Here is a 72089-nt window from a genome sequence, read left to right as displayed (position 1 = left end):
TCAAGGAGAGATGCAGACATGATTAGAAAACTGCACCAGGGAAAACAGGGTTAAAACAGGATATGCAGTAATTAAATACAGTAAAACTCTTTCTTTTAACAAAAAATGGGGTTCTCTACAGAATAGGAAATCCCTAAAAATACCAGTTGGTTAAGTTTTTTTGTGGAAAATGGTAAGTAAATCTTTTTAATTAGCTTTTTCTTTTAATTAATATACATATATTTCATTCCACAGGAGCAAATATTTTTGAATTATAATTATGTATGGATAACTCCTAAACAGATTTCCATATGGACACCAATTGGTTTCTAACTAGCTTTTGGAGGTTTCTTTTCTGGAGATAGAATTGGTTTCTAATCTCAGAAAGAGTTTTGGCATCAGAACAGTCTGGCAAAGAATGGGCCAGAATTGTGTTCAATAAAGAAATTCCTTGCTGTGAAATCCAGTCCCTGATGGAAAGGATTACCTACCAGAGTAAACTAGATGTCTCTCTAATGATGTTTTGATTTCTTACAGTACTCTTTATCAGAAATTCTAAGAGCTGCCTGAAGAAATCACTTAGCATGCCCGAAAACAGGAACATATACACATACAAGTAATTAAGATCATCTTCTTGGTTTTATTGTCTAGTTTTATTGTCTTGTTTTGTTAGGTTTTATTTAAAAGAAAAAAGAATGTATTTTACATTAATTGGTCTTACGCAGAATATAAACCCTTCACCACTGTGTACCCATTATTGTCCATTAATTGCTTTCCCATCTGACCTCTCATATTTTTTTTTTATTCAATGGTAGTTAGTTGTGCCATGCCATACTCTTGTGAGGAACTCCCCAGAGGTGAATGGTTTTAACCTTGATTGAACCTCATTGATTTCAATCACATTCTGTCCAGAAATAATTCATATAAAAGCTTGAAAATTTACAGCACCTCATTCTGAGACAGGACCTTTATATCTAAGAGTGCTCCTTGGCGATGTGAAATCAAGTTTGTCACTCACTGACATAAAAAATGAATTGCAAAAGTGAAGAAACTGAAAGACGTGCAAAAAGCCACACCATTTTCCATCCAACTGTCTTCACCAACATCTTCAAAGAGCAAAGAAACAGATTTGGAGTGTTTTCCTTACGCATTTTGCAGAGGTGTATTTGAAAAGCTCATGAAGAAACACAGAACCAGACCAGCTGGTTGACAATGATTATCTCAGTCTTGACTTGAGGTGGGCTCCATTTACTCGCAGGAGCACATTGGCTTGTGGAAAATGAATTTCTTTGGTGAAAATTCTAAAAGAAGAGAAAAATCAGTAATGAAATCAAGACTTTGACTTTATCCTCTGGATATATCCTAGCTCCTAGTCAGTATTATGCATCTTAATAACACTGGCTGCCACAGTCTCACATAAACTGTTTTCTAGTGTGTCAGAAGAACACCGTGTCATATTTAAAATGTCAGCCCTTATCTTGAATATCCTATACCCAAGGATATCTAAGCTTTCAGAAAGAAAATCTGTAATTAAATTGCTGAACAATTTAGCTTATTTTCTTCATTCTCCAACTACGTATCATACACCAACATTTTTAATGAACTCACAGATTTTTCTTTCAATAAATGATGATAAGAGAAAACAAAAACAAAAAAACCAACCAAACAAAAATACCCAAAAAAACAAATAAACAAACAAAACCCAAAAAACCCAACCAACCAACCAAAAAAACACCTGAACAAACCCAAGAATATCTGCTCATGACAAGAAGCAATATGTGTTAGGAATGAGATTTAGTAACAACTCTCCTCGCATCACTGGATGTGGGTAAGACTTATTTTACCTGAAATTGGGGTTTTCTTCATGTTTGTTTGGGGTTTTTTTCCGAATTTTTTATTTTTCATTTTTATTTCTTTTATCAATGTCTATAAGTATCTGAAGGAAGGATGTTGAGATGATGGAGTGAGGCTCTTCTCAGTTGTGCTGGGCAATAGGACATGAGGCACTGGACAGAAACTGGAACACAAGAATTTCCAGCTGAATAGGAGAAAGAACTTTCCTGTGAGAGTGACTGAGCACTGGAATAGGCTGCCCAGAGAGGTTGCTGAGTCTCATTCCCAGGAGATATTAAAAAGCTGTCTGGACACAATTCTTTGAGGGACCCTGCTTGAACAGGGAGGTTGGGCTAGAAATCTTGTATCTTCCAGTCTTACAGATTATGTGTTTCTGTAACAATACATACAAATTGCAGTAGCAAGCTGGGGGCCTGTCTCTTCCCTCAGGCAAGGGACATATCCTCAAGCTGCACCAGGGAAGGTTCAGACTGGACATCAGGAGGAATTTCTTCATAGAGAGGGTTGTTAAGCATTGGAATGGACAGCCCGGAGAGGTGGTGGAGTCACCAGACCTGGAAGTGTTCACGAAAGGACTGGAAGGTGGCACTTAGTGCCATGGTCTACTTGACAAGGGGTGGACTCAGTGATCTCAGAGGCCTTTTCCAACCTAAATGATCCTGTGAATCTGTGACATAAAAGGCCCACTCGAACATGAGACAAACGGTGCAGTTCTTTTTTCTTTATGGTTTGGAAAATAGTCAGAGTCATGTTAGTTTAGCAGAATGGATAACTCAGAAATAAAATAATCTGCTATTAAATCACACACTTAGAGCCCTTAAAATAGCCCTAAAAACCTCTTACTGTTTTAAAGCAGATGACGATGGAATGAACAGATTTAGAGACATTGTCTTAGACTATTTTATGTCTATATTAATTAATGCATTCTAACAAAGTGCATAGACCAAATTCAGCAGAGTGCTTATGATCTTGTCTACCCAGTTTAGTGCAAGCACATACCCTGACCTTCCACCACTTGGGTTCTCTAGTTAGATCCCAAGGCTGCTGTAAATACTAAAATGAAGCACAAGACCATCACTGAGAAATTTGTTGCTGTCCTGCTTTTAAGGTATCTATTTTTCACGATGATGGGACATCAGGGAGAACATGGAGACAGCTGGGGTAGACCTTTTACAGCATGTTTTTTGAAGTGAGCATATTTACTGTACATATCAGTCATAAAAATGTGTTCTTGGAGTGTCAAGACATTCTGGCTGGAGAGAGTTGAACAAAGAATGTGTATATAAAATGGGAAAAGGCAGACAGAAAATAGAAAGAGAGAGTAGTAATGCAAAATTTGTGACTGATATGGCAGTAAGATCCACAGCAATAGAAGCAGTAGTAGACCCTCTTCTCATATACAAGTTTGATGGGATCCCTAATGACTATTGTTTCATAGACTTTCCCCTTTCACTTGTCTCTGGAAAAAAATTACAGAGATAAGTGAATTTCCTGGATGTACTTCTCAAAACTACTTTTATAGACTTTTAGCTGTTGATCATGATCACTCCACGCATGAGGGGAGAGGTTTTCCTGTTTCGTTTTGTTCTGTTTTCTCTCTTTTTTTTTTCTGGGATAGACAGTCTGACAGTTCTGTCCCTCGTTCCTTCTTTGCTCAACTGTGTAAACCTTTTTTTCCCGCAGCACCATTAATTTGTTGTTGCTAAATAATGAGAAACAAATTGTGCAGATACTTGGTCTGCTCTGAAAAGCCTCCCCTTAACTCTAGTTGTATAAAAGATACACACAATTTCCTTGGATGGCTTCATAAGTGGAGGGTGCTGGAGGATCTTTGTCACTCTACTCTGAAGGCAAAACGTAGGTGATACACTATGTTGCATGGGAAATGCTCTCTTTTTGCTACTGGGGAAGTTGGTGGTCCTGACATAATCAGTTGACCCTTTAACTGAGGTAAAAAGTTACCAATGTACAGATGATACAGTGGTGTCATCACTTAATATATCACATGCTTAGTGTGCACTGATCTAACTGATTAGAAGGTACAATCTGGAATGCCAAGAATGGGCTTCCAAGAAAGTGAAAATCAGGGTTATGACCTTCAATGCTTCTCATATATTATCTAAACCACAAGGTCTGGGCCTGCATTATATAAGGGTAATGAACTGTCATAAGATTTTTAGGGAAATGTCTAAATAGTTCCCTGAAAAAGAAATCTTTGAAAGTCCATATTTGCAAAAGATATTAAACATGGTTTGTACATTGCAGTGGTGGCTACATTCTGTGACACAGCAAGGATGGTGACAGTTGCTGAATTTAGACATATCTTTTAGGCAAAAAAGAATTCTATGAGCAGAATCATACTCCAAGATACAAAACTAAATATAAGTAATCAACAGAGAAGCTCAGATGTCTCACACAGGGTCAGATGAATGACCCTTTAGAGTTGCCAGTGCTGTCTTTAACTCAAAAGTCAGACTAGGACAAGCTTAAAGAGCATTTAATCAACTAGTCTGAAATAGTCTTGAGAAAACAAATAAAAATTACTCAGAATCGATAGAAAAAGAACCAAATATTTATGTTGTGATTCATCATCTTTATTTTGATTTATCTACACTGGACATCTACCTCTGAGCTGCTCAGGTAGGCTCCATTATTGTCTAGAAAGAGGAGTAGTAATTCATCTAATATATTCTGAGCATTTTCTTAAGGACGAGATGAATCATGACCTTGTTTCCCTCATTGGCTGGGGTGACAAGATAAAAAATATGTGGCTACCTCATTGATGTCTACATTTAGTCGGATGACCAAGTGGAAGGTAACACTCTCTCTAACAGCTATTTGAACGTGCCCATGTTATCTGAATTGTCTTGATGCAATAAAAGTAAGCTAGTGCTTAGATTTCCAAATCCTTAACCAAGTGACAGCTGGCTCCCTCAGGAAGGATGCTAAAATTTGACTGAAGATGGAGAATGAAAACCATCACTTTTCAGTAGGAGGCCTCTCTAGGTCATTTGTAAGGCAAGCTAAAATGATTTTTCTTGAACACCAATTGCAGAATAAGATTCCAGTCTTCAAAGTCCATAATTTTTTTTTTTGCTTGAAAATATAAATTTTTATGGTGAGTAACCACTGCTGAGTGACAGGAGAAAATTCATATTGAAATATGTAAAACATGTTTTGTATTGATTGATTTTCAAGACCACTGAGTAGATTGCACAATTAGATTGACATCAACAGATTTATTCCATTTCCATGATTCTGTCCAAGCTTTTCAAGCTGCATCACATAAAACACAAAAAACTCCTCCAAACTAATTGAAATAACATTAGGCATAACACTAATGAAATGAAACATTAAGCATTAATTGAAGTAAATATTAATAAAATAAAAAATAAAGCCCATCATGAAATAACATTCTGTCTTTCTACCTGCCTAATCTATCAATTTAATTTTTAAATGAAGAATAGGAACACATTTTCTTTCAGTGTGTTTTCACCAAAACCTGGTGCTATCTGGAAGACATTCATGCACATTAATTGCAATATGTGTTACTGATAGAAAAAGACCATTCTTTCCAAAAAAGTCATAAGCTTTTACACCTGTTTAGTTGCTACCAAGGTTATCAAATAGCTGAAAAAATTTTGTATAACAATTATATGTGATATATAAATATGGGAAACACAAGCAAACATATTGCTTTGACCTATTACTCAAGAATTTTTATTTGAACATGTTTGTCCTTGCTGTAGAAGGGTAGATTAAGCATCACAATCTTAACAAAATACACAAACTTAAAAATTTTCTGGTCATTTTTTGTCTCATATACCAAGTTGCTAGAGTGTAGTGGTTTGAACCTTGTTTTCCCCAGAGGCTAAGAGAAGTGGTAGACCCCAAGGGGTGGAAACCCCTGGAAGTTTTGAAGTTCTGCCCAATGAGCGCTCCTGCAGAAATGTAAACATATCACAACCAGACCGGAAAGTTCTCAATGTAGCATTTTGGCTTTGGTTTTGGAGGAGAGGTGGCCATGTTGTAGAGCCACGAGGAAGGGGCTCTGAGCCCCTTGGGGCCTCTGGCCCCCTCCCAGCCCCTGGCTGGGGGCTGCAGGGACCTGGAACAGCATAAAGCTGGGCTAGGTGCCTGTAGTTATGCCGGGAGATGTTTTCTCCACGGGCGCAGAGCAGCAGCCGACGCTGACCAGAGAAACAGTGGCAGAGAGCCAGAGATAAGAACCTGAACTGAAGAAGCAGCAGAAGCAACATGCAGCACTGCAGAGGAGACTCCTGGAAGGAGAGTCGAGGAAAGGAGAGCCAGCAGCTGAGAGCTACAGAGTTCTTGGGGGTAAGACTGATACCAGATCCCCAAAACTCCTTTGAGACCTCCTGGAAGGAGGAAGATGATGGACTCTTACTTGAAAGAGCCTTGAAGTGCGACATGCACTGTAGAAAGGAGCTAGAGAGCTCCGAGAGGAATGCAGGGGGAGTTGACCTTGGCTCTTCCCCCTTGCACTGCTGCCACGGTGGCAGCCTGAGAGACAGGGCACAGAGGCCCTGCAAGAGATACCAGACCGTCACGAAGACCCCCCTGTGTCTTCGTGATATGACGTGGTGAAACGACCTTGTCTGGGGTTACGAAGACCACGGAAGACCCCTCGGTTGTGAGGCGATGGGGCCGGGGGAGCTTGAATACCTCCCTCGTGGATGCTGGCAGAAAGCCAGCTATCAGCTGCTGCATGCATGAGAGAAGAAACCTGCTGCCTCAGAAGATGCTGCTGTTTAAGGACTGGAAGGGATCTGTCCTTCTTTCCCTCCTGGACTTTTATTTGGAGGGGAGAAGAGATCTGATCATTGTAAATACTATATGTCATGGTAGAGATAGTTATGATCATGTGTATAATGTGATGTTATATTTATTTGTACAGTCATTGTAATATATTCCCTTTTCCCCACTTTGGAGTCTGGTGTGTTTTGTCTGGAAAAACCCATCTCACATTAGATTGAGATGTGGGAGGGGGAATGGAGCTAGGGAATTAGATGTTGGGGCTATCTCAAACCATGGCATAGAGGAAGAAAAGTGGAGGTAAAGTGGAAGCAATCTTTTTAACTTAGGATTTAAAGTTCTCTATTCACACACAGTGTCCACACATGCTGTTTATACAAATAATATTTGTTAAGAAATGGCTCTTAGCAAAGGATGAGTGAATAGTTCTCAATGTTATTAAAGCATTTTGGCTTTGGTTTTTTATTTTATTTTTTTTTATTTTTTTTTTTGCATATAAGAACTACAAATCCACCTGAGTAAAAAGAATATTAAAAAACCAACCAACCAACCAATCAACCAACCAATCAACTAAAAAAACAAAACCCAACAAAAGCCCCCAACAACAACAGCAAAGTATAGAAGAAAAATCTAAGTTTGAAAGGGGGCGAGAGAGAGAGAACAAGAGGAGGGAAACTCAAAGTACCAACCATAGGAAGCAGGACCAGCTCATTGTAGGTAACTCACACAACTATTTATTTGCATCTAACACTGTACTCTTCTAGCATTTGGTGGCTACATTTATCCACATCCTTGTCGCAGCTTCTATTCCAAAAATATTTTCATATATTTTGGATACCCAAGACACTTGAGAGTGCCAACTGAACCTGCAGAAGTTCACACATGAAAATTTTATCAACATTGATGCCCACACGCGAAAAGTCATCCAGAAACTTCTGCCTCATTTTCACATCTTTTGTGGGAAAAAAAAATTGGACATATTAGAGATTATTTTTCCTTCCACTGATAATGCTTTTTTTTACAGGGGAAAGTCCTATTCAAAACGGCCTGAACTTCACACCAGGGGAGTTGAAACCAAACAATCTTTAGGGTCCCTTCCATGGTAGGCCATTCTGATTCTATGATTCATTGTGTTAACACCACAGAAACTGATCCAGTTTCTCTCTGCTATCTCAACCTCCTGCCTCTCCCCAAACCTCCAAACCAAAGTGAAACACTTATTTACTGTCCCTTCACTAAAGCCATTTAAATTTATGCCAGAGTGACTGTACAATAAACAAGAAGTGAATCCAGCCCCAAAAATTTTTAGCAGCTTCCTTCATAGGATTCATTAATAGCATCCAAGTGAATATTTCACTGTGTATAACAATATCATAAAATATATTCTCATATGACTTTTAAATATTTAAAACTTTTTTATGGAAACGTGTAGTGCAAAATTGGTTACTACAGGTCATTACTGAATTTAAACTGTATTCATTTATGGTTCTTATTAAATACTAGAACATATCAAAACCAAATCAAACCAGATCAATGACATGTGTTGTCCAATAAGACTTTCATAGGGGAAACTAAGAACAAAATTCTACTGCCTTTTGCAGTATTCAAAGTTGGGCCACTTCAATGGCATTACTTTTCTCCCCTCCTGTAAATAATTTGAAGGCAAAGTTCTCACGCAAGCCATGGGGCCCCAAGATATGTAAAGCAACATCCAAACAGAAAAGTATTTTGATGCAAATTGAGTTTTCTGTGAAAATTAATGAATCCGAGACAGATATACAGTATGCAGCAAGATTCCCTCAAACTGAAAATAGAACAGCAATAAAAATGCCAAGAAGTGATAAGGCAGCAATAACACGAGAGATTTTATGTATCACTTGGAAAAAAATAGTTACTGTAAATGAGTGGGTGTTCTTGTGCTGTATTTTCCCTCCTTCTTTCTTTTTTTGTTTGTTTGTTTCATTTTCCTTGATTGCGGAACAGAAAAGTGTCTGCAAAACGATGGATTAATTAGGAGAAACATACAGCTCTCTTTAAAATAGGAAAAAAACTTCATCTCCGTAAGATCCCTTCCAAAGTCCTCATTATTACAGTGTGGTGGGCTTTGAAAGTCATTTACATAATAGCTAACAAAAATGTACTCAGCAATACACCGGGCCCACTAAACACGGGAGATAATTACACTGGGAGAATGATACTCCACTGCCGGCTCCATTTTCAAGATACATTTATTTGCCCTGCACACAGCCCTGAACAACCAAACACGCATTAACATATCATGTAGGTGTGTGCTATTGCAATCTACACGATGGGGGAAGGGAAGAAATACAACACACTATTCTTGGCATATATGTACCACCTGAATGGTATTTTTCATTATCTCCTGCACTGGGAACATTGTATTATTCCACTGGGAAGTCATAGCAAAGAGGATATAATTATCAGCAAAGTAATGGGGATCCTCTTGCTAATGGCCAGCTATTCAAATATCTCAATATAATCGCCTTGCCCAATCTCTCCCCATTGCCTACTCTTCTGGAGAAACTCATCATTTTTTCCACTTACTCCAGCATAATGAATTCATTTTGCATTTTCTTTGTGAGAAATTAAGAGGAATAGCAATGTAATGTGTTGACATTTGAAATGCAGCATAGAAAAGTTTAGACTGGCAATTTAGTTTAATCGTCCACTAGCAGGGAGAGGCTTCTTATTAAATTAGTTCTTGATGTACAGGACATGTATTTCTCAGTTGAATTCCCTTGTCTTTCCTTTTTTTTTGTCTTTCACCCACAACTCAGTTCACTAGAGAGACAGCAGAAAACGCCCGCTCACCTCAAATATTTTAATATATTACCCTTTGTGATCACTGATGTTCACATAGAGGATGAGTGACAGTACTTATATCTACACAAAAAAACACTTCTTCTGAAAAACAGTAGAAGTTACTATTGAAAGTCCCTTTAAGATAAGTCCTCATAGAACCATACTGATCATTCATTGTTGTAAGAGCTCTCGTGGTACTTTCCCAAACAGCCTGAGTTCATCCCTTGCTTCCAGATGTCATTATGACATAGCCATTAACACTCTATTCCTGCTTATGCTTACTTTGAATTTTTAACAGGATGCAGAATTATTCAGTCCCAAGATCACTTACTTAAAAGTTGCTCTGAAAAACAGCTTCATATATTCTATTTTTGAAGCGGACACACTGGGAGGGGCAGTTAAACAAATATTTGTAGGTTTTGTTTTAATTTGTTTTTATTTTTTGGGTTTACATGAATTCAAAATAGAAATGCAGGATACAAAATTTTGATCATCAGTGTTTGGGATGTGAGTGTAGCCCATTACTTGTGGAAAATACTGGTCAAGGGCAGGTCATTTAGAAAGGGGACATGACAGTGAAATTCTAATTACATTTACTACTACCATATAAAAACTTTTGGGTTACACATATTAATTTTCATAATTATCTTCTGATATTTTCATAGTCTGGAAATCATTCACAACACTAAGAACACACTGTTATTTCCATTATATGGCACGAGTATGTTTAATGTGATTCATATAAAAAAGAATCAACAAGTTAAACATAAATTATTTTTATTTTAACATGGCTTTATCTCAGTGAAATTTCAAATAATTTTCAAAATCCATTTAGTCCTACTATTAATGAGATAACAAAGTCTACATCAGAAGATGTTATCTGTGGCTAAAAATGGCATCATTTCAAAACAAAAATACAAAATAATCCTCTCAGATAATATGTGTTGATTCTGGTGTATAAAATAAATTGGAATAGATTGTGCTTTGAATCATTTAATCAAAGATCTTGATAGTAAAAAAAAATACTAAAGCAAAGAAGATGGTTTTTCGTACCTTGAGGAAATATTAACAGAGATTTTTAGGGAAAATTAGGAGAATTTGGATATGGTGGAGGACTTTCATTAACACATGTGACACACTGTGTTAAGGACAGTCACTATTTCAGAACCTTTTCAGATGACAACTGTAACAGCTGCCTGCTTATGTGAAATGTGTGTTTCTGAGCAAATGGTTGACCAAGACTATTTTTTTTTTTTTACCTTGAAAGAAGTAGGGCTCATTGTTCTTAAATAACCTTGTTTTACTCTGGTAGAATATTCCACTATTTTTACCTGAATTAATCCTCATTTACATGAATGGAAGAAAAGATTCAACTTCCACAGTTTTATGTATTTCTTCTTCTGGTATTTTTCCTTTATAAGTAACTGAAGTTGTGTGCTGTGACTTACTGGTTTAAAAATTTCTGCAATTTCCCATACACATTATTCATAACACATACTATACAGGAGCAAGATGTCAAAAAGCTGGTCCTTAACAAAGCTGTTGATTTCTCAGAGTAAAAGATGTTTCTGCATTAAAAGTCCTGCAATTTCCTCTTAGTGTCAAGAAGCTTGCTTTCCCTTTCTTCCTTCTTACACATATTCTCATGGTTTTTTCTCTTTCTTGCAGTTTCCAAGTCTCTGAAATATGAACAATTCTTAATTTTTATTTCTTTTTCTTCCTTGCTGAGGAACTTTACGAGTATTCAGGCTGCTCACTGCTATGCCAACCTCCCGCACTTAGCCTCTGCAGAGGAGACACACTAATTCTCACATCAGAGCCTACCAGTTTGTAAACTTGTCTTACACCATTAATTTCAGGAACCTTCCAATGTCTTTCAATGGGAAATTAGCAGTCAAATGTGTTTAGTTTGCAGAAACAGCAGCCACACCACCGACAAGAGCGACAACTCGTACAACTGTAAGTCATTAAGAAAAGAATTTCTTCAATTATGAATGCATACATTGTCAATGGTGAGTGAAAGGAAGAGGCAAAAGGGAGAGGTGGAGGGGGATAAAGTAAAAGAGACAGAAAGTGCCACAATAGGCTCCAAAACTTTCTGTTCTAGTCAAAACCTGCCAGCATTCAGCCTGCATTTCTGAATGACTATTGTTAAAAAAGTGTTAAAAAAGCAGACTGGTTCTATTGTTCATTGCCTGGAGGAAAAAAAAAAAAAAAAAAATGACCTGAAGTTTTTAAAGGCTATTTTTAAAGGATCCTATTTAAAGTTTTGGCAGAGTAGGGAACCTAATTACTATATGTCATTATTCTAAATGTAAATGAGAAAGGAGTTCAAGAAAGAAAAACGATCTATGGTCTTCTGGGATTTGAAAAGCCCCCCTGATGCCGACTGCTTTGCTCTCCCGTCTTCCTCAGTGTGATTAGGTCCCAGAACACAGAAAGCACCCTTTCCTCACTGAGAAGATAGGGAGCCACTGTGAGATGATGGGGTGCCCTGATGTACTGAGAGCATTGAGGCAGCAGGTCCATGAAGATGACAGTTGTGTTGAGACATCAGCTGATCAGTGCTGTCTGTACCTGGGAATTAAAAAGGGTGAGGAGGGAGACAGGAAACCCATGTTCCACCCACTGCCTGAGAAAGATTCTGCTGTTTGTCTAAAAATGCCAAATGCATCAGGATCCTGAGTCAGGATCATGGTACCCAGAGGTTAATGAAATACAATTTTTGGTATTATTGAGAAATAACTAATAAAGGTGACCTAAAATCATCAATGAGTGTAATGGGTTCATGGAGTGGGAATCCAGCAACAGTGATAGTAGCCCCCAGAGCAGTGATGGAGGGTATGGGCATCTAGCTCTTGTGGATCCTTTAGAAAATCTCCACACTGTTCTGTAACTCTTTTTTCAAGTTTTCTGTTTCACAGCTAAGAGATATTTCACATTTTCATCATCTCCTCTTCACATCGCAGGGCCCTCTGGTCCATCATCACCCTCATCATCTTCTTCATCATACCTACAGCTTTTTAAGGATTATTTGTTGCCTGTCCCAAATTAAAAAAACAAAACAAAACAAAACAAAACTCTATTTTCATGATTATGGCCTTTATAAGAGACCCAAGGGGAAGAGAGAACTGCAAAGCAGCTCATCTCCTAGCTTTGCTAAGTGTCTCTGCATGCTGGCATTTCATAGAATTTCTTGCTAAGTCTTAGCCGGATATTTCTTACCTCAGGTTATGTACCCTAAGGCATCCCCCCAAGTGAGGATGTAGACTTACAGATATGAAGATAATGAGGAGCCATGGGCTACGGTGTTTTTCAGCACGCTGTTGTCATCCAGCTCACTACATCTCTATATTCAGCAGGCTGCAGTGTCGCATCCGCTCTCTGTCAGGCTGGTTTTCGGGATCAGTCCTCATCCCTTATATTTTTATTTCTGTGTGTGTGTGTGTGTGTGTGTGTCTAGGCTATTTATTATTTGCATTTTGCAGTCTGGGTTATGACCGTATCTGCCAATCATTGCTAAATTGGCCTGTAAGACAACCCATTGTACTACTTGATTTTTGTGTAGTTTTGGGTGGGTTTACCCAGCTCCATGCCTTATAACATCCATTTTTTATATAGATGTTATAGATGTCTGTGCCTCACACTGGCTATGCTTTAATTTAGAGATTGAATCCACCTGCACCACATTGTTTTGGTGAGCCCTCTGTGGCACACATCATGTCCTCCTTGTCTTACCAAAATGACATTTGCCACTACTGATTCCCTGTCCAAGAGCCTGGAATAGACGAGTTGTTACCAGTCATCAGTAACATGTGCTACCATACATGAAAGTGAATCATCCTTCAGCCCATCTTGTACATGCATTTCAACATGATTTGATGTGTTAACCTCTACACATCTCTTGCACTTAAATAAGGTTGTCAACCTGCTGCATCATACATACGCTTTCTGACTTAAGAAAATAATACGGCAGAGTTTTTACTACATGTTTTAAATGACAGTCACAGAAGTTTTTGGTGGATATGTTTTTCAGCTAGAAAGTAAGTACATCCCTGTGACTGTTCAGTCACAGGGACAAAAAAGTAACACAAAATTACTCACCTCCAAGCTATCACTCAAAGCCTCATAAAAGGATGGACACCTTCCAACTGCTTGTTAGGCCTTTAATGTATGCTAATGATCAGTGATGAACACAGATTATTTGGGAGTGTATTAGATGGTCCAGAACAAACCCAGGCCAGTAATACTTCTAATAATATTGTAAACATTTACACTCAGAGTATAGAAACATATGACTTAATTTACTGACACAGAAACAAGTGACCTCTCACTAAGACGCTCTGACATCTTTTGACTGTAGGTGAGAGGCAGACATAGGTGTTTAAATAGATATATAACTGTCTTAATGCACTGTTTGCTCTCTTTTAGAACATTATTAGGTCATTTTCTCAGACCAATAAAGCTGGAGATAAATATAGTTTATTAATTTCTAAATTGGTCATTACAGAAGGCAACTACTTCTCATAATCTTTTTCTGAAACAGCAAAGACAGTTTATTCAGTTACTATTTTTTAAGTTTTTATTACATTATAACAAGCCTAAGTTTCTGTCCTACTGAGATTCTAAAGGAAGACAGTAAGACTGAGCTTGTCAAAGTCTGAACATTCAAAATGCCAAATAAAATGACTCTAGGAAAAGCCCCTTCCCCAATTACTTCAACTCATGGAGGAATTTTCCATTACAGCTCTGAAGTTGATGCAATTTTTATGCATTATAAGGCCACACTCTATCAATTTATTGCCCCTCAAATGAGTGCATTAATATTGATGGCAGCTAAACACATTGCAAACATGTTCTGCCCATTAATGCCAAGGAACAGAGTCATTATCCCATTTTAGTCCCACTGCAATGGTGGGACTGATGGGAGTACAGAAGGATCTGAAATAAAAACTCAGAACTGAGTATGTTTAGAGATCGGGGCTCATATCCACTAGATACAGTCAGATCTACTAAAGGTTCACAGTCCATTACTTGTCCCTGACATCTTGAGATTCATAACCGCAAAGAATAACTCACCCAAAATAAATCTGAGGACTGCTGTGGTAGTATTTATGGGTGTACATATTGCCTGACCTCGATGGACATATGCCACGAACTACCTAATACCCATTATCCACATATTCAGGAGAGAAATGAAAGGATATTCAAATGTGATTTCCCACTACTCCAGTTTTCCTACTGAGCTCTGCAAATGCTTGCTTGGTGCCCACTAGCCTGAGAGGATGCAGTAATATCCTGATCCTCTTCAGAACAGCTGCCTATGAAGTGTCACACTTGCTGGGCTTCCATTTGGAGAAGAATAAGAGGCAATTTCTGGAAATGTGAGAGGCAAATCTACTCCCTCTCCCTTCCCCTTTATTCCACCTTAGTGCCTCAGGTTAATAAAAAAACTATAGTCCTGAATGTTACAGGGAGATAAAGGACTATAATGCCAGTGATTGCATGTAATTTCCAAATACTGAAATATTTCATTCTGGAGCTAAACACTGTCAAAGGAAAACACATCTCTTCTTCTCCCTTTCCCCTGTCTGCAAAGTTCAGGTGTTATTTATATGCACTTATGTACCTATTTGTCTATACAGATAAACTATCTAAGGGCACATTGTATATTTCATATATTTAATGCATATATATTGCATGCTGCGTAATTTTAAGAATAAAAACTTTTTGAGCTCAACTTTTTTTAAGATAGCAAACAAAACCCTGGATTAATTAATTATTAAGTTATTTATATAAAATGATTAAATTATTATTTGTTTGATTGAAGGGGGGGAGGTTGTTGCCACAATTTTTGTTTGGAATCTTACTTAGAGAATTGCATTCCTGGGCTTCTGGGGAGCAGGGGGGGGTTATAAGTACAACAAATTAAAAATAAAACTGTCTGGTTAAGTACATGAAATAAAAAGCCAAGGGAAAAAAAATAATAATAAAAAGAAAAAATAATAATAAAAAGAAAAAATAATAATAAAAAGAAAAAATAATAATAAAAAGAAAAAATAATAATAAAAAGAAAAAATAATAATAAAAAGAAAAAATACTCTGAGCTTGAAGAATTAGACACTGTCTGTAACTACTTCTGGAACGATGAATTATATTGGGGTCCTAAGAATGCCTCTGACCACCATGTCAGGAAAAGGGCTACCTCCTTTTCTCTTGTGTCTTTTGATTTTTATAGCCTCAAGATTAGGCTATAGCTACGTGCTGTAGCTAGAGAGATCCCTTTGACCAGAGAGGGATTGAGCTCTGGTGTGGAGTGCAGTGACCAGTGACAGGGCATGATGCACTGTCTTATAGGGTCCCAAACCAACACCCTCAAGTAGCTTACATCTGATTTGGAGAACTCAGACCATTTTAAAAACCAAAATGTATACAATTTCACTTCCAAGGTCAAATCCCTGCAGTCTTGGAGTCCTGCATTTGCAGTCCCTGACTGGGTCAAATGAAATTTACAGCTTTTACTTAATCAAATCTTGAATGCATTGTGACCTAATTTGAGAGACTATTCCTCTATATGTGAAGACTTGAGGTCAAGAGGGCTCCTCTTATATACAGAATCGTGGTTAATGAGAAATAGGACTACCTAAGCTTCTCAGTGAGATACTCAAGTCATTCCTGTGGGACTTGAATTCCACCTCCTTCATAATACACCACAATTCTCATTTGCCCCCTCAGGTGAAAGTGAGAGAAATAAAGATGAAGGCTTTTAAAACTGATACTTGTTGCTCTAAGAGGTGGGGACCTGAGTTTGCAAAGTTTATTAGTTAAGAGGGAAGTATTTCATATTTACTTGAGGCAGGAGGTTGTTGGGTTTGGTGGTTTTTTTTGTAGGATAAGTTGCCTTGGATTTAACACAAGCAATTACCAGCTGAAGTGCGAGTAATAAAAAGGAATCAACTTTTGTCAGCTGCACTGTGAAGGCAAGAAAAGAATTTAACCCATTAACATTGTTGCACTGTGCCCATTAACTATTATTTTAATGTTGTCTCCCTTGCTTATCAGTACTGCTAATTATGAAGCATTCTTTGTGGAGTGCCATCAGTGCGCTCAGCGTTGTAATCAAGCAATCAAGCCTGAACTGGGGAAGGATGTGCTCAAGTTGGAAAAATTAGCTGAAAAGCAGAATGGGAATTTGGAGCCACCTATTCTCCTGCTCTAAAGCTCCGGGCAGAACTTCCACCAGAGACCAACAAGGAACCGTTGCAGGTGGCCTCATTAAGATCTCAAGTCAGCGAAGCACTTAAGCATGTGATGGAGTCAAAAGGCTTTAATCACTCAGCTGAAGTGCCAACTCAGGGTCTAAATCAAGAAGAATATACTTTATTGTCTATTTCTTTGGCATATTGTCTTTTCTGAACTGAAGAAGGGGAAGAGTTCAGGCTTTCTCTAAAGTCAATTGTGCTAAGCATATTATCCCAAGTCCTCCCTTCCAGTAAATCTACCAATAAAGGTAACAGATGCTTTGTTAAGCTACCAGAACTGTACAAAAATCACCACTTCTTTTATTTTCATGTCAAAATGCAAATATTATGATTTAAAAAAGAAGATAAATTTTTCCTTTATTTTAAAATGTGCCAGTTGAAGCCCATTGCACAAAGCAATACCCTTACACTACTCATTTTCTTTTCTTTAGCATAGTTTAAACTTCACTTTTATGTAAACTCATACTTTACAATTACTCTTAGTTACATCTCCCCTTCCTGTACTACAGTTTCCCCATCATTTAAATGGAGAAGACTGATGTCAGTGTTCCCTGCAATATAGGCAGAGTTCAACAGAGTTGCATGTTATAAACAACATGACTGATATTAAATAAATAAATAAGAATAAAGATAAATAAATAAAATAATGAGACAGAAAAGCAATTCCGGACAGATTGATTGGGAGGAAAAAGGCCCTTAATTTAAATCTTAGTAAACCAGGTGTTATTTATAAATTTTTCCTTAGGCAATTTAATCACTTCTCAATAACAAAACTGATTATTTAGTCACAAACAGTTCTACTCACAGTAGTCACTTTTATTAGTAAGATCCAGTCTGATCTGATTAGAAAACAAACTTCAGGAACGTCTCCTATTAGCTCCCATTCGTCTCAGCAGCAATTTAAAGTGCCACTGATGCCTGATTAAAAAAACGAAACAAAAACAAGAACAAAACTCCACAGTGGAACATTTTAAAAGCACTGCCACCAATATATCAGCCATTTATTTTTTCCCAGTTATTCAAAAGGTAAAGATTTGTAGATGACAAGGCTGTCAATATTGCATCAAAGCAAAATTAAACATGACGATCAGCCTCTTGGAAAGGAAGAAAAATTTGCATTACGAAGGAAGCATATAAGTCTTACATCAAGGTTTAAATGAAAGTGCTGTATAAGCCAGGCTTATCATGAAAGTGCTGACCAACACAATATCAAAGCTAGTGTCATCTTTCTTTCTTTGCAAATAATACTGTTTTAAAATCAAGTAAACTGCCCGGGGAAAAATAAAAATAAGGGTCTCTAGTAGGTGGAATACCAAAAATGTGGTCACAGTTCTTGGTGCTGCCTTACTGATGACAGCACTGCTTTCACTGTTGGGTGTGCACATTTTGGAAATACACCTTCAGGCTCCTTCCTGTAATCTTTATTTTCTCTTTTCTCTGCTGATTTCAAATGTAGAGGACTCCTGAGCATGGTGAAGTAGTGTTAGTAGGTGGGCATCTTATATACGGACATCAAGGAGTAAGAGGAAGAGGATTTCATGGAGCTGACAATGAAAAAAAATGTTGGGGAAGCGGGGAACAAAATAGAGAAATGAAGGCATCACAACTTGCTCAAGATTTCACGAGAAAGGCAGTGCATAAATCTGTATCCTCTCACTGAAGGATTTTCTCTTTGTATCTGTGCTCCTAAGAAAACACAAGTCACTGAGCCACATCCACACCCGTTAATTAAATGTCTAACTTTTTTCTTAGATTCAGCAGTTTGCATGAAAGGCACGGGAAAGCACTGCCAGGGAGGGTCTGCTCCTCCCGATGAAAACATTGGCAGCCCGGATTCTGCAGAAAAGCAGCCGGGAACAGAGCTTGCCTCTCCTCCCAGCCACGAAGCCCAGCACTCGCAGCTCTTTGGGGTACAATGTTGCCTCTTGGCCAACTGCTTGTAACTGCTTTCATCCTCACTCTGGTACCCAATTAGTACCTTGTTAGCCACACACCTGCAGTGCCTTCACCCAGAGGTCCCTAAACCTCGTGGGCCTGATTCTCCAGTTACTACTCCCGCCGCAATTGAGATCACTCCATTAAATCAACGGCTTTAGAGGAGCCTAAATAAAAGAGGAACGAGGTGATCTGCAACATTAACCCTTTTCCTCTCTGTTTTTTCCATCATATTCACCCTTCGGCCATCTGTCACCGCTGTGCAAGTAATTAGCTAACAGGAACATTTCTTCTAATCAGGGCTGGGCAACAGCAAAAGCAAGAACAAATGCAACTCTCAGGCTATTGTAGTGTTTCTCCAAATCCTTCTGGAGCTGTTACATCTCAGGAAGAGTAGTCAGGAAACTTGACTGATGTAGTAACAGAATCAGCAGTATGCTAAAAGTTGTGCATCTAAATAAGTCATTCATGATGGCTGCTTTGTGTTTTGGCCTCATCAAAATTCAGGCCTATTACAGCATGGGGAGAAAAGCTCTGGGAAGTGAAATGAGAGCTGGGAGAGACAAATGTAAATAGAAAATGTGTTTCTGAATTGTGCTACAGGGACTAGTCTGAATATAAGCTACTGGTAAATGATGGTGTTTCACTCAAAGACGGATATTGTCCAGTGGTGCTAATATAAAGAAATAAAGTTCCAAAGAATTATCACAGCATAATATTGACTCAAAAGCATTGTCTTCAAGACTGCAGCTAAAAGAAATCTCCTCAAGAGAGGTGTATATGTAGCTATGAAAAGATAACAATACCACCTACATTTTGGGACCAATATTGCACTAACTTTTCATCTCAGTAAATTCAGTGTTTGATGTGGTTTGATACTAGACTGAGGAGGATCAGGAGGAATACAATATGCTTAAAATTTCTGGCACAGAGGATGTCTTGAATTTAAGAAGAAGAGATATCACAAATAATTCATATGTTTTGGGAGGGCTGAACTAATGAGCATAAACTAAGACTTTTTAACATGCAGGAGGTTGGTGTTACCCTTAGATATACATCATTTTCACCGTTATGAGCAAAAGATGATACTGAAAATATGGTGAAAAGGATCATTTATGAAGTATAGTAGCCTTCAGGGAAATAGAGAATACTCAAACCTTTACTACAAAGCAGGCCATTCTCATAGTGTTTGTATCTTAGCATACAGACCCAAAAAACTTTATGGCATTTGGACGAAGAATGCTACCCCATAACGTTCCACTGGAGCCTTCTGAGAGACTGTGGGAAACACAAGCTCTAGAGATCTGTCATAGATGCTGTTGATTAATAACAAAGTTTTGAACTGAACACTTTTAGACTCAAATCTAGGCCATGTTTACTTTTTTCCTGAGGTCACTTAGTGAATGCCATACCATACTTTGTACAGACCTCGAGAACATGCTTGAAGTTTCTTATTTCTACAGTTCTGTGGAGTTGTGAATATCCTTCTGTTCAGGCAAATAACAGATAAACTGTGATATAATTATCTGATGGAAGTTCAGTTCAGGTTTGGCTGTCCCACTGCTGAAATCTACAGAATCAGTAGAACTAGTATTAGCACCTACACACATCATTGCACTGTCAGTTAACTAGAAAGGAATGAAATGAGTGATGTATTCTGCTGAGCTGTGATGACCACGTGAGCAATTAATTAGTGTCTATAAAAGCACCAACAGGATGATTACTTTTGGAAGCAGACAGGCAAGACTCATAAAGACATAAGACTAAAAGGAGAAAGAAACAAGGGTAGACCAGGCTGAGAAGTGTTTTATATAAATAACTCATACAAGGTCACACCATTTTCATTAGAGGATGGATGTAATAAAAATATCAGTTTCTGATAAGTCTATTCCACAACTGATTTTTTTTGTTATTCTTTTTTTAAATCATTATTATTATTTTTATTGTTGGTGTTATTATTATTTATTTTTTATTTATTTCAGGTTTACCACAAAATGGAAAGCTGAGGCAGGAATTAAGACAAGACAGCCTCTCTCACAGACTTCGGTTGCCACTATTCTTGTAACTGATGCTAGATTTCTCATTATATTCAGTGTATCTGAAACTAAGTTCCACTACATGTAACTAGCCCATGGCAGTGAGCAGAGGAAAAAGCATTTTCAGTAAGCTAAAGAAAATGCATGTAAAAATGTAAACTGATGTTATTAAGTTGGTTGTTGATGCAGTAGAAGTACTGAAGATTGCTTGTTTAGACAGTTGGCTGTGGTCAAATTAAACCCGCCTGAAATTTGAATAGAACCACAACTTAAATAAAAGATGACAAACAATTATATCCTACCTTTACTTTTGTGCTAAGGAGAACTGTGACATTTCATTCTGAGTAGCTTCTTAAGCCATGAAAGGATGTGAAAAATTCTATTCCTCTTTTGCTTGAAGTTAAGGGTGTGTGAAGTTGAGGGTTTCTCTCAGAAGCTTCCTGTGATGTGGTAATGCAAGGAAAAGTCTTTGCTACTGTGACCATCTCACCCATCTGTTATGCTGTTGCTTGCTGAATGCACATAGAGATTTTCAAACACTTCCCTGAGGGCAAGGCTAATGCTAAAGTTCTCCTGTACCACGTGCCCAGAAAAACTCTGTGTCCCTAATTTAATATATAAATTAAAAAGTGAGAGGAAAGGGAAAAGCAAAAAAAAAACCAAAACCAAAACCAACCAAACAAAAAACAGCATAAAACAAAACCTCAATTTTATCTATTTTATTCGATGGGGGAAAAAAACCATGTTATTTTCACACAAAGGGTATCCCGCTTTCTTCCAGGCAAAGGCAGTTTGTGATTCCACACCACTATAATTCAGAAAATCCCTCGTTTTTACATGTCTTCCTTTTAGGTGTTGGAGGTGCTTTTCTAATTAGTTCCATAACCATCATTCTTAGCCAGCAGCAATTCAGTACCTGAAAAAAACCCCAGCGTTTTAACTGATGGTTTGCCTTACAGATAGCTCTGAAAAGAGCTGATGGATTTCTCCATTTATGTATTTATCAATATGAATGATACAGTTGATAATTGCACATCAATTCACCTCACCTTAAGATATGCTATGGTATCATGAGTATAACAAAATTACAAAATTGTTCCTTGTGTTTCTTCTTTGTTTATTGTTGGATGTTCAGTTTTATTGGGGGGGGGAGAAGAGGGGATTTTTTTTTAGTATAACGTTTCAGTAGAAAAATTAAAGACTGGCTGTATCCCATCATATAGTTGTATCATTTAATATCAGAAAATACAACTCAAAGTACGGCTCAGAAGTCAGATGTGGTTTACTATATAGGCACCTGTTAACTGACAATGAGAGCTGACATTACTATAATGGAAATGCCCAGTGTATGTTTATGGAACATTAATTCAGCCTATAATATTGCAGCTGTCAAAATCTACTGATGTAGATTCTATTTCAGACGTTTTCCTTCTCTTCCTTGTAATTCACTTTGAGGTTTTTTTTTGTGTCAGAGCTTTAAAAGGAGATTAGTTAAATGTCCCATTTGAACTATTTTCTTTGTCTTCACATTCTTCGTCTTAATGAGTCAGGGCGAGCATCTCAGTCTTTTCAGAAAAACAGACTCCATGAAAATATGACCTGTTTAATGCAATAGGCTTCTTCTCTCTAGCGAGAGGAATAGGGCTAAGATAGCACCACATAAACTGCCAAAAGATTCCCGTAAGTGGAGGATGCTCACAGACTTTTCTGGTTCCCTAGGGAGAGATTTGAATAATGCAAGGTTAAGGGGCTTGGCATATTACCTCAGGACAGCTGTTCTAGTCCTGCAGAACAACATGAAAAAACCACAGAGGCAGACTGGGATGGGAGGTGTTGTCATACAAACAACGCTTGACTCCCTGCTATAACAATGAGCACAAGGTGCAATGCTGGGACAGATGGATAGTGAGAAATCAGGAGGGAAAAGCATAGATCATAAACTGTAATTGAGGAAAGGATAGACAAAAAGCAAAGGAATGTGTCACTCACATCACTGAAACCGTGATCTTGAGTTCTGCTGACTATTTAACCTCTTGGTTGATGATGTGATGAAATAAGACCAGTCAGGGACAGAGGGAGGTGTCAGGAAGACACTGGTCACTTAAGGAGAGAATCGGTGCTCGAGGAACTCAGCTGTGCTTCAGAAGTACGGACAAAAGGCTGAACATACAGCGGTGAACTGAAGCGAAGTCTTGGGGGTGGGGGCAAGGAAAGAAGATGCGAGAAAAGGAGCAATCCTTTTAGCCAGCTGGGCTGTCATTACTGACACACAGGTTATGGTAGTCATCATGGATTTTCAGCCCTACCCGGTAAGATTTAGACACTTCTAGTAGTACAAGGGTGCATATTTATATCATATTGGCTTTATACAGGTAGATGACAATTCCCTAAGTAGACTTTGATGGGCCGAGGGGTTTCTGTATCTCAACTGCCTTTTGAACCCTATTTTCTTTTCCATCTTTAATCCTTTCCTTGTAACTACTTACCCCTATCCACCACTTCTCTCTTTCACAGGGCTCATGTAAGTCTTCCTGGGTCATTACATGTCATTTGTCATCTTGTAAGTTTGTCCTTCTATATTCCTGACTTTCCTAGGTTGTTTTGAATTTTCACAACTTTACCTTCCTATCTTGAAGGTAGTCTGTGATAAAAAACTTGTCATATTTATGCTTGATCATGTGAAAACTTCGTGAATGATTATCAATATGACATTTCTGTCATTGACCCATCACGTGGCAGCCACAATTCTGTCTACTTTGCTGTTTTGCAGATATGATTACATGTTAAGAAAATCATAATACTGGAGGATGTTATTTTTTGAATGAGTCTGTGTCCAGTACTACTTATTGATGTTGGAAAGATAAAAACAACGGTATGACTGTCAGTCAACATAAGGTAGCAAAACTACTTTGCCTTAAAACATTTGAAATTTTGTCTCAATAACATATTGATTTCATGGGAGTTTCAAGACTTTTGCAGGGGTCTTATTTTAGAAAATAAGGTCAGTATTCTAAAGGTGGTGACACTCATTTTTATTAGATAAGCCTGGTGGCCCTCATCTGAGTCCACAGAGATTGATTGACTTATTCCACTTTAAAAAATGGAAAATGGAAGAGTATGTTCTCCATCAAAAAATCTCATCGCATAAAAACATTCAGAAGTCATCAGCTTATGTGATGTGAAAAGTAATTAAATGCAACAACAGCATGACATCAGCAGTGGAAAATTTTCAGACTTTAAATGTCATTCCTTTTAAACTCAAGAGTTGTTTGAGGTTTTTGTCTCCATTTCACAAGATAGAGTACAAAACATTGTGACATGCTTAATATTTCTTCCGCCAAGCCGTCCATTCTGATTTCATTCTCACCCTTTACAGAGTTGTTGATTTCAGCCTGCATTTGGCTGCCAAAAATGCGATTGCACACGCAGCACCAAGAACAAAGTGAAAATGAATTATGCATTGGGGAGGAAGTTACATTTGAGTCAAAAAACTTAAGACTTCAGCACCTCCAAATTACAATATAATTTAGGAGGGAATACATTTAAAGAGATAGCAATGGACTGAGGCAAGAGAGGGTCAGCCATGTCGAGGCTTAATATAATTTACAGTAGCTTTCAATTATTTATTTTTAAGAAGCCACTGAGCACACTGGATCTTTTCAGTGGTAATGTCAAAATATGGATATTGGGAAAAAGACATGAATAATAGCGTCAGGTTTTTATGCATGATAATGGTATATGGGGACATTTAAAATATGGATCGCTCACCAGAGCAAAAAGTGCATGTCATTTACTCTGAGAATACATGACTGTATGCTTAGTGGCTCTTCTTCTATACAATAAAAGTTTGCTGAACTTGATTTTCTTTCTTTCTTCTTTTCCCTTTTGATTTAAAACTTCTTGCTTTGAAACAATGGCCAGTGAGCTCAGATTTACTTCCTGCAAAGAAAAAAACAGCCAGAACTCTTTCCAGTGACTCAGACAGAACAAAAGAAAACCTTTTAAAACTTTCAGCTCATGCAATCAGAAGTGGTTTGCTTTTTATTTATCTGTTTCATAATATTATATTTAAAGGAAGTGTGTGGCTTTTGAAACCATAGAATGAAGTTTGGAAGATCTCTTTTCAACTCCTTGAAAGGTGTCTTTCATAGGAATGTTCAAGTGACTTCAGTACTGACTCCACCATGTGCTTTTTGTTTCTCAGAATCCCTACTTGTATTTGCCTTAATATTATAAACACAAAAAGCGCAGAAATTTTTGGTTTTATCTGCAGATATGTGCAAAATAAGGAGGACCTATTTACTCAGATTCCAGCCTATGGCCAGACCACAGAGGATTTGGAAACCAGGATGTGTATTGAGGTGCCTCCAGCCACAAATCCAGACAGAAATAGACCTCCTGTAGCTTCTACATCATATCTACCAGTCTCAGGTAGATCTTAAATGCCTTGAGGCAACCATTTAGACAGCTTTATTTAGACACCTGAAACCTAGACAAACGTGGCCTGACCTGTCTATCTCTATGCAGACCATTCTGCTCAGTATTTTCAGATGGTGCTTTTTGGATCAGCCTTATACAGAAGATTCCAGGGGACAACAGAGTCTAAAAGCTAGTCTCTAGAATAACAATAAGCTTTTTTCCTTGGGTTACCACTGGCATTTTGCCTACATCCTACCCATATGGTCCTATCTGGACTTGTAAGTGACCACCTGTAGCTGTGTGCTCTCCACCACAGGTATCTTTCCTATTAGAGCAAATAAGAAGTAGATAATCAGCATATTTTACGATGACAAAAGTGAGAATTAATGAAGTATTTCATACATCAGGAATTGATACCTAGCACTTCCTCATTTTTAGTTCATTGATTCTTATGCCTCTCTTTCACTATCATTCTTCCTTTCCTTTTTCTGATGTTTCTTACCAGGATAGAAATGCACTGAAGAATACCTGATCGCACAGTGGATGATTCCCCCCTGAGGTGTGAGAGTTCTGGTCTCATAAATTAAACACTTTGGGTATTTAAAGAAAGATTTTTCAAAGGATGTGCTACAACTGCTGAACACTTAAGGTAGAGTGCGTACTCTTATGATTCCTTTCAATGTTGCTGCTTTACAGGGGAAAAAAAATCAAAATGATATGACCTTCTGCAGCTCTGAATTTCAGAAAAAAAACCCATAGTTTGCAGTCTACGGTAGAAGAAGGAAATCTTCAGCTGATGGCTGGACATTTCCATTACAATGGATAAGTGAATCTTTTATAGTGCTCATGATTTTCAATAAACTACTCAGATTTAGGCATCTGAAGAGCCCATTCTTATGTATCTGTCCCTAAACATTGCATAAAAACTCCACTTGCCCTGAAGCTATGGCATCTGGTGATAGCCATAACAGTTCCTTTAACGCCAATACTATCATTATTGCCAATACTAAGAGTAGTCCTAATCTAATTAAGTGTAGACCTTACCCTTGAGCTAGTGATCCTTTGGCTTTCTTGAGTAGAAACAGTTACTTTAAGGGTGCAATACACCTTGTTCTTAACTAGAAATCTAAAATATGTTAGCTAAAGAGACTGATTTTCTTGAAGTGTGTGGGGTTTTGAGCTTTGGGTTTGGATTTTGGCGGGCTTTTTTTTTGTTTGTTTTGTTTTGTTTGTTTGTTTTTGTTGTTGTTGTTGTTTATTAATAGAGTATAAAGACAACCTTAAAACTGCCTGAGAAGTAAACATAATATGTAAAGACGTGTAAAATTAGCTGGGGTGGATCATTCTTTATATCTCCTTTTGGACTTACCTCTTTCTTAGAGGTGAACTGTTCTTATTTTAAAGACAGAAGTACAAGTGGGCATTTTGTCATTTAACACTCTAGGAAAGCATTGACCTGAGTTTTGTGCTTTGGGGATAAGTTTTCCTTTGTGTTTTTTTCCTGCTTTTCTTTTTTATTTGTTTGCTGCTCTAGGGGCTTTTTTGAGAGAAAGCGACTCTTGCCTCTACTGTCAGCAGCCATGCTGGTAGAGACAAGGGAAAACTAGAATTGTAGAGATGTTTGGTGATTCAATTCTGCAACAGTACATGCAAACTTCTCTCATATGCAAGGACAACATAGTTTCATTTTTTGTTTTATCAAGTTAACATAACTGGTTCATATTGCCATCAACAGATCAGAGCAGAACAGGTGACAAAGTGTATAAGAGATGAAATCACCACTTTTCTGTTAGTCATAGTGAGGAATAGCTATAGACATTGAAAACTAAAGAAGCAATAAAGTACTAAGCACTGCATCTTCTGAAATTCCTTATTGATTTTCTGGTATGATCTTGTCTGATATCACAACAACACAAGAGAAAATGGGAATTATCTGATCTTTGGTTTACCCAGAGACCTAATTTCTTAGGAGAGAAAAAAATGACACATACATAAGCCAAATCCTACAGGTAAGTAGCTTCTTAACTGTTTATTCTGCACTGACTTTGTCTAATTTTTTTTTTTTCCAGGCAGTGAGGATCACAGTGTCTGATCACTGGTCATGAAATGCAAACCATGGCGGAGCACAAGGGTGGATTCTTCTGGTTTGGACTTTTGCAAGGGTGAACATTGTAAAGAAAGGTGAAATAGTAAGAAAGTAGGAACAAACAAGGTGTATGTCTCCTCAGATAAGCTTTGCCTACGGGGTAAGGGAATTCAATACTGCCTTTGTGGCTGTCCCCACAAGCACACAGAAAAGTGAGAAAGCCAGCAAATTGGGTAATTAACAGCCACTTCACCCAGTTCCAGTCCTCCTTCTTCTTCGCCTCATTTCATGATAGCAAAGGAAAAAACATCACCTTTAAACCTGGAGAAAACGGTTCCTCACCTTCTACCAAGAACCACGTAGGGACAAATTCTGGGCTCAAAGTTGAGAATTTCACTGATGGATAGAAGAATGAAGGATAAATAAACCCCTTTTCTCCTTTCAATACATTACTCTGTTGTTCCCTTTGTGGAAAGGGAGTTAACTGGCACCAAGCTGTTTATCTTCTTCAAACACAGATGAACTATAGCCAGTCTCATTCATCACTCAGTCCAGGGGTCCTGCACCTGTGAAAAGATTGGCCTAGAAACCTGAGGCAGGATCGTGACAGTAAGAATTGTCCAGTGTAGTTTCTTATAGGGCAGGACATTTAAATGCTACTCCTTAATAATGCTGGATTTGCTAAGGTTTGCAACAACAGTCTGTCATGAACAGCATCTGCTCTGCAACCACAGAAAGCATGACTTTGTCTTTTACCTTATGAAGCAACATTCCTAACATGGGTCCTTTGAGCTAAATACCTCAGAGACAAAGAGCTTTCCTGATGATCTTCAATCTGCATTTGGAGGTGCCAGTCTATGCCTTGCAAACTTCCACATTTTCCTTAAGAATCTTGCAAAACTCTTATGGTTTAATGGTCTCTCACATTCTCTTTCCTCCGGTGACTCTACCCTTCAGAAAGATTTATGCATACCTGTCAAAAGCTGCTAGATTTCTATCTCTCTTTCTTTCTACCTCCCTCTCTTCTCTTTCTACCCCTGAAGTTTTGGAGCTGGTTGTCACTCTTTAACAGTTTATTTTCCATAAATACACAGTGAGCATCTCACCCTTTCCTCAACACTGGAGCACATTCTGCTTTCATATGCAAATCCTCTCAGTCAACAATGTAGCAGGAATATGTTTAAACAAGAATAGAGATAGCTAATCAATGTACTTTCCTAAAATTACTTATTCCTGAATTGCTGAGTCTGCCTTTGCTTGGTCCTTGTTCGGGTACAACTCTTATGAATGTCTGGGGAAGTTTAGTTTGTGAAACAACTGAGAGAGATGTGAGTTAGAGTGTTAGCATAGGATTCCATATTAGTCTATTATTATATCAGAGATAACACTGGAGTGGACTCCTAAGGGTATAAATACACTGCGGGCTACTTACCGACATTCTTCTATTACCATAGTGTATTTTCTCCAAATCAAATGCATGTTATGACTTGCTCTGTAAATCTGGCCAGCCCCACAACACTATACAGATATTCCAGGAGACACAAATAGATGAGCATCTGCAGTGGGTTGACCCTGGCTGGCTGCCAGGTGCCCACCAAAGCCTCTCTATCACTCCCTTCTGCAGCCGGACAAGGGAGAAAAAATAAAGTGGAAGATTCATGAGTTAAGGACAGAGAGAGATCACTTGCCAAATACCGCCACAGGCAAAACAGATTGAACTTAGGAATATTAACTGAATTTATTACCAATAAAATCAGAGCAGGATAATGAGAAGTAAAATAAACCTGCAAAACACCTTCCCCCAACCCCTCCCTTCTTCTGAGGCTCTACTTGCCCCTCAGCAGCCATCCATGTAGCCCCTCTGTTACCAAAATCTGGTCATGCAAACCTGATACAGAATCTCAAATCTGTTCTCCCCTAGACCCATTTGATTGATTAAATTTAAGTATTCACTTTTAAATATATTACTTTTTGCCCTACTCATATTTGTTTAGAAGGGATTCTGATGTGTCTAGATTAGGCAGTTATTTCTCAGATCTGCAGGTATGTGTTCAGAAAAACAGACATATCACTTATTAAATTTTGAGATATAAAAGCCTCTTTTCCAACTGTGAAGTCTGTACAGATTTTAAGCAGTCATATCATAGCAAAAGGCTTTCTTATGATTTTGATTACCCAGTGACCATTTAAAAGGCATTTAATGAGTGTTCAGCATCCTCAACCTGTCCCTTGCATCCAAAATTCCTTGTGAATGTTTTCCCATGACACGAATCTTTTCACCTACCAACAGTCTTTTAAAAATTAGTTGCTCATTATTCATCCATGACCTTTCTATAGTCGATGGAGAAAGAGAGGGGCAACTTCAGAGGGTAATACCACATGATAATTGAATAGATTTACTGATCAGCTTCTATGGGTCTAAAGATGAGTTGAATAAATATCATGCTAGATCATTGTATCTGAGGTATATGGCCATGTGTCTTATATTGAAAAAAGCTCATTTAATATGGACTAAAATTCTTCATATTATAGTCATAAAAAATGCCTTCTACTAGCTGTTGAAATGTTTCTGAAGCTTTTGGATAGGTAGCTCATTCAAATAGGACTAAAATATGTAAGTGTAATGATACTTTTCTTGATTAAGTTATCTTACTTCTCTGTATAATAAGATCTATGCCTTACACTGTTCTAGGTAACAAAAGCATCAAGTAAATGTGGAATCAGACATATTAAGGTGCAATCTTCCATTATGATATGTTTCTAGCAAGGTACCTTTCTTGTGTTAGAATATGCTGTTGGCAGATCTACATTTGCCTTTCCAAGATCCTCTTTGATTGTCTTGCAGAACATTGACCAGTATATGACATTCCCAAGTGCAATTAATTTTCCTTTGGAATAAAGGAATAAATAATATTTTATTATTTATAAATCTGATATAGTAAAGAAATAAGCCTGGAGTTTTTCAGCTTTGAAATATTCTCCCCTGATTTTAGGAGTTCTGTAAACTCTATTTGTTGCAATATCAAGATTTTTGTGAACAGTTTACCTGCTTGGTGAAGATGTCGATAGAACCATTAGCTATTCCATTCTTGACAGAATGAATGTTCACTTCATCTTGTTATTCAATTTTTGTTGCTTTTTGTAACTTTCAAGGAATAGACACAACTTGCATTTTTATCATAGATCTGACCTCAGAACAAGCTACCTTGCATGACCTAGGCTTAATCTATATCATTTTGGTATGTAAAGCAATTTTATATGTAGTGATGTGTAGTTTCATATGTAGTTCAGCAGAATCCAATGAACACAAAGGATTCATTGTTACCTACACTGAAGTTCCAATAGTTTGGTTGTGTCCACTCCACAAACCCAACTGCAGCTGAAATATATACTCATATGTTGCCCTATAGTAATATTCTTGTCATTCCTTAGAGTAAGCAGTAGCTCTGGTCATGTAGCATCTTGCTTTTTCCTCAGACATACATTCATTGATTACATCCGCTGTTCTCTTTAGAAATTGATGGCAAAAATTTTGAAGTCTAAGACTACTAAGTCCAAGACTACTAAGGCTACTGCTCATAGTAGGCATAAATATGTACTGGAGAATATATAAAACCGCTCCAGTATGTATTGACCACAGAGATCAGAAAACCATGTTTCTAACATTTACATCAAGTATTCCAAAGGTCTACATGCTATCTTTTTCCCTAAAAATGTTGGACTGTAAGAACAGAGATGAGAAATAGCTATTGCTTCACTGCTTTTCCACCTGCTGATGGTCCAGGATTCTTCCCACTAAGATATTTAAAATCCTGCTTTAAGTATTCAAACTGAGGGTGAAAAGATTATCCAACAGTGTTAATGTCAAATTTACTTTGCATGAAGTGCACTAGAAAGGAAAATTCGCCTTAACAAGGATCAACATTACACGCTAAAGGACTTGCACTAAACTACACTGATTGATTTAAAAGACTTTGAGAAAATACGCACATGTTCCAGAAGATATATTTTTTTAAGGTACTGTGATATTTTCTAGTTATTCCTCAAAAAAACTCTGTATCAGAATTACCATGATTCTTTGTCTATACAAGCCCAAGCCAGATCTTCAGCTTCTGCTCAGCAGAGGCTTCCTTGGGACAATGGGACATGTCCAGGATTAAATCACGATCCTGAAATTCTCCTTACTCATTGACAAACATGATTAGGGAATAAAATTCTTACATTCAAAGCCTCAAAAGCATGCAGGAGTGACAAGGGAGTTTTGCATGGACAGTCAAAACAAAAGCTTTTACCAAGCAAGTAAGGAATTGTCCTATCTACCATTGATCATGGCAATGCCCTTGTGTGTCCTTAAGGATTCAGATGTGGCTTTTCATAACAGCTAACATTTCCATTTGAAGCAATCCTCTTGTTATCAGTAGGGATGTTGGGCAAGTAGCAGTTGCCCAGTATGAATAGGCAGTGCACAGCTGGCTCTACATCTCCTCAGTATGCATCAAAATAGAAGACAAAACCTGTGAATGTGAAGACCCCGTGCTCTGCTCATTCCGGCAATAAACACAGAAATTTTACAGTGACATGCTGAAGGTGTTTTTCATCCCTGCATTTGTGCTAAGAGACTGAGTTGGACTCTGTTCAGGTAGCAGACCTGTTTTAGTGAAACAATGCTTTGGGGCTTATATTAGAGGGCAAAATAAAACATAATGCTTCCCTATCTCCAGCTTCAGAAGTGACTCTTGCTGTGCTTTTCAACCTCCTTTTGAGGTTTGTATTGGCAGAACATCAGTCACTTTATTTCTACAACACCACTCTTCATAACTCTAAAGGTGTTTCATAGAAACATTCCAATTTTGAGCACCAGAAGACAAAATATGCGTTCAGAAAACATGCCTCGGTATTTTGTTTCAAAACCTAGTTGGTCTAGTTTAGTTTAAAGTGGGGTGATTTTTTTGTTTTGTTTTATTTGTTTGGTTTTTAATAACTCCTTGTAGGTTGCATGGTTAATTTACAAATAATGTTCATGTAGCAGCAAATAGTATTACACACACAAATATGCTATTTTCCTCTCTTGCTGTCCCTCAGATAAACATGATAAATATGAATATTTTTACAATGCATGCATACTCTGAATCCAATGTTTAGGCATTAAAATCAAGAGCTGAATACACTGAATGTGGGATACAGGTTTTTATTGATTTTCCTTTGCACTCTTTTCTTTAGCAATCTGCTTGCACAATGCACTTATTTAAATAAGTGGTATAATTCATGGATTCAGGTACTATTCAATATAAATTATCTCTAAATTCTAAAAAAACAATCTTGCTGACATTTTTTTGCAGAGATATTTTGTATCTCAATTGTGAAAACTTCAGTCTAAGTCAGTGGTTTCGTACTCAAACTGGGGCATTCGTCTTGGTACATTTTTCTAACCTTGAGTCTGACACAGTGGTACAGATGTTTCCCATACAATTAGAAGAGAAAGTATGTGTCTTACAAATGTGATTCAGAGGAACTATGTGCCAGTGACTGTATAGATCACTTATGTATCTCCATAGGACTAACAGATGAGACAGAAAGATGCTTAAATGTGTAATGTGGGAGGGAAAAAAGACTTATAAATTCAAGCTGAACAGAGAACACCTCTCTCTACTTGAAGCCAGTCTTCTCAAAGCAGACTGTTTGAGAGAGGATGAAATCTCATTTCCAGTGTATCTTGGGAGTCAGAATACTTGCTGGAAAAATGGTGGGAAGCATCCTCAGAATCCTCCATTGGACTGGGTTTGAGCTGAGTTTGAGCTTCCACATCGCAAATAAGCTTCATGACCCCTTGCCTGAATGGAAAGGTTTCTCCAGCCTGTGTTCTGCAGCTAAATAATTTAATCTATCCAAAAGCATATGTATCATATTGGACTAAAACACCAATATGAAAGGGTGAGTTAATCTTACAGAGGTATCTTCCAGGATTTTAGTCTCTTTTTAGTTATGTTTAAATGTTTTATCTAGAGGAGTACAGTCCTTAGTAGTGGACAATTAAATCCAGATTCTGCTTGATTATTCTGCCCCTGGTTTACAGATTTTATGTTGTTTTACTGCACAGTGACCCAGATTTAGCAACAGTGATGGAACATGTACTGGCCCCTGGCTGTTCCATAACATGGTTGGTAAAGCACACTTTTGAAAGTGAAAACTGTGGCCTTCATCACCCACATCTGCAGACAGAGCCGAAACAGGTTTTAGCATATCCCAGGACAACATACCATCTATGGGCCAGTGCTGTAAAATCATACATTTGAAGAAACACCAGAGATTATTCCCTGGCAGGAGAGCCACCTGTGAGTCTATCAATACTGGGGAGTCAAAGACAGCACAGTGGAGTGGTAAATATATCTGATGTGACCAGCTACATTGTCATGCCTTGACCACGGGGCCAACAACAGTTCCTCATGCCTTGGATGTTGACAGTTATAATAAGCTATCTGGAGTTCATTCTTTGGTGTGCTATCTAGACCCTCTTTCTTCTGTCAATATATTTTGAACTTGAATTATTTCAAAAGAAACTTTCTATTCCCTTCAACAAACTGACTTAAAAAGAGGAAGGATTCATTGGAGGTAGAAAATGAGTAAGCATAGCATACAAAGAGTAGTTTGTCACAGCAGATATATCTCTATTTGCACTTCTGCTATTATTAACATGTGCACTTAGAAACATGAAACAAACCTTAAAGCCATTTTTTTGCGGAGCCCTGAAGCTGATTAAATCAAATGCAGATGTGGAATTGGTGCAAAACAGATGTTGAAAAGCCATGTCAATATCCTAAAGGAATCCATTGTCTATCAGAAAGAAACTTAATTTCTACTATAAAGAATTTGATTATGTATTGTTATACCAAAAGTGATTAATGTTTTGTGGTGATTAATCAACTGCAAAATATATAATTATACCATCTGTATTTTTCCAGCTTCTTGTCACTTAAGAATTCCACTAGGAAGTGGGAGGTGGGATAATGAGTACTGGTGGCATTTAGAGTGCTTAAAACTGTACTCTGAAAGCCTGGGGAATCTAGTAACAAAAAGAACTGGCATTTATTCTAATAGCAAAACCTCTAAGCATATTAAGTAAGAACCCAGAAGACTCATTGACTTGATAGCTACTTATGTAGAAGACCCAGTTATGGGGTTCAAATAGCCTGGGACCCATGAGGGCTTGCTCCAATTCAAAGGTAACCCATTAAGACCCCAGGAGAGCACTCAGAATTTGACTTTTGGACCACCTGCTGCTGTCTGATTTATGAAACAGACCTGACACTGACGCGAGGATCTTCGACTGTCTTCTGGTTGCATGTAAAGTGAGGTGTATTTGCAGTGACAGTTCAGAGCAAAGAATTGCACTAACTGCTTACATATTTTATTTTATTTTTTTTCCTCTAGGCAATGCAATTGTTTAGGTTCAGATCTGAAGTAAGACACTTGCCCCACAAAGTCATCTATCAAACTGAAGAGTTGCCTTTTCAAAATGTCATGCAGAATTAAGGTAAAAAGTAAAAAAGGTAAAAATATAGGTTCCTTAGGGAAGCTGGTCCCAACCACACCACGGATGAGTGATCTGTATCAGTCTTTTATCTACTCTCAAATTAGAATTCATCATTGGGGAGATTCATCCTTCATCTGCTTGGAGTTTGCAGAGGGAAGAAAATGTTAAGACTGAATCCAGAGTCTTAATAACTTCCACATGCTCATAAGAAAAGCATTTTGATAATATTTTTTGGTATTTTTCATTGGTTCACTTGTTTGTTTTTTTTTTTTTTTGTGGGAGGGAATGATATAAAAGCTATGTGAAATATTGCCTAACAGTTCTTCTTTTTCCCATTTGTTATTGCTGAAAATTAACATTAACATTAACATTAACACTCAAAGTTCTTTATCATGAGAGTGATTTTGACACTTGTGGATATCACTTCTCTAGCTTGTTACACTCTGCAAGGGTTTCACTGTGGTTTTCATAGAATCAGAAAACACCCTGAGTTGGAAGGGACCCACAAGGATCATCAATGTCCTACTCCTGGCCCTGCACAGGACTGCCCCAAGAATCACATCTTGTGCCTCAGGGTGTTGTCCAAACACTACCTGAACTCTGAAGCTTCGTGTAAGTATGGTACATATGGTGATATCCAGTCACCTGGTTGGTAGAAGTGTTTCCTGGCTCGTTATCACCAAAGGATGTGGGTACATACTGCCGTAGTTCCAGTAGAGAATTAAACATCTCACAGCACACTGAAAATTAAATCTTGCCATGGATGTCAAGAATAACAAAAAGGGCTTTTGCAAATACATAAATAACAAAACAAAAGATAATGTGGGCCCACTAGTAAAGGGAGAGGGGAGGCTGGTAACAGAGGACACAGAGAAGGCAGAGTTATTAAATGTCTTCTTTGCGTTGGTCTTCACTGATGAGAACAGCTCTCAGGGATCTCTGACCCAGGAGACCAGGAGACCAGGAGATCAGATAAAGGCATGTTGGAAGGGAGACTTCCCCTTGGTAAAGGAGCCTGGGGTTAGAGAACACCTGAACAAGCCTGACATTCTCAAGTCCTTGGGCCCTGAAGGGCTGGATACACAAGTGCTGAGTGAGCTGGAGGACATCATTGCAAAGCTTCTCGTGATCTTCTATAAGAGGTCATGGATATCAGGAAATGTAGCAGTGAATCTGATGAGAAACTTGTTTAAACATGTCTTAAAATGGCTCTTTGTGGTCCCTTTGCAAACACGTGTTTCTTCTTCCCAACACCCCCTGTGAAGCTATTATCTCCCATGCAGCAATGTCCTGGGAAAGGTGTCCCGAGGTGTCCCATTGGTCCTTTGTTTAACCCCTTCCTATTGGCTGTTGACCCTTTACCTGATGGTTTCTTTTGTGTGACCCTGAACTTGTGATTGGTTCCCCTTTGACCCTCCTAAAAGCCTTATAAACCCCTTCCCAACAATAAACTCTCTCTTGCCTCCTCTCCACGCCCGGTGTGCTGTCTCTGTGCCTGCCATGGAGCCACGTGGGTGGTGGGGGGAGGGGAGGGCACCTCTCCCCTCCAGGCTCGGGGCCTGAAAAACCCTGTTTCTGGAGTCCCCCTTCCCCGTCCCTCAAGATGTCGGAAATGGTTCTTCAGATGGAGAAGGAACTAGAGCTGGGCTCCCCCACGTCGTGGGTGGGGAAAGGGATCCAGAAGGAAAGGTGCCTGAGGACTGGAAGAAAGCAGATGTCATGCTATTCTTCAAAAATGGCAAGAAGGAGGACTCGGGGAACTACCAGCTAAGCAGCCTCACCTCAATCCCTGGAAAGGGGGTGGAGCCCCCTGAGGCCATCTCTACCTACATGGAGGGCAAGAAGGTGACAGGAGTTAGAATCCTGCCTCCCTACTCAGCCCTGATAAGGCCTCACCTGGATGCTGTGTCCAGTTCTGGACTCCTCAGTACAAGAGACATAGAACTCCTGGAGTAGGTCCAGTAGAAGACAAAAAATTGTCAGAGGACTGGAGCATCTCTCTTATGAGAAAAGGCTGAGGGAGCTGGGCCTCTTCAGCCTCTAGAAGAGACAGCTGAGAGGAGACTTCATCAATGTATATCAGTATCTTAGGGGAGGTGCCAGAGCATGAAACCAGGCTGTGCTCGGTGGTGCCCAGCAATAGGACAAGAAGCAATGGGCAGAAACTGATGCACAGTGAGTTCCACCTAAATACAAGACAGAATTTCTTTACTGTGCAGTGGCCGAACACTGAACAGATTGCCCAGAGAGAGTGTGGAGTCTCCCTCTTTGGAGGTATTCCAGAACCATCTGGACACAATCCTGTGCCATGTGCTCCGGGATGACCCTGCTTGAGCAGAGAGATTGGACCTGATGACTCACTGTGGTCCCTTCCAACCTGGCCCATTCTGTGCTTCTGTGTTCTCCAAAGAAAGAGAAGAGGGATACAGACTCCCACATGTATTTTGAATCATGTTCATCGTGCAGTTTTGAATAAAAGATTCATGGGATCAGATGGAAACTAAATGTTAAGAGCTTGAAATTGCAAGCCAGTTAGTACTCCTATTTTGCATTACTTGGGGCATAAGACAGGATTTAATAAGCTTCAGAAGTAGACAGAAGTCTACTTAAAATTCTAAAAAAGGAGCAATACATGTATACATATACATGCACTCACTGACATTTTAGGCATCCAACAATAGCTGTTAATGTTCAGCTGTAATTCCAGAAGACCATGGGCAACTCCAAGATGTTGTGTCACATTTGCCAGCTCCTTTTTAGATAACTTGGATATCAGGGTTATCATAGGCTACAACACTGTAAGCTTCTTTAGATATTTGGCCCATCCTATGCCTTTTAGTATATGGATCTCTGTATCTACCATCCTTTGAATTCTCCCCATGAAAAGATACCTTCGTCTCCCTTCCTATGTCCCATCTCTCACTTGCCTTTTTAATTTGTAACGCATTTATACAAGGTCCATTCTTCCTGATCTGCTAAGGGATTAGTCTTGATTGGTTCAGGCCTCTTGCAATTCCCATAACAAAAAAAGCATAGTGTTGTTACTAAAGTCAGTGTCTGGCATAACTCACGAATCAGGGAAAGCTACAGGCTGATGAAGGAAAAGAAAGATTCTGCTTATGTGAACACATGTTTTGGTAATGAGCAATAACAGGGAAAAAAATAAACTACAATAAAAGGTGCATGACAGTTTGAGTTTGGGTGATATATACCTGGTTTTAAAGTTGCCTCCATGTGTCAGTGTTTTATTCATGGCTGGCAGCTAGTGTGGATGCAGCAGAAGCAATGCAATTATGTTTTAGGGTCAAGTACCTTTTTAACATCCTTCCTAGTTAAAAAAAAAAACAACAAAACAAAACAAAGGAAAAAGAGAAAGGAGATGAGGAGAAACAGAAAAACAAAGAAAATATACTTCTAAACCAGAAATAGATAACAAAATGAAGAAAATATTTGGAATTATATTAATCTGTCCAATGTGTGAGAATTGAGTCTTTCAGTGCCCCATTTTGTGTCCCTCTCTGTCATTTCCTCCCTTCTAAGGGTCCTTGCAATTGCAGAACATCCTGAGCATCAGCATAAGTAGCTGTTGTCACCATGTCAGCTTCATCACCTTTTGTTCCTTCCTTAAATACTTACAACTTTCTAGTTACAACTATTGCTCTCATGTTGTTCTTGGTACAAGTTGGATGAAATGTGTTCATGACAAGTGCATGTGTGTGAGTGAGTGAAACATTAATGTGTGTGTGCGTGAATGGTCAGATGAAGTATTGTGAATTAACATAGGAACAGTAAATCTACTTTAGGAAAGTAGTCATTGGAGTCTCCCTTAATCATCAAAGAAAATAGACACCACAAAAGGGTGATTCAAACCACTGGTGATTTTGCCTGGCATTTGCACCCTAATTATCACATTAATAGAAACAAGGAACAATTGCATTGATTTCAGCAGTGAAGATGTTTTTTAATTTACTGCAGTGGAAGTGAGAAGGAAACTTGGTTCCAGCATGCTGCCTGTGTTCCATCCATTCTGTCAACATTAAATGCTCAAATTCTAAAGAATGGACAAAACACTGCAAAACATAGTGCAGAAAAACTATCTACACTCTTCTGTGACTGGAAATTAAAGAAAAAAAGCCTGGTAACCCAACAGGTCATTCCCGTTGCTAATTTCTGTGATTTTCTGCCAATCCTTTTCTTCAAGTCTTGGTTAAATATTCAGAAAAATCATTACTTATACATAAAGCTAATCATTTAAAGGTGCTTCAAATAAAGCAGACTACAAGCACTTTGTTAAGGGAAGGTAACATTCAAACGATACCATATCTTTGAGTCCCAATTAGGCCAGATCATTAAGGAAATATATTGCAATTAAGTTTACATCCACTGGATGGAACTTGTTGCCAGATAACAGGAATGTGTTTTTTTATTTTTTTTTTTTTCTATCGTGATTATTTTCACAGTATGAGTTTATTATTTCAGATAAAATATATTCAAACATTATTGAATTCTGAAAAAAATAAATTAAAAAGTCAATTTACCTAATTAAAAAATTATAAGTTCAAACTTGCTATTACAAATGAAAACAAATGCGAAAACTATGTGGTGCAAAGGGACTCTTTTCTTTCAAATGGATACATATATGTCTCAGAAGTATTAACTCCTAGAGTACCGTGAGGAGGTGCATATACTTCTCTTAAACACATTGTACTAAGGATCTAAGAGGTCTCTGCATTCTCACTCAAGGATGATCTAACTAGTGATCCACTGTGCATTTTCTCTGTCTTCTTCAGTGACAAATTCAAAGGATTTCTTCAACCCTCAGTTGCAATGTATCTGGTCTAACTCCAGTTAGGAGATATATACCAGTCCTCAAAGTCTCGTTCTGGTACAACAGTGTAAGCTTATACTTACAACTCTTATGACTCTCCTTTGATTTCTTCCAGACCCAGCTTTTGCTCCATCCTCAAGCTCCCAGCTCTTAGCTTGAGAATCTGCTACTTTAATTGAACCAATTTTCCAAACTGCACAATTGCCGGTGAGATGAATTGCCAGCACTGGATGCATTTCAAGTTGAAGAACAGCATTTCCATGTAGTCAACTTTTCAGTCCCTTTGTTTCGTTTCATTTGTGATTCCTATGTTCCATCTTCCTCTCCAACCTGCATGTACAGTTGTGAGCTATAGAAATCAGAAGTTCATTTAAGTGTCTGATCCTTTTGAATTCTGATTGTATTTTTTTTTTTTTCAGATATCCTATCCTGAGCTTGACTATTACAGTGTTAATCTGGTTTTTTATTTTGGCTAAAGTTCTGTCTTCTGCACTAGTTCCCACCATGTGTTTTTTTAGCAGAAAACTCAATAGACTGTGAATTAGTTTGGGGTTTCCTGTGGGCTGGAATGAGACATGCACAAAGGTATTCTTAAATTGTTGTATTTTACTGGTTCTTTGTGTGAAGTTTATTCACACCAACCTGCCTTATGCAGACATCATGTCTGCAGATGGTTGTGTTTGCACCAGTGTATTTATAAACCATGCCAGAAACCTCAGGTATCCCCTGAAAGTCTCTCCCAGCCAAAAATAAATAAATAAATAAGTAAAATGGAAAAAGTAGTTAATTAAAGACTTCAAACTCAAAAAGAGTGGTTAATTTTCATTGATAGAAAGTACAGTTAAGCACATAGGGAAGGGTTTCACTAGCAGAGCCTTCTTTCTTAGATACCATAATTCTCCTGGTAGTCATTTTAGACAATCTAAATAGTCATATGGTCTCACTATTCAACAGTTTTGATGGCATAGGTCAGTTTTGTCTTTTTCTTGAGATCTCATAGTAGACTCTGACAAAACGATGAAAGCTGGTAAAATTTTGAAGTGACACCTGACAATTGGAGTGACACATGACATAGCTTGTGAATGAGTGAGAGTAACCCATTGATTATTTCATTACAAAAATGAAGCTGCCCTTTGCACATATTGGGTTTAAATTGGGTTCATAAACAATCCTCTCCTGCACAGAAATGCACTGATTCTTCCTGATTTGCAGCAGTGCAAATAAAGGTTCAATCGAAGGAGGTAGCACAATGAGAGATCTGGCCTAAGTGTGAACACATTTTCAGGAGGTAAATTTACCGCTAACCATAATGCAAAGAACCTTGGTGTGATGATGTTGGTTTACTTTACCACAGAACACAGATGTTCTCATCCAGTTTGGTGTCATAATGGATTAACACATGAGAGAGAATTTCATCCTGAAAGGTGCTTTAGTCATGGGTTAAAGCACTACACCCCAAATTGACATTTGAATCTCATTGTCTTCTTTTTGTTTAGTTTTCCTTTTTTTTTCCTTTTTTTTTTAAGAACTTGTTTACTTACATTACTTATCCTGTGTGTTTTCTGGTTGTTGTTATCATATAACTACACTAGAAGGCTGAGGACTGAGAACCAAAATCATGAGTTATGTTTCTGGGGGAAAAGTACCTTTGTATTAAAAAACATCCACAGAAAATTGGTGTAAAATAGTACACAAGACATTTTAAATAACTTATTAATAAGTAATACTTTCCAGCTGGCAATTCCTTCAGCAAGAGTATAAAATATATCTTTAATGAAGAACTTAAAAAATATCAACACTTTGTAAACATAAAATTCTCTATTTCAGTTATTAACATCTTAAAAACATCTTAAAAAAACAAAAGGGTAGACAATACACCTCTCTGGATAAAGGAGAAGTTCATCAGGTCTTAAGACAAAGAACAGCTTCCTTCCTTGTTTGAAACATTTGTTTAGGGCCAGTGAAAGGCAGCAGCTAAAGTATAATAACCCTTGAAAGCTAGTTCCTCACTTACCTACTCAGAACAGACAGCACCAATAGTAATAATTAGGGTTTTTTTCAGTTACACTCAGTACTAGTATATTCCTCCGACTTTATAATGAATGCCTATGAGAGGAAGAATAATTAAGTCCTGCTCCCTTTATTTCTCCTTTCTTTTCTCTTCTCCTCTTTCCTTTACCATCAGTGATCTAGAGCAAGTAGTCTATAGTGCTTCCTGTGTGGATGCTGCCAAAAAGATGATTTTTTTATTTGCAGTGAGCAGAACATTTTACAGACCTGCCAACCACTTGTCATGTGCTCATGTCCCTCTTTTACTGCCAGAATGGGCTGAAAATAAACCAGCTGTGGGAGACAGAAACAGAAAGATTCCTTGTAAGTATTCATTCAGGTACACACTACCCACTTTTATGTACAGTACAGTTAAATGCTTTCATCTTTTCACAAAGTGTACAAGTCTCTTCTAAGAAAGAGATAAAGGAAATAATGGTGTGAAAACGTATCCACATTCTATGGATATCTGCAATTAATTCTCAGTCATTTGCATGTAGCTTGTCCTAGCTATGAAGCAACTGTGCCCTTGAGGCAAAGACTCCTGGTTTGGAAATGATGTAAGAGAAAGAAAACTTGATGTCAGTCGTGATTGACTCATCTACATACCCTTGTGACCCTTTTTTAATCATATTCTTTGCCTTTCATTTAGCTAGAGGTTTTGATTGTAAGGGATATCCCAGCAATTATGTAGTCAATGTTAATAGAAATCTGATTGTGATCTCACAGAATACTTGATTTTCCCCCATGTTTGTCATCCAAGAAGCAAAACCAATAATAAACTGTCTAAGTGGACAATTAGTGTTGATATTAAATTACTAAGAAAGAGAATATTTGCATAATAATGGTTGGTAATAATGTATGAGCTCTCCATGGGCTGCAGAGTATTTACATAAACTACTCATCCAGTAACTATGAGTGTGATGGATTTAAAGTTTCTTCCAATAACTTATAAATATTGTGCTATGACCTGCTTATTTTGTTGTTTTGTTTGTTCATATTTATGCAGTGAATTAATTTAATATCTAGACTGTCAGGAAATCATTCAGGAAAGTGGAAAAGGAATTTTTGATACACACGTCTTGGTATACTCTCCATAACACACAGAGGTCTTTTACAGGAGTGTCCTTTATCAGCTCTTCCCTAAGTCATTCCAGGTATTCTTCTAGAATATCAGGTTCCTGAGAAGCTGAAAATAACTAGTCAATGAAAATGCAAAGTCAAGCCAGTGTAAAAGAAAGAATTGGAGATGCTTTGTGACACTTCCAGACGTAAGAAAATAGGATTTGGGAGTTTTTTCCAAGTGTACGTGGATAACAGGACAAACTGAAGGAAGTTTTTACTGTGCTTGGAGTATATCAGATTCAAGTAACTTCTGGTCTGGTGGTCATACATCCACTTTACTACCATGTGCAACTTGAGGTATAGAATCTTTTTGAGAAACAGCCTATACTATCTGTTGTTGAACCTTCCATAAGTCAGGCCACCCGTCCTCCAAACTGGAATTGCTTTGGGTCCAGCTACCTTAGCTGCTGAGGGTCTTCCATCAACATACCCTGTCTTTGAGTCATAAAGTTAATAAGGTCCACATGTGTTCACAGCACGAAATGCTTTAGAGATTTCCAAATTAGGTGTTTATCCTACTTTAAAGTTATATACCATTTATCTTTGTTATATACTGCTGAAGTCATTGTACAAGTGCCAGTTCTTAAGGAAAAGAGTTGTACTGGCCTTGATTCATTCAGAGAAATCAGTAAATTATGGAAGATGGGCAACTTCTTATAGCCAAAATCTAAATTGAAAGTGAGAACTTGGTGATTCTGACCTCAAAATGTGCCTTCCTCAACAGACTGTTATAATGTGATTTAGTATACAGTCTGACAATGTTGCCCACATTTTGCATTTACTGTAGAGTATTTGTATGCAAAGGACAGCTATGAAGGAATAATCCTATGAAGACCCATCATCCCTACCCCATGGCAATAGCTCCTTATAATTCATCTCCTCTCAAAGCCATATGCGCAATGTAGGACTTAAAGAGTGCAAAGAGAAAGTCCAAAAAAATAGGATTAAAAGTACAACTATTTCTGTAATTGTGACATTGAGCAACAAATCTGTAGAAATCCAAATCTGTTTGAATATAAATTCATGAGCCCATGAAGGGGCAACTTTTGAATAAATTAGTCACGGTGAATAGTTTACCCAATTTTATTACAATCTGGAAGTGAGGAGCTCAGTGTGATGTCTTTTTTTTACCTGATTTTTAATGTCCTGAAGCATTTGTCGTGTTGTTTCCTTTGTAATCAGCAGCTTTTTTTACAGGCAAGCAATCTCCCAGTTTAAAAAACATACAACAGAGCAATATGCTGCAGTCATATCCTGTCAGTTTAGGCTCTGTAGCTTCAACACCCTGTAAATACCTCAGGCAAACCTTAGATCTGCTTCAGCAAGGACATGGAAATTTAATCTGAATATGTTTTAAACAGATCCCCAAAATTTAGTACATATTTATAAACAAGGTTGTTCTTCAAGATTATTCAATATTCTCATTTTGAGAAGGTCATCTTTAAAAATGAAAAGATTCCTCAGCTATTTCATTGTATATTTCCATACAGGCAGAAAGATAGACCAAGTTAACTATCTCAGGAGAAACTAAACTGAATTAGTATCAGTCCAACTAAGTTATAAATCTGAGAAAGGCCTCAAACCCTTTTAAATTAAGCTATATTTGTTAATAGTTTTGTAAAAACATATGGCTAGATTTCAATAATATTCGAAAATACTGCTTGCAACAAGTCTCATAGTGACTTGTGTTAAAACTGTGAGCATTGCAGAAATTATCTAACCTGAATCCAGTGGCTGGAAAGCATTACTCTTTCCTCAAAAAATAATTTAATATCTTATATTTCCTGATCTACAAATTATAAACAACTTGGACAGGCAGTCCAAGTGTGTCAGTGTTCTGGATTTTTGAATAGGACCAAACTCTGTCACATCAGTATTCATCACTTATGCTTCAGGTTGAAAGGGAAAGAAAAAACAAAACAAAACAAAACAAACCCCAGAAACATGAGATGAGGAGATCAAAGGACCAGTCGTGAAAGAAGGAAAAAATGCTTTTCAAGTGAACTGCTTTTTTTCCTTTGGTAATGCATTCTCACCACAAACCCTAAGCAAAGCAACGATCACATTGTGTGAATATAGTATAAATTTGCAATATATATGTGTGTGTGTGTGCAAAATTATATATATGTAAAACATATGTATGGGTTAGTTTTTCACTAGAAACACCTGAATTTTTCGAAAAAGAAGAGAAAGAGGAAAGCTGTGAAGTCATATATATTAGAAAACATGCATTTCCTGGAAGAATAGAGGAGTGGTCCATGGTTATAGTCCCTTAGACCATTCTTTCCCTGGTGTGGGTTTCCTGGGTTCTTCAGTCCCTGTCCCAGTGTGGTTCTGTGAATTGTGGGGTGGAGAGTATTTTAATGTAGAGCTTAACGCGGGAGGAAAGGTAAAAAGGCAATTAGATTTGAAACTATTAGATTTGAAATGCTGTTTATGGCAGATTGGCTCTGGTAATAAGTTGTGAGGGCAATGAAGGGGAGAAAAAACTGCACTCACAGAGGAAACAAGGTACTAATTTTGAACCCGCAGATATTATTTGGCATGACCAATGTTAAACACAGAGCTGAGATTAGGCTGAGAAATGAGTTACTGCACAACTGAAAGAGTCTTCTGCTTTTCACTTGACAGCTTGATCTGAACTGTTAGTTTCAGGGTTCTCTATTGTCTCCTTTGGTCACTGCCTTGATGGCCTGGTCTGACTATCTGAGGCAAGTTCTGTGTTCATTATCAGAAGAATCTAGGTCTTGCTCACTGACTCCAACAGTGAATACAAGAAGACATTATCAAGTAACTTCTGTCTTTCCTCCTTCCTATCGGTGTTGATGCCTGTGGCTTTAGAGTTTAGTCAAAAAGTGACAACTGAAGTCTGTAAGTGATAGTAATTGTACAAGATAATATTACTTGTATTCTTAGGATAAGAGTAGAAAAAACCATAGTTTTCTACAGTCACTGGTTTTGTAGAAATGAAAATTGCTCATTCATAATTTTATTTTTATGGTCTATGAGCTGTAAAGACCATTTAAGGTCACCACTTCATACTGTATTAGGTAAACATTTAAGAGGTAAATACTTTTATCCAACTTTGCTGCAAGCAAAGAAATAGACCATGAAAACTCAAGAGAATGGGCTTGATGTTTTCATGTTATTATTTTTACTGAGCTAAAGCTTCAGTACTAGAAGTGTTCAGAGCCTCATATTTAATGTGCTAGCTTCAAAACATCACCGAAAGAAAATTGCATTGACACAGCTATAAAAGAAAAGTATTATATAGTCTATGGATTACATGTTCTGTCATTGTGGTACCAGAACTCTTTCTGTTCTCACTTGTGTTTATGTCAGGGAGAACTGGGAATCACAGTGGCTTGAGGTCTAAACACAACTCTGCCCCTGTCTTCCAGCATCACTGTACCCAGTTATTTAGGCTAAAACTTCCATAAGCTGTTCCAGCATTTTCACTATGAATATCTCAACCATAATAAACATTTTATATGCTTGTCTGACTGCAAAGAGACAATTTCAAACACCCAAATCACAGGGAATAGGAAACTGGGTGCTTATAATTAATGCAATGGAAGGAAGTGCTGTGAGTAATCTGTGGGATGCCCAAGCACTTGCTTGCTGATTAGATTATTAGAAATAGATACTAGGAAACACTTATCATTATGAGAATTTAAGCACTTCTGCCCATTCAGGGACTAGCACTAAACTGAGTATATTTCTCTAATTCAAACAGTACAAGAGAGTAGGATTAAACTTTTGTAGTGAAGATTTGCAATTAAAAAAAAATACTGTAGTTCCTGTCTAACACAATTGACAATGCTTCCTATGAAATTCTCTGTCTCATTCAGAGAGGAAATAAGAACTATGGTATGGAAGAGCAGCAAAAACAGAGCTTATGTGTGTAGGCTAATGGTTAAGGCATTATGATGGGAGGAGTGCTTCTGCCCTATATTCTTCTAATACTGAAGGAAATACATGTTAGACAGACACAGGAAGTGCCCTGCACTTTAGTAGAACATTTTTTCTGCTTATTTATATTTACACATCAAGAGGGAAACACTTGAGGAGCAATTCTTTGTACACAGAACCTCTCCTTTCCTCTCTATACCCCTCTCCTAACTTTACACTGGAGCTGAAGTTTTGAATTCTTTGAAACAAAAAAGTACAGGAAGCCAGACCTCCCACTTTTTTTTTGGCAAGTACATCTTGCTCAGTGCTCTTTCTGAGAGCTGGATGATTCCAATATCAGAGACTGCATTTTGCTGTTAAAGAAGACACCTGTGGTTAACATGCAGAAATTAGCAGAGGTGTGTATGCCCACACAGCTTTTGGAGCTACTACAAGTTGAGAAAGTGCTAAAAGCATATTTCCATGGTGAAGTGTAAGGAATATTCAGGATTGTAATGTGGCCTCCTAGCAGACTGCTGGTACTTGAGAGAAATACCATTATTCTGAATCAGTATTCTGAGATTAGAATTAGACAAGTTAATTATACCCATTCCGGCTTTTCTCCTCACAATAGCCCATCCTCTTAACACCTGAATGCCCTTAACTGTAAGGTAAGAATGTATGTTCCCACCAGGCTTACAGGACTGTTGGCCTGCTTAATAATTAACTGGAAGAAGCACAGTTCTCACATTTTTTTTTTCATGCGAAACATCTCCATTTCAGCTTCCACTGCCATGATGCTTTAGATCCTTCCATGGCCTTTTGATACAAATATGACAAAGCAGCAACCAGAAAGTACTCTTCACAGGGTGCATGAGAAAATGAACATTAAAGGACTGAAAGTTTTGCCTTTGATGTTTAAATTATCTGTGGTGGCAACCTCAACTGTGCTTTAATGACTATTTTACCCAATTAATTTCCTTAGATATTTTTGCTATGTTTTAAAAATTCATGCTCAAATTTTGATTGTTTTTTATTTTTTTATTTTCTTTTCTGAAGTCCCTGTTGTGTTTTCTACGCTGTGAACTGCAGAAATGTTGCTGCAGTAAATTCCTTTTGTTTTGCCTTGTACAAATCGTAAAAGAGTATATTATCTTCATTTGTCTTCCTTCTTCCCACTTAAATATGTACAAGATTTTTTTCATAGGATGAATAGGGAGAGTAAATACATATAACGATGTTTTGTGTTACTGATGAGAAACTGTCATACCCTTACATTAGACAGGGTTGAGAATTGAGTAAATTGATAAACCAACAGACAATATGGGCAATATTTAAACCACAGGGTCTTGATTCTCAGTTCCTTCTTTGTACACAGTAATGGACTCTGAAGGGGTCAAGGACCTTATTATCTCCAAAAATATTTGATGCCACTTTCTGAACTGCTTGCTAGAAATAAAAAAAGTGAGTCTTTTAGAAGGATGTATGCACTTCCACAGATTTTATGGACTCTTAAAACCAGGAAATAAATACCTCTGTACCCCCAATATGGTCTTCGTATCCTCTTTGAGACCCCTTTGCACTCTCTTACTCCACCTGTTACTTTTAATGGATTTCTCAGTAGCAGAGTTAAAAGTTTTTCTTGTTGTCTCTATAAAAGACCCCAAGAGCCTGGAGTATTCAGGGAAAAAGAAATAGGCAAAATGCCCGTAGGGACTTTTAGGCTTGATTTATGTAGTCAGCAGGTTAAAATAACCAAATCATCTAAACAGGGCCTATGGAAAAGCAGGGTAACTTTCCGAAAATATCCAAAATGGTGTAAAATATGTGGTGTGAGAGCAATTACTCACAGGTGGCAAAAAGAATAGCAAGTGATGGAATGAGATTAAGGAAGAGCACATTTCCACTTGATAAAATCTGTTTATCCTGTGCAGCAATCTTTCAATGAAAGCAGCTATTCTGACTCATTTATAGATGGGCTGAACAATACATTAATAAACGAGCTGTAAATCTCTTAATTTCCTGAGTTAGAAGGAAAACTGGCAAGATCTCCCAGTGAAACAGGTATTTTACCTCTCTGGTGTCTATGATTCTATCACACATGGTCCCTTTCAATTATCAAAGCATCACGTGTTCATTTCAGCAACATGACTCCCATTAATGTCAAAGGGAGACTCAAGATTAAAAACCCCAGGCGTCACTTTAAAAATGCAGGAATTAAAACGTTGTATCATTTCTCCACTAGAGAAACCAATTCCCCAAATACGAGACCCCCTTGCTTTTTCCTTCAACAGGACTACCCTTGCTTATCCTCAGCACCCAAAAATAAATACCGAGTCCAGATCGCAATTAACCAAGAGCTTCTGAAGGTGAAAAAGAGAAAAGCAGAGACTTTTTTTAACCATTAAAGAAATTAAAGACTTTGCTTTTCCAGGGAGAGCGTGATTTAAGGGCTAATCAGCACCATGGTCCTACACATTATCTAAGAAATTGGAAATTACTGGCTACTAAACCCGGCTCTCAGAAACTCCAGGGGGAATCTCTGCAAGGCCTCTGATAACTTTTGAGTCTAGGCTTGAATGTTGTTCTCATCTTAATTAGAAATTCATCGTGTGCGCTTGTATATGTGTTTGCATTTGTATATATGTTTATTGCTGTATGTACACATACTTACACACATACTTTGTCTCCATATGGATGCACACACATTACAGAATGTATAACTCTTCACTTTAATTGCCTGCTTTTTTCCCTGTCATGTTTAGCAGATTATGCTTTCTACGCTCTATTTTCCTTTTGCTGTATTGGCAAAGACTTACAAATGCCCTATTTGCTTTCTTTTATCTCATTACATTATTCAGTGGTTTTCAGTACACATACATTCAGAAACATCAGCAAATAACTTACTTTCAAAGAGATTTAAGAAAAGCAAACATATTTGTTAAGGAAAGAAGTATAAGACTGACTCAAAGCGTAAGCAAAATAGTTGCTCAGGGCAAAAGATTACCAAAGATACTAAAATCACTGCAATCCCACAGCTTTGCTAACACCAGGAGTCACCAGAATCTTCATATCTACAGTTGTCAACAAAGAAAATTAGCTCACAGTTAAGGTAGAACGAGTATTTGAAGAATAATTCAGTGCCAAGGTTGGTCATCAGCTTGCTGCTGCCTGCCTAAATTCTGAATAATCCCTTGGAAATGTCCTGTGCTCTCCTGTGAATACCAAGGGAAATGTGAGGTGCATTTGCCTTTTTCAAATATATCAAATATACTCCAATATATACAATATATAATATATACAATATATAGCATCATGGCTGGGCTTCCCGAACGAAGATTTAGGAAGGTTCTACACATGTTTGACACAAGCGCGCTGGTGGCTAAAAAGGCCAATACGAGACAGGCATGTTCGATTGCAAAAGGCACAACAGAAAGACTCCGTAGGTGGTAAGGAGTGGTCTCCAGACCTCCCGACTGGAGGTCAGAGTAGACCAGTTATGATGATCAATATGGCCAAGGTTGAGATGTTATTTCAGGGAGTCCTTGTATCTCCTCTTTGGGGCTCCTCTCTTGCGGCAGCCAGTGGCAAGTTCACCATAGAGCAAGATCTTAGGGAGGTGGTGGTCCTTCATCCTGGAGACGTGCTCTGCCCATTGCAGCTGTGTTCTCATCAACATGGTCTCAATACTTGTGACTGCTGCTTGTTCTAGAACAGATGTATTGGTCACAAAATCTGACCAGTGGATGTTTAGGATTGTGCAGAGACTGCTTTGATGGGAACGTTCTAGGAGATGCAGGTGGTGGCGGTAGATGACCCATGATTCGGAACCATACAAGAGAGTAGACAACACTATGGCTCTGTAAACACTGATCTTGGTGCTTTTCTTCAGGTGTTTATTACGCCATACTCTTTTGTGAAGTTTTCCAAAAGCACTATCATGGCTGGGCTTCGCGAACGAAGATTTGGGAAGGCTCTATCCACATTTGCTACAGGCACGCTGGTGGCTTATGAGGCCAATACGAGATAGACATATCCGATTGCAAAAGGCACAGCAGAAAGACTCCTTAGATGGTGTATTCTGCAACATACGGTTCTTTCTGCATTGCCTTTTTTCCTCGAGAGTGATCCTGCGTGTGTTCTCAAAGGAGACAGCTGCGTTATAGATGGTGTGTCTCCAGGCCTCCCGATTTGAGGCCAGAGTAGACCAGTTATGGTGATCAATATGGCCAAGGCTGAGATGTTGTTTCAGGGAGTCCTTGTATCTTTTCTTCGGGGCTCCTCTCTTGCGGCAGCCAGTGGCAAGTTCACCATAGAGCAAGATCTTAGGGAGGCGGTGGTTGGTCCTTCATCCTGGAGACGTGCCCTGCCCATCGCAGCTGCGTTCTCAGTAACATGGCCTCAATACTTGTGACAGATGCTTGCTCTAAAACAGATGTGTTGGTCACATAGTCTGACCAGTGGATGTTTAGGATTGTGCGGAGGCAGAGTATATGCCTTTGCTAATCTGTTGTCTATCTCTCCGTTCGATCTTACCATCCGAGGAGATGAGGCTGCCTAGGTAATTAAACTGTTGGACTGATTTGAGTTCTGATTGGCCAATGGTGATGTGGGGATGAAGGGGGACTTCCAGAGGTGCAGGTTGATGGAGAACCTCTGTCTTCTTTAAGCTGATTTCCAGCCCAAAGAGCTCAGCAGCATCTGCAAAGCAGGATGTTAAACGCTGCAGGGCTGCTTCTGTGTGGGCAACAAGGGCGGCGTCATCAGCATAAAGCAGCTCCCGGATAAGATGGTTTAAGGTCTTGGTGTGGGCCTTCAGTTGCCTTAGGTTGAATAGACTTCCATCAGTACGATATCGAATGTAGATACCGTCCTGATCATCGAGGTCTGCCGTGGCCCTTTGGAGCATCATGCTGAAAAAGACTATGAAAAGAGTTGGAAAAAGAACACAGCCTTGTCTCACACCATTCTTTATTAGAAAGGGCTCAGAAAGTGCATTGCCATATCTGACTTGGCCGTGCTGATCCTCATGGAGTGAGATGATCATGAGGAACTTGGGGGAACAACCTAAATGTTCCAAAATCTGCCATAGACCTTTTCTGCTCACAGTATCAAAAGCCTTGGTGAGGTCGACAAAGGTTACATAGAGACCTTTGTTCTGTTCCCGACACTTCTCTTGCAGTTGCCTGAGAACAAACACCATGTCTGTGGTACTCCTGTTGGCTCTGAAACCACACTGGCTTTCAGGTAGAATTTCTTCTGCAATAGTAGGTATTAGTCTGTTCAACAGTATTCTTGCCAGGATTTTGCCAGCAATGGAGGGCAGAGTAATATCATGGCAATTTCAGATATATATATATCTCACAATATATATATACAATATACAATATATACAATATACAATAATACAAGAGGAATTCCAGGAAAAATATGAGGCTGCTGATGAGTGGAACAGGTACCTTTAGAACAGAGGCTGAGATACTGAATGCCTTATTTACTTTAATCTTTGCCATCCAGGCCAGCCATCATGAATCCCCCACCCAGAAGACCAGGGACAAGGTCTGGAGAAAGGAAATCCTCCCTCTGAGAAGGATTGGGTTAGAGACCATCTAATGAAACTTGACATCCACAAGTCCATGGGTCCTGAGGGGATACACCCAGAAATTCTGATAGAGCTGGCAGACACCATAGCTGTGCTGCTCATGATCATCTTTGAAAGATTCTGGCAGTCAGGAGGGATGCCTGAAAGCAAGAAAACATTACCCCAGTCTTCAAAAGGGGGCAAGAAGGACTTGGCAAGCCAGTGATATGAGTGTTCTCTGTGTCAGTGTTTGGATTTTTGCTGTAGAAAGCTGGGAGCACTACTAACTTGCTCTGAGCTGATTCCCTCCAGGAACCAGGGCAGAAGGTGCTCATACAGCACTGCCTGGAGTTCTTCTCTTACAACAGGATGGGTTATGTCCCTAAGGGTTATCTGCCTAAGGCTTCTACAGCACATAAATGGGACTGGCACCTTGCATGAGTTTCACTGCTGGGAATTTCACAGTGTGAACTTACATGATCTCACAGCCATAATGGAATGGAAATTCTGATTAGATATGGGTGAAATGTGTTGGTTATGGGGGTGGTCAAACACTGGAAACATTCCCAAATGTCTTGTGGGATCTCTATCCTTCAGTAATATGCAAAGTTGGTCCAAACAGAGTCCTGAATAGCTTAACCTGGCCCTCAGAGGGAGAGGCAAGATGATTCCCAGCAATCTCTATAGTCTAGAGTACTCCATGACTTTTTGATTTGTGGAAAAATAAATGTTTATGGATCTACAAGCAGATGGAGCTGAAAATAAACCCAGAAATTGTCAGCTTAAATGTGCCCAGCACTGTTTCCTGGTACTGAGGCCAACTGGCACAGAAAAGGCTATGTCCATATTATTAAATGCTTTTCACCTTCAAATGAAGGTGGATGTGTGTAAACCAGTCCCTGGCTTGTGCTAAATCCAAAATATATCTGAAAATTGGGATGCCTATAGTCTGATGGTTCAAAAGAGTGTTTGGGACCACTGTTGCAATTTAGTTTTACAACCAGTTGACTTTTGGTATCCAGAAGTATTCCCCATAACTATTTAATTTCTTATGGTCGGTGTAGCCATGACGCCAGAGACCTGTATCTGCCCAAAGTAAATGTAGAAAAATATTGATATTCCTGAGAATTATCACAGGTAAGGTATCTGGAATGCTCATCTTTCTAACATTGTACCTGTTTATTTGTCTCTTTTGTTTTTGTTTTTGTTTTTTGTTTGTTTGTTTGTTTTTTTTAAATCTACCTTAAAACTGTTATGGTCCTTTCTACCACCCCCACTGCAAATTATAACCCATAGCTATGTGGCAGTCCATGTGCATAGTGCTCTTAAAGACATAAGTAAGACCATGTTGATATATAATCTTGTTCTGATTTATTAATGCAGTTTCTTCATGAGGAGGGTTACTCTGGAACAAAAACCTTTACATGCAGGATAAAAGAGAAGGAGCACATTTCAAGACTAGTCAAAGAATTATATGCAAATATTTCATATTCAGAGAGGTTCACATTTAAAGAGTTATTTTGTTGTTTGTTTGTTTGTTTTTTCTCACACACTTAAGGGTATTTTCATAGTTCCTTATGATTTTTTTTTGCCTATTATAAATTTTGAATTTGCTTTTCATTGTGTTTTTCCAATATTGTTTGTTTGTTTGTTGTTCTTTTTTTTCTCCAGAAGAATACTTTTGTTTGTTTGTTTGTTTGTTTAAAGTTCACCAAATCTCAAGCAGAAATCTGTTTATTCTGGCTAATGTGTTCTTACCTTTTATGTTCTTTATCTTTCAATGTAACCTTGAAGATCAGATTAAAGAGAGGAAAATTTGAGCAACTGGAGCAAAATAAATGGAAAATTATGAAAAAAGTAAAACTTATTCAACTTCAACTTTAGATGGTCCTCTCCCTTCTGGCATAGTGTTATTTTATTAACCTCTAATATGAAGGAAAAAAAAAGCACCTATAAGCAGGATGTGCATAAGAAAATGGACACAACCAGCTTCTTGATATAACCGAGGGTGAACAAACAATTCCTAAGTGTGAGGCACTATTTTAATAAAGGTCAATTATGGCAAAAAGTGCTGCACTGACCATTCAGAGTGTGAATGATTTGGTTTATTCACGAAATATTATGTTCCTTTCTTGTTCTCTGCTTCAGCAATTTACTTTAGTGAAGGGCAAGTTCAGACTACTCAACACTTCTCCAGAGGAACCCACCCGTTCTGGCACGGACTGAAGTCCACCAAAGGGGTTTTTCATCTGCCAAAAAGGCTTCATTGCTATTGATCTGTGCTGGATTTCAACAAGTGACCTCAGGGTGACTGACTGTGCTAGCTCTTGCTCAAGTGAGCTTTACTTTCAACAGAGGTCTTTTTTTTATAGGGATATTAAAGCAGGTTACCTTATGACTTAAAATAGAATGAAATATAAAATAAGCATAAAAAAAGAAAAATTGTATGTTTGTGTGGTTTTTGGTGGGGTTTTTTGTTTGTTTTTGTTTGGTTTTGTTTTTGTTGTTTTTTTTTTATTTTTTTCATTTTAAAGGGGCATCCCTATTTTCACTTTTATTATACTACTATAAGAAGGGTGTTGCTCCAATAGAGCCAGCAGAATTTACCTTGATCCACATTTTATGGATCTTTGGCTGCAGATTGCTACACTAACATAAGTAATGGAAAATCTTAGTTCTAGCTACTGCCTTTCTCAAGGATGATACATAGATGCTAAAACATATAGAATATTAAAGATAAAATGGATTTGCTAACTAGACTACACACACACTCCACAGCTCCATCAATTCACTGATCTAGAGGGCACACATTCAGTCAGAAGTAAAAAAAGAAAAAAAGGAAGAAATTCCATACATCTTAATGCCAAGGCCATTTATGTGGGGAAACAATAAGTCCAATCCCTGATATTCTTCCTTCGGAGACAGAAAAGGTTTATTTTTTTTCCCAAAAGACAGAGCTGAGAAGGATACATTCATTGCACTGTTGCAGCAAAAATTATTCAGCAGAAAATATAGGTAGTATAGCTGAAGAATAAAGAAAGTAGATTCTTAATCTTTTTTTTTTCTCCTAACGAGCATATTGTTTCTTTTTAGCCCTTCCTTAAAGGCATAAAACAAACAACACAAATCCCTACAACCAAAAAATCAGAAGCAGACAAACTAAGAAATTAAAATTTCACACCACCTCTTTCACTGTATCAGACTTTGACAATATTATACAGACTTTTGACAGATGACCCAGGATAAGTTCATAACCTCCCCTTCAGAATCAATCTGAATAGCCACTAAAATAAATGAACATTACAGTGCCATAACAATGACTTTATGAAAGGGGTTGCACAGAATGAACAGTCATAACTCCATCTCATTGGGAATGACAGTTTCAATCTTTCAGAAGTAGAAGTGGTAATACTGAAGTAACGTCTGGGTATTCCAACACACAGAAATAACACAAAAAGGGAAATGTATCTTGAGAATAGGTGGTAAGTTATCTGTGATCTGACACTTATAGTTCTCAAGTATACAGCATGCACTGCCTTTACATGCTCTGGAACTGGTTTAAAAAGACAGGCAAAAGCAGCTGATAGTCCACTCCATCCAATTTCTTGTGTTCATCTACAATTTGTTCTGGATATGCAATGGTTGAATTTGCATGCTGGATTTCTTTATGGAATTTTACACTGCTGTTCACTAAGACTGTTGTTTTATCTCTAACATAAAACAGCATCTTTAAGATAAAACAACATCTTTAAGATAAAACAACATCGTACATACATGCCTGCAGCTTCTTTAAGGAGCTGTAGTATATGTACAGTGTTGCGTATGTGGATAATGCTGGATGGCAATAAATTCTTTCATTTTCAACCCAAAAGTTTTCTTCTATGTCTTTTTATACAAAGTGCCCATCAGGGCTAAATCTAGTCTCATGCTTTTTTTCAACAATTGTGACAAACCTCTGTTGCATGGTAAGCCAAAGATACTTTCAGTAATATTTATCAAGACTAATATCAATCAAGAATACACTTACTTTGCAGAACTGAACACATCTCTTGGCTATTCCAGAGCTTGGCAAAAACAACTCTCTAGATGAAGATGGTAAATAACTAGAGTACGGAAGCAGGAAACAGTTTCAGTCTGGTTTGAGATCATTGATGGATGTCTGACAAATGTTCTTATAAAACTTAATGTCTGCAAATAATAGTATTAATTAATTAAATAATTAATTAGTTAATTAAACTATATTGAATGAACTCCACTGGGTGGGAAATAAAACAGTCTTCTGAAGGAAAAATATGTTATGGTGGACAGTCTGTCATTCCTGCATCCAAATTAGTGAATCCAAGGTTAAGATCAAGAGTTTGGTCCTAATTTTCATAACTTACCACATAATTTGTCTGAACTAGAACAGGTAATGTCTTCAGCTCTGTAAGTGTAACACAATAAAATCTGGGGAGACAGATACATCCTGATAAGACAAATCTTTGAGACCAAAATGCCTTAACAATTGCCAAGGTGATCCGAAAAAGAGCTTGAAATTTCCTCTTTTTGGGACACAAGATGAAAACTTTCTATAAGTTCAACAGTTTACCCTTCCCTTCTGAAACACACAATAGCAGACACCAGCATGAGTTGAATAGTTTGTTCTACCAATACAAATAATGGAAATGGTTTTCTGCCTGGGCACCCATCTCCCTGCCTGCCAAGATATTTGTGCAAGATTACCACAGCCTGTCTGTTTAGGTGTTGGGAAACACACACTAAAGGACAGGCATGCAACTATATTTTCCATGTCCACCATATCCATAACCACTTCAAGGCTTGTTCTGTTGAATGAAGATATGGCAGATGAAAAGAGAACTAAGAATCTCTAAACAAGCAATCTCTAAAGATGGAAGCAAAATAAAGGAGCAGAGGAAAATCAAAGGCTGTCATATGAGTCAGGTAATGAGAATAATTCAAGGTTATTATTTCTTCTGCTTCTCCAAAAACTTTCACCAAATATTAGAGTGATTATTTATCATTTTCATTATAGTGATGGTATAGAATACGACTAAAATCAAAGCCTTTTTGTGCTGAGTACTTTTGAGCATATAGGTCAGATTCATCTCTCTCAGTTTTGGAAGTCTGAAGTCATCTGGCCTATTTTAACAAGCTATTTCAAGATGAAATGAACAGCCCAGAGGAATAAGCAAAAGTGCTCATATCTTCCCTTTACTTACAAAAGGAGTTTAGAACAACTAGTTAATACTGAAATGTCTAACTTAGATGTCTTAACCTAAGTGAGATGAATTCTTCCTATTCTTTTCAACTGTGTTTATCACTCTGAAAAATAGGCACCTCATCTAAGCTAGTTGCCTAGATTCTTTCCATAGACAATGGAGAAAAATAAGTACCTCCTGAGGGAAATTTCTTCCACATTACTTGGACATCTTTCTTTCGAGAGGACAAGCCCGCCTCCAGAAGTATTTCTAGACACAGAAGCTACCAAACTGACTGGCTAAGTGCCCTCTCACTTTTAGCTGAAGGAGGTGGCGCAGATCAGTGCCTTGCTGAAAGCACAGTGTCTTTTCCAAAGACATTATAATTATATGTATAAAATAACAAAGTAGAGGATATTTACTGTTGACTTCAACTGAGGATGGATTTCACTCCAGTGGCTGGTTATAAGACAGATAGGGAAACATAAAGTAGGAGTGAAAGAACAATAAAAGTGAATGAGAGAGAAAATATAAGAAATGACTTCTCTGAGGCCCATGAGAAATAAACACATTTACAACTACTTTATGCACAGTTAAACTGAGATACAACTAAGTTTAGTTCCAAATAGTAAGCCAGAGTGAGAGACCTAATATCAGGTCACAGAAATAGGAAAACAACTGCATGCTGGCTATGAAGTGGAGAGAACTCCATCTTGTAAGAGTTACAGGCCACAGGGATGAGTACTGGAAAATGCCTGAATGTGAAAATAGTCAGAAAAAAAAAGATCATAAACAATAAGATTCCTGGTAAATGGAAATCAGCAAATGGATGATAGTTTAGCTATCTAAATAAGCATTAATGCTATCCCGAACTCTGATACAGCTCTCATTTGATTCACTTTAAATTCTGTTAAACTGGTAAAAGTTACTTCAGTATATTTTCTTTTTTAATTCAGGTAGTTGAAAATTGGATTTTCTTTTTTTATTTGTATTTTCCCTAGAATTTCCCCTTCTTTGAATCATTCTAGCAAGCTGCTTACTGAAATCCAAACAAAACAGCTGTTGTTCAGTTCTCATGATGAAACAGTGTAGGGGTTTTTGAATTGAAAGTTTACCAAGTTGGGTAAGGATGGCATTGTCTTTCTGCTAGAGCATGAAAGAGAAGCTGTGCTGCAGTTGCCCCCTACATATGTATTAGGTATGTCTTTCTTCCCTTTTTTTTTTTTTTTTTTTTTTAGAATTCAAACAAATGGAGGTTTGAGAGGAAGATATGATTCGAAGCCAGGAAGACTCACCCCTCAGGAGTTTTAGTTACTGTAATATAGGTGAAAATCTGGTCTGATGATTGACAGTCATGCACAATATTCATACATCCAGCATGTGAACACACACCCCTAATGCCAGCCACTGCCAAAGAGGAGGTTATGGTTACGGTGCAGTTCACCTTCTCAGATTAAAAAAAACTTTGACACAGCTTTACTCTCTGTGTATTCCACATTATCTATGTAAATCTGATGAAATGGATGACACTGTAATGCTGTGGAGTAACTGACATGCCTATGATTAAATTTTGGTAATCACTTGATAAATCTCCTATAAAATATATCTATGTCCCAAAATATGGTTTTGTCTTAAAAAAATCTCTAATATTTCCTCCCTTCATTTTTCTTGCTTTAATTGAATATATATTTAAGGACATGGACTTTTTTTTTTTCCCCATGTGGTTTGTGGGACTTAACTAATAATGGTTTGATTATTATGATCGTAGAGCAGCTCTCTGTACTACAATGTTTCATTCAACAAATAAAACAGATTTTTTTTTAACCTAATGAAATCACTTTACTCCAAGAGATGGGTCTTACAAATATGAAAAAACAAGGAAAAATAACCCACACCCACCACCACCCAGTATTGCAACCTTTAAGAGAAATGCAGACAGCTGGAAAAAGATTCTCAGCAAAGTCAATGTAATGTTTGTGGAGAAGGTAAGGTCAGCTGTTCTTGGAACAGGTCTCCCATCAGTGTAAACTGACACAGCTCCATCAAAGTCAGTTTATACCAAATTAAAACTTCTTTATTTTTGCGTTATCTATCTTTGCATTGCAACTCTGCTGCCTACAGACCACAGCGGTGAAGAACAGCAGGAGTTACCCTACAGAGGCTTTGGTGTATTTGCAGCTCAATGACAAGTGCCTTTGGAGGTCTGAAAGAACAGCCCTCTGCTACAGGTCGTTTGTGCTTCTTTCTGTATCTGCAGTAAATTCCAACAAACAATTCTCTGCTGTGTGCAAAAAAAATCATAAAAAAGGGAGAGAGTCATTTTCCTTTCTCTGCTGTGTGAGGTAATATTCCCCAGATCAAGGCTGCTAGAGCTGGTTGGAAAAAGAAAGGTGTTTCAAGTCTTTCAAAAGCTGACCACTGTGCAGGGACATAATGTCAGCAGATAAAGACAAATATCTTCTTGAAGTTATTTGCAGCATAAGCAGTTGTACACTTAAAGCAATTTTCAGTTAATATTTTTACTTTCTTTTTTCCTGACCTTTAATAGAAACAGGTTTGTTTTACTTAGTAATAAATAGGACATTACAGAGTTAAAGAGTAGCACACCTTCTACTTCCTTCTTATTCTTATCCCTCTTTCATATATTTTTATCCTTTTATCCTCTTTATCTTACAATTTTTTTCCTTTCCTCTTCTTTCCCTTCCCTCTTTCTTCTTCATTTCCTCTTTTTTGAATTTATTTGCCCTTTTCCTCTAAACTTGGATTTTAAAAATAATTACAGGACTGCAAGACTTATATTACAGCAAGCTCTCCTCATAACCTCTGTGCTGCTCTTAAACCTCTACAACACACTCTAGCTTCCCAAAAGCAGCTTGCTGAAAAGGCAGTAGTTTTAAAATATATGGTACACACTCACAAGGAACCAACATGTATTATATTGACATTTCTTTTCTGTCTCAAAGTAGAAATAAAGGTGAGTGGATATGTTAAGTAGCTCTCTATTTTTTTAAGATCTTCGGTGAAAAAACGCTGTTTCTCTAAGAAAAATTGAAGGCCAAATCTTGGGATACAGGTTAGTTTCTCAAATACCTCATCTCTGGTCAGTAGAGAACGGATTATATGGGTGATTAAGAACATAGGCAGGAAAGTTGATTAGTCTCTCATGGTTTTTTTAGCAATATTACTTGGAGTAGCCAAAAACTGTTGTAAAAAGAGCAGATTTAGTCCCTGCCATGAACAGGGAATAAGTATGGAATTACTTAAGGCCCTCTGAACACTGAATACAGCCTAGACAGATTAGAAACTGAGATCATAAATCTGTTATAACCTGTGTAAGTAGAAATGTAGGATACTGAATTAAATGAAGTTATGTTTCATAAAATATTGCAAAATAGAATAGATTGAATTTAGTTGTACACACAGTGCTAGGGATACAGAAAGACCTTAATGATAAAAATGTCAGACAGTTTTTCAATACTGTTCCAGGGACATCTGAATTTTGATGGTAAAAACCTCCAATGTGACATAATTATTATTAGTGATTTAATAATAATTTTAGTCTAATTATAACTTAGATGGAAATTTGGATACAGAACTGCTCCACTACTTTTAGGATCACAGGAAAATTTCCCACTGAGTATTTATATTTCCAAATTACCACTTATATCCCAAATCTCAGAAAAAAACCAAGTTTCTACCATCAAAAAATTGGTGTGTTCTTGCAATTATTTTATAAACTTTATTAAGAGATATTGCTTTGCCCTACAAAAGTTCATAAATTTACATCATCAATCACTGATACAGCATTATCACTATGACTGCCACATCCTCCTTGCTGTTACAGCTCAAGATTCTTCTCACTCCATCTGCAACATTCTATATGCTCTTAAATATTTATTTATTTTGCCCTCAGGGATTACAGGTTAAAGTCATCCTTGTTTACTTAAGCTAGATATAAATATGTTCCTTTTTTTTTTATTATTATTTTGTTTTTAATCTAGGGAGGAGAGAAAGTGAGACAGTGAGAGCTGTGAATATGTATGAAATAGGAAAGAAGGGGCGACATCAAACACAGAAAAGACCCACTTTGCAAATTCTGTAGTGTTGTAAATCCTGGCTGTTCAACAGAGCCATTTACTCTTTATCAGACTGAAAAACTCCAAAAGTTGTATTCAGAAATTAGAGGCCTTGGAATTTATGGGCAATGGGAACTCCTCAGAACTCTTTACTGGTTTCTTTCAGATCACACTATGAGCAGATTTGCCCCTGAGTTCTCCAAATGTGTATAGAAATGCATTTGGAAAATGACATTTTTTGCAGTTACACACCCTGTCACCACCCAGGATTTATCATGCCCTACTATCATGTCTTTTGCTTCCATCAAGAAAGGAATGGGTGGAGAAAGAGATTTCATTATGGTTAGTTTATCTCCACAGGCAGGATGCTTCTGAGAACAGAAGAGAAAGTGTCCTCCATCACAGCAGTGGCCTGATAAAATCCTTGTCATCTGCAGTTTTCCTTTCAGAATTTTTTTCTTATTTGGGAGCATTTCATCTAAATCATCACTCTTTGGGCAGTTCTGTGTGAATCATAATCTGTTCTGATACCACTATCAGTGGAAATGGTGCTGTCAACATTTATGTCAATGCTGAGGTTGTAATTTCTTGACAGTAATGTTCCTCACTTGATATAACACTCTCTCTTCCACCTGGAGGAAGCCCCTGCTTGGTGCTGTCTCACTAAAAGTCCTGTGCTATCCAGGCGTATGGGAGGTTGAGAAGACAAAGTGCTGTCCATGCCGTATTTGTTGGCTCTGGTAACAGGTCTTAAGCTTATTTGGAAGAACACTGATACACCCAAAAGTGTGAGGGTAGGATTCACTGATGCTATAGGTGGTTTGGGAGTAGGGGAGAGGAATGCGATTGCTCTGTTATCAAATTTTCGTTGTGAATTAATAGGCAAATAGGTACTTCAAGTTCAGCCTGTAGAGGTCATCCCTGCGTGTCTCATAAGTAACGTACAATATCCCTACATTATAAAGCAAATTAAAATTATTGCATAACAAACAAACAAATAAAAACAACAGCAACAAAAAAAACCGAAATCTGTCCCCAAAATTACAGCTTGTTACAAGCTTGCCATAAGCAGAGATCAGAAAGATCAAGAACACTACCAGTGGACTATTTTCTAACCTTCAGCACTGTTCTTCCCTTTAAGCACAGGAAAAAGAAATTCATATGTATATTTGCCAATTCCACATAAAGTTTTAATATAATTGAACTATGAAATACCAGATATAAAACAGAAAATGGAACAAATGCAGAAAAGGGCTGCTTAGAAGGTCAAGGGAATGGAGAAATTTTCTTAACAGTCAAGAAAGCTTGGTTTGTTGAGCCTTTCAAAATGAAATGAGTATGAGAGAGGATTTGATTGCTGTCCAAAATAACATCAGGGAAGTTTTAATGGTAACATGAGAGAAGGAAAGGGCCTATTATAGCTAACGGGCAATGTTTGCCCAAGAGAAAATGGGTATAAAGTGCTGAAAATAAATTTAAACTAGGAAGTGGAAGAATATTCTCACTCATTAGAGAAACAGTGTTCTGTACAAATCTAGCAACCAGAGACCTGGGAGCAAAAAATCCTGATCTTTTTTTTAATATGGAAAGCGAAAGAGTTCATACTGCATGCTATTTACCATAGCAGAGCATTTTTAGGACCCCACATCTCCTCCCATTTCTGACATTTTTTGAGAAGGAGAGGAAAATTCACTAATTTGTTTATTCATCTGCATTTTGAAAATCAAATTTATTATAGTAAGAAAATTGAACATACGGTTAAATCACACAACACTTCTTCAAAAGGTTTAGTATTCCTGTGGGTGGCATGGACTTCTGGCTTGCTACAAGAAAAAATCAAACACGTAACTAAAGGCAAAGAGTTGTGCTTGCAAAAGCAGAATATAATCTGTAGCTGTTTTCACTGATTGGTTCTAGTTTAGAAGTCTGGGGGATTTTTTTTGAAATTAGACAAGCTCAGAGTAAAGGGAAGAAACACTGTCTTTTACAATATGCTGAGTAATAAATCTATGTGATTACCTGCTTATTAAGGTATAATGAGTCTTTGAAGTAACGAGTGTTTTAAAAAAATATATATACAAATTATGAAACAGTTTATATAATAGCTAAAAGATGAGCTTCATGACTTCATCTGAACTTTCAAGCAAATAACATCCCTCTATAAGCTGTACACAAATTCTAAAAAGACAGCTGGCAAAATCTGTAAATAATCAGTAGACTGCCTTCATATCTCAGAATCTTTGTATTAGCTTAATACTCTTCACTTTTCAGGGTCAAACTGGAATCCCTACTAGAGGACCAGAGCAATCAACTTGGTGGGCATATAATCAATATTCAAAGAGCCACTAGTCTCCAGCTTCAGGAAGTGCTGCTCTGGTGCACATGTAAGTAAATCTTGAAACACTTCTTAACCAGAATTCTAAAATTGTGGCAGGCAAAATTTGTCAGATGGCTTTATGGAGTATGCATTGCTCCTTGGCATACAAATATCTCAAGAAAAAAAAAAAGACAAAAAAACCACCAAAACGTCCCCATAAAAAACCAAACCCAAATCAACCAACCAACCAAAATAAAAACAAAAAAATCAACAACACCTGACAGAAACCCCCAAGAAACAGGCACCATATAGCAAACATTAGCAAACAATGAATGTATTTTGTGGTCTTAATTGAGTTGGGATAATTATGAGATACTCATTTAGTTCCCAGCTCTTCTATTTAAAATGTCGCTGCGAGTTTCACAGGGATAGTGTTTATCCATTTGGTCTGGGGTCATCAGTTCATGTCAGGTCACTAGTTTATTCCATAGTGGTCCAGCAGTATTATGGAACTCTCTGCTTCAATAATTTTATAGGCACGTGCGAATCTGTTTCAAACTTTGGCTTCTCTTAGAAGTGTCTCTTTCTCTCTTTGAAAAGTTGTGCTTATATTCTCTGGGAATTCTGTATGCAGCTTAGGGTGACTGTGTTCCTCATACAAAATACAGTATGATGTGCTAAAGTCTTCAGTTCCCTGGTTTGCCTTGCCCTGTATCTCAGGAGGATCAGTACTGGTTTACCAATGACTGCAAACTGTATTTTAGATATTATTTATACCAGCTCTCTGCATTTTAACACTGCCTCAGAATGATGCTAGTGTTTGTGACATTTGACCATATTGTTCCAGTCTAATATGCCTACTTATCTACTTTATTGGGATTATATAGCAATTGGCTACATCAAGTTGTTGCAAATACATCTGATAGCTTTTTCTTTGTAAATTCTGAAATATATTCTGAAATATCACAGCTCCAGGTACCTTCCTTTTCTATGGTGCTTTTGACACCTTTTGTCACTCAACGTTCTGTTTTTCTGTTGGTTTTTCTTCAGTGGTATTTTTTTTTATATGTAAATATATATTTATAAAAAGGTTTCCTTAGGTAAAAGGGAATTTGTAACTGTGATTCCTATATTTATATGATTTCTCCTTCCATATCCCTCCATGTCCAGGGCAGTGGTAGAGTCACCCTCCCTGGAAGTGTTCAAAAAATATGTGGACATGGCACTTGAAGACATGATTTAGTGGTGAAGATGTTGGGGGTACCTGATTGACAGTTGGACTTGATCTTCAGGGTCTTTTCCAACCTTAAAATCTATGATTTTATAAAAAAAAAAAAATAATATGCTTGACATTTTCAAGTAGATTTGATGAGGAACTCTAGACCTAAAATTTAATTCCTGGAATTTAACATAAAAGAAATGTCTGGCTTAAAAATAAAACACACAAAACCCATATAGAAGTACCACTGAATATGACCTTACATCTTTGTAGACAGTAGAGAACCCCTAGAAAAGAAAGTTCTATAAATCCCACAGTTTTGGGAAAGTTCTTTCTCTGGTAAATTTCCTCTTAACAAATGAGACTGACCATGAAGGATGCATTGCAGTCCTGGATGGCACTGCAGTTTCTGTTCTCTCTCCTGCTTTGCAGCCTTAGGAATCATCTGATCCCAGGTGAGGCTGCTGGTGTCCAGCCACATCTTGAATGGATGGTCACGGATCAAAAGGAAGGCTCTGATGCTGTGCTGAAAATAAGTGAAATACACACCTCTCTAGGAGGTGAGACAAGAGGCAATTAGATGAGTCACTTCTCTGCAGGTGAGACTTGACATAATCTGCCTTATGGTGGACATATCTGCCTTTCTTCATCTGCAGGCCCTTTGCTAAGGTTAGATCTGTTTCTTTCCACACATTATCTTTGAGATGGCTATACTATTTTGAAGAAATAACATTGGTTTTAATGTGGTAGTCTTACATACATCTTCATTTGTGGATACCTGAATTCTAAGCTTGGTATGATGCACATTTGTTTCATCTTTATATTTGTTAGTTCAACTTTAAAATAGTCATAGCAATAAGGTAGTGTTATGGTCTTATTTGTTTGGGGAAGATAATATTCATCAAACTCTGTTGGCAAAGGTTGTAATTTTTTTACCACTGTTAACCATGTGTTTAATTTCCAAAATTTCCTTCCTCCACACAAGGTCATATGTCCAGCTCTCTACCTTTCCAAAAATCTCATCTCCATATCTGTGCATAACTTTACTGAGATGAAATAGTGGAGATAAAGATCCTGAGGGAAACAGCTAGGAGAATAACGAACGACTCCTGCCTTCAGGAGAGCAGACTTTGCCTTGTTCAGGGAACTGGTTGTGAGATCTCATGGGATGCTGCCTTGTAGGGCAGAAGAGTGTGGGATAGCTCCTCAAGGACAAAATAAGAGCAAAAGAAAAATCTGTTTCAATGTGAAGGATGTTGAGCAGCTTTGACAAGAGGATGACTTGGTTCAAACAGGAAAGAATTAGCAGTTAGAAAGTGAAAATCACTGTGGGCCACCAGAAGGAATAAAGAATTTTTTCCTGAGCACACAGCAATTAAATTAGACAATTAAGAGTTTACCTGGAGTTGAAATTGGCAATGGATATGAAAAGAAACTAGACAGACCTCTACTAGCACATCAAGAGCAAGAAGAAGTCTAAAGAAGATTTGTATACACTGCTGAATGAGTTCACGGGCAAAACGAAGGACGTGGAAGAAGGTCTTCCTCTGTTCAGTCTTTAGGGGTACAGTCGGCACTCCAGCTTTCTGGATCCTATACCTAGCAGCAGAGTTTAAAGGATTGCAATACCATACACTATACAGAAAGATCAAGCTGGGAATCACTTAGGCAAATTTGACATACACATATCCATGGAAGCAGATGGAACACAACTGGAGGTCCTGAGAAAGCTGGAAAAAGTAATTTTATAGCATTTTCAAAAGGTTATGGTTTTGAGGGCTGGTTTCTGAGGATTTAGAAAGGACAAACATCAAAGCCACTTTGAAGAAAGTCAAAATACTTAGATTGATCTAGGGAACTGTATTCCAGCAAGTCTTCCCTCAGTGTTCACAAGGTCTGGAGAGCAGTGGCAGTGCCAGCTTCAGCACCGTGGGCCAGCCAGCCTCAAGGTCTGCCCTCCACACCTGCCTGAAATCCCTCCAGGCCTGCAGTCCTCACCCCAAGTCCTCACTCCAAGTCCCACTAGTGCCCTGCACTCTCTCCCAGACAACCATCAGTGGAGGTGACACTGGGTAGATGCAAGAGGTGCTCTGGGAAGGCTCAGGAATTATCTGGGAGTCTTCTGTAGTACCAAGGGTTCTGGACTTGTGCCCATAGTCCTGGGATAGCTGACATGAAGGACCACAGTACCCACATCAACCAAGACTCTCCTCAATGTGGACTCTCCTTCCATGTGGAAGACCAGAGCCCATACCACACATGTGAACTTGCAGGAGCCCTGGATCAAATGTCAGTGGACAGAGCCTGTGTGGCTGCTGAAGAGCCGTGAGGTTGGGGCAGTCACAGCCACGATGCAGTGCCACCACAACTACCTCTGGGGCTGCCCCCAGCTGCAGCTCAGCCAGGGAAGCAGGCATCCAAAAGGAGAAAAGTCTGCTTTGTAGGGTACTTGCCATCTTCTCATGGTCTTACAGGAGTGGTTTAATCTCAGGGTGGACAGGTGCCGTGATGAGGCACTGGTGGCCCTCAGCACAGAGGCCCAGCAATGCACCTCAGAGTGAAACGCAGGTAGAGGAACCCTGTTGACCTTCTTTGTGCAAAAAGAACCTTGACTTGTGTTCTCAGAAGGTTGTCAGAGAAGGGCACTTGCAGCACTGTGGGAAAGCCGCAGCCAGAGAGCCCGGAAGGTTGGAAAGTTGGGGGTCACCTTGTGCAAGCTCCTGATGAAGGAAGGTCTGCTCATTTTAGTTGGGGTAGAGTTAGTTTTCTTCACAGTGGTTGGTATGGGACTGTGTTTGAAGTTTGTGCTGAAAACAGGGATGATAACTAGAGATGTTTTTGTTATTGTTGAGCAGGGCTTACAGAGCCAAGGCCTTTTCTGCTTCTTGTACTGTCACACTGGTGAGAAGGCTGGGGGTCCATGGGAAACTGGGAGGAGACACAGCAGGGGTGGGTGACCCCAGCTGACCAAAGGAATCTTCCAGACCGTATGGCATCATGCTCAGTATATATAACTGGGGGGAAAAAGGAGGAAAGGGGAACATTTGGGGTGATGGCATTTATCTTCTCAAGTAACCACTGCACATGATGGGGCCCTGCTATCCTAGGGGTGGCTGAACACCTGCGTGCCCATGAGAAGCAGTGAATTAATCCTTGTTTCCTTTGCTTACGGGTGTGGCTTTTGCTTTCCTTATTAAACTGTCTTTATCTCAACTCACAAGTTTTCCGGCTTTTACCCCTCTGATTCTCTCCCCAGTCCCACTGGTGAGGGAGTGAGTGAGTGAGTGGCTGCTGGGGCTTGGCTGATGTCTGGGGTTAAACCACAGCAGAGGGGCAGTGCTCGATCACTCTCACGCTGAAGAGGTGGGTGTTTCTTAATTTCCAGGAGGAACCTCCTGTGTTCCACCTTGTGCCCATTGCCTCTTGTTCTGTCATGGGGCACCACTCCAAAGAGTCGTTGTCAACAGACCTCACAACAGTATAATCCATGTGCTTCAGCACTTGTGTGTACACTGTGTCAGGACCTATGGATTTATGCTTGTCTAATTTGCTTAAGAATTCTTTAACCCAATCCTTCTCCACCAAGGGTAAGTTTTTCTTGCTCCTGAATCCTGCCACCATAATCTCCTATGCTGTCTGTTGTTACTGTCTCTGAATGATGTTTTTTGGTTGTTAATTACATTCTTGTACTTTCCATGAGTCTCACTAGACTGAACTCTTCCCTCTGGAATTCTATGAGTTTGTCATGAAATGAGATCACACTCATAATTTTGCTCTTTTTTTTTTTTTTTTTAATTATTTCTCCAGCATAGTGAACTGAGGATTTCTTCCTGGTATTCCAAGCAAACATTTTCTTACTTATTGAGCATGTAATTCTCCCTCTAGCTTCCATGATAGGCAGTTGGGATATGGTTTGAAGGCATTTTCAACCCATTTCTTGCATATTTACTTTCAGTCACACATACACCAATGTGAAAGGGAAGCACAGGCTTGGGGACCTATTTCATTTAATGAAGATCATATAAGATATTTTTGTGAGTAATTATATACACTGGAATTTGAGTTGGTCTCTCATGTCATCTCTTCCCCTTTAACAAAAAAGAACCATAGAATTTTAAGTCCCTAGATTGTCAAACACTGCAGTAATATTCTTGCCAATGAGTTTACTGTCATAAGCATTTGGAGACAAAGTCCATTTTAAAAGAATATTCATGAAAAACATTTTCTGAATACGTAATTGGGAAAAATGTCACAGCAATTGTTAGAGTTGCACTCACTAATTAGAGAAAGTACAAAATACCATGTGATTTATGTGTTCCATCAAAACTAAACTAGGATTTCTGATATTGTATATTCACAATGAATTTTGCTTGTGTTCAGTATACAGACCATGCTTCAATTGCAGAAATCACTCACTGAATCATCAGGATGGAACAGATGCAAGAAAATTGTGATCTTCTTGATGAGAAACAGTAAAAAAATAAAAAAGAAAAAGGAACTGGATCAATTATTCACTGCAAATTACACACTTGGCTACCATGATCATTATAACCCCTTCACATCCTGTTACTCTACACTCCATTATTTCTACTTACCCCTATGGAGCCTGCCCTTTTACCTTCCTGACACTCCCCCCTTTTCTAGCTGTCAAACAGACTATTTCAATCCCTGTTTAAAGGATTTCTTATTTCTCCTTTGTGTGCTGTCTGTATCCTGCCATTCCTGTCTCTCCCCCTCGCAGCTCCATCAGAGTAGTGGCTTTCATGCCTAAAATGGTTGGGGAAATGCTGGTTTAAAGACCATCTGGCTTCTATTCACAAGGACACTATTGAAAACCAAACTGGTTTCTTAAAGTTCCTACTGAAGTGTAGAAAAGTGTTCTTTTTCCCCTTCTGCTTTTAAACCGAGGGATTTTTTATATTTTTTTTCCTGTTTCTTCAGACTGGTTCTTGAAACCTCTGCTGTCATGCAGGAGCCCTGTATGGCCTCCATAATGAATAGCACTAAATACTTTTTAACGAATCCTTCCTTTATCAGCAGAGCTCAGCGGAAGAAAGGATTATGCATGGTGAATTTGATATAGAGGACACAAAAGTACTGGTTTATAGGATAGTTGTTAATTGTTGGGGCTTATTAATGATATTTCTTCATTTTACCATTCAGCTGTCAAGGGTGCCTTTGGCAGTCTTATACCAAAGAACCTAAATATTATCCCCTCTACCACTGTGAGGTGTGGCAGTATCATTCTTGCACAAACAGATCCAAGTGACTTGGCCAGAATTGGGGAGGAAGGAAATCTAGGATCAAAGAAAGGGGAATACCTTGTGTTCACAAAGCATAGAAGAGCTTACTCTACTGCAGTACTCTAGCTTTCATAATATCTCAAATTTCTTCATGCTCTAAGACATAAATTTGCTTTTTAACAATTACTGTCATGGGAGAGGAAGGTGAAGCCAAAGGCATGTAAAACGTTTGCGTTTAACCCTGAATAAATGTTAACTTTCACATTGAGAGTTCCCATGGCTTCCTGTCTATTTGCCAGTAAAGTGTATGTAAATTCTATAACTTAAATCTGTTTCATCCAAAGTTGTTGTACATATGGGCTTTCATATGGTCTGGTAGAGCCTGAAACAGTCATTGCTTTGGAGCTACAGCATCAAGCTCCACCTCCAAAACCATGCAGGTTCCTTTGGTGTTCGGGTCAGATAGACCAGGTTTATGACAGGATCTTCAACAGAGCCTCATCTCAGGAACAAGATACTACATGGTGCTGTTCAGAATGGAGGGAATGCAGCCAAAGGACTCTTGCTTTGAATGTCACTCCATTCTTCCTTGGCCCTCTGATCAGCTCAGGACATGCTAAAGGTATTTAAGCCAGACATAGACAGGATGTGCTTGTGGTAATGTGAGATTGCATAACCAGCTGTTGCTAAGGGAGCGATGCACTTCACTTTTAACACAGAAGATGAAACATATTTTATTGAAATAAAGCAGTGAGTTAACAAAATTCAGTGATAAACGTTACATTGTCTTAATAAATTTGATGGCAAGGTACACTTGATTATTTACTGCATAGAGAACAGGTTCACACAGAACTACCAGGGAAACCTTCCCACTGAGTCATGAGGTTCAGAAACAAACTTCTCAGAGGAGAATCTGGGTGCACCTGCATGTAGTCCTAGTCCCAGATTTGGTCAAAAGCTTACTTCTAAGAGTTTATATGTGTATAGTCAATTCTTAGCTGAAATTTCAAAGTTTAGCATGTTATTAATCACTTACCAAGGATCTGTTGCAGCAAGAAATCTGTCAGCCTCTGGGAGTAACCTTGAGAGACATCCCTTGTTCAAGGGGAGAGCACACTGCAGTGCAGGAGAGCTCAGTGGATCCTGAGCTGTCTGTTATTTATGGATTAAGATGATAGACTTACATTTGCATAACAGCAAGATGTCTGGGTCACTGTTCCAGACAGCTTTTGGCTACCATGGTGCCATCCATTCCCGAAAGTCCACAGTAAGCTGGATCCATCCATCACAGCCCCCACTGGTGGTTATGACTCAAGGGGCTGTGGGAGCACACCCTCACGCCACTTTAAAGCTCAATAAGATGAAATCATTTGTGTTATTTGTTTATCCAGACTTCTCACTCTGGGTGCTTGGACTGGCTCATTGCCAAAAAGCAAGTAAAGGACACAAGTCTGAATTTAGAATATGGAAACACAGAAACTGATATCATCCTGCCTGGAAACAGTGGGAGTAGAAATATGTAATGACATCTTTGCAGCAGAAGAATAGCAAGAACCTTACTTTGGATTTTCCTTTACTTGAAGTTGACCGCACTATATCTGGAGCTGAGTCTTATTTCATTGGTTTCAGATAGAAAAAACGTTGGTGTTTGTTGGCTATGTCTAAGCTATTCTTCTAGATTAACAATAGAAGTACAAGGACTTCCAGGTTTATTTGCATTAAATAGGGATTGTGCATGTTATATAGTTGCTTAATTTTAATGGAAAATGTAAAACAAACAAAAAAAACAGATTTGTACTTTGCAGAATTTGATTCAGTAAAGTCTGTGAGACTGTGTGTACTTTAAGCTTGAGAGCTGTTG

Source organism: Pipra filicauda, unplaced genomic scaffold (assembly GCF_003945595.2).
Source record: "Pipra filicauda isolate LSUMZ 115617 unplaced genomic scaffold, ASM394559v2 scaffold358_size1319798_pilon, whole genome shotgun sequence".
Classification (NCBI taxonomy): domain Eukaryota; kingdom Metazoa; phylum Chordata; class Aves; order Passeriformes; family Pipridae; genus Pipra; species Pipra filicauda.
This window is presented reverse-complemented; position numbering follows the sequence as displayed.